Source organism: Eschrichtius robustus, chromosome 11 (assembly GCF_028021215.1).
Source record: "Eschrichtius robustus isolate mEscRob2 chromosome 11, mEscRob2.pri, whole genome shotgun sequence".
Taxonomy (NCBI): Eukaryota; Metazoa; Chordata; class Mammalia; order Artiodactyla; family Eschrichtiidae; genus Eschrichtius; species Eschrichtius robustus.
The window spans coordinates 80,139,204-80,211,292 of record NC_090834.1 but is presented as its reverse complement, the minus strand read 5'-3'; the positions used below and the strand labels follow the sequence as shown (position 1 = coordinate 80,211,292).

The 72,089-nt window shown below is 35.1% G+C and overlaps 1 protein-coding gene across 1 annotated transcript; it reads right to left on the bottom strand.

The window, feature by feature from the left end:
* Positions 1-32,029: 32,029 nt before the first annotated feature.
* LOC137772238 (zinc finger protein 343-like) lies at positions 32,030-67,985 on the bottom strand. The gene is given in 6 exon segments (XM_068556107.1): positions 32,030-32,948; positions 32,951-34,292; positions 58,777-58,904; positions 67,288-67,403; positions 67,545-67,762; positions 67,866-67,985. Coding segments are annotated over 6 exon segments (2,232 nt in total). The 3' UTR covers positions 32,030-32,640.
* Positions 67,986-72,089: the final 4,104 nt, after the last annotated feature.

Below are 72,089 nucleotides of genomic sequence, written 5' to 3'. Positions count from 1 at the left end.
ATCTTCTCTCTTCACCTGTCCCCTCATTTTCAGTCTGTGTGTGTCCCTAGGTCTGACGTGGGTCTCTTGTAGACAGCATATATATGGGTCTTGTTTTTGTATCCATTCAGCCAGCGTATGTCTTTTGGCTGGAGCAGTTAATCCATTTACATTTAAGGTAATTATCGATATGTATGTTCTTATTACATTTTCTTAATTGTTTTGGGTTTGTTTTTGTAGGTCTTTTCCTTCTCTTGTGTTTCCTGCCTAGAGAATTTCCTTTAGCATTTGTTGTAAAGCTGGTTTGGTGGTGCTGAATTCTCTTAGCTGTTGCTTGTCTGTAAAGGTTTTAATTTCTCTGTCAAATCTGAATGAGATCCTTGCTGGGTAGAGTAATCTTGGTTGTAGATATTTCCCTTTCATCACTTTAAATATGTCATGCCACACCCTTCTGGCTTGCAGAGTTTCTACTGAAAGATCAGCTGTTACCCTTATGGGGATTCCCTTGAATGTTATTTGTTGCTTTTCCCTTGCTGCTTTTAATATTATTTTTCTATTTAATTTTTGATAGTTTGATTAATAGGTGTCCTGGCGTGTTTCTCCTTGGATTTATCCTGTATGGGACTCTCTCCCCTTCCTGGACTTGACTATTTCCTTTCCCATATTAGGGAAGTTTTCAACTATAATGTCTTCAAATATTTTCTCAGTCCCTTTCTTTTTCTCTTCTTCTACTGGGACCCCTATAATTCGAATGTTGGTGCGTTTAATGTTGTCCCAGAGGTCTCTGAGACTGTCCTCAGTTCTTTTATTCTTTTTTCTTTATTCTGCTCTGCAGTAGTTATTTCCACTATTCTATCTTCCTGGTCAATTATCCATTCTTCTGCCTTAGTTAGTCTGCTCTTGATTCCTTCTAGAGAGTTTTTAATTTCATTTATTGTGTTGTTCATCATAGTTTGTTTGCTCTTTAGTTCTTCTAGGTCCCTGTTAAACGCTTCTTGTACTTTCTCCATTCTATTTCCAAGATTTGGGATCATCTTTACTCTCATTACTCTGAACTCTTTTTCAGGTAGAGTGCCTATTTCCTCTTCATTTCTTTGGTCTGGTGGGTTTTTACCTTGCTCCTTCTTCTGCTGCATATTTCTCTGTCTTCCCACTTTGCTTAACTTACTGTGTTTGGGGTCTCCTTTTCACAGGCTGCAGGTTCTTAGTTCCCGTCATTTTTGGTGTCTGCCCCCAGTGGCTAAGGTTGGTTTAGTGGCTTGTGTAGGCTTCCTCGTGGAGGGGACTGGTGCCAATGTTCTGGTGGGTGGCACTGGATCTTGTATTTCTGGTGGGCAGGGCCATGTCTGGTGGTGTGTCTTGGGGTGCTTGTGAACTTAGTATGACTTTAGGCAGCCTCTCTGCTAATGGGTGAGGTTGTGTTCCTGTCTTGCTAGTTGTTTGGCATAGGACGTCCAGCACTGGAGCTTGCTGACCATTAGGTGGAGCTGGGTCTTGGCGTTGAGATGGAGATCTCTGGGAGAGCTCTCACCAATTGATATTATGTGGGGCTGGGAGGTCTCTGGTGGTCCAATGTCCTGAATTCAGCTATTCCACCTCAGAGGCTCAGGCCTGACACCAGGCCAAAGCACCAAGGTCCTGTCAGCCACACGGCTCAGAAGAAAAGGGAGAAAATAAATAAATAAATAAATAATAATAATAAAATAAATTTTTAAAAATTATTAAAATAAAAAAAAATAATAAAAGAAGAGAGCACCCAAACCAATAAACAAATCCACCAATGATAACAAGTGCTAAGAACTAAACTAAGATAAACATAAAAATCAGAAACAAATCAGTCGCAGACAGCAAACCCCAAGTCTACATTTGCTCCCAAAGTCCACCGCCTCAATTTTGGGACGATTCACTGTCTATTCAAGTATTCCACAGATGCAGGGTACGTCAAGTTGATTGTGGGGATTTAATCTGCTGCTCCTTAGGCTGCATGGAGGAATTTCCCTTTCTCTTCTTTGTTTGCATAGCTTCTGTGGTTCAGCTTTGGTTTTGGCCCCGCCTCTGTGTGTAGGTCGCTCTCAGGCATCTGTTCCCTGCCCAGACAGGAGGGGGTTAAAACAGCAGCTGATTAGGGTTCTCTTGCTCAGTCAGGCCAGGGAGAGGGTGGGATATGGTATTCCTAACTGGAATGCAGGGCGAGCCTGCAGCAGCAGTGGCCACCGTGATGTTGCAACAGGCTGGGGCGTGCCGTGTGTTCTCCTGGGGAAGTTGTCCCTGGATCACAGGATCCTGGCAGTGGCGGGCTGCACAGGCTCCCAGGAGGGGAGGTGTGGATAGAGACCTGTGCTTGCACACAGGACTCTTGGTGACAGCAGCTGCATTAGCATTTCATGCCTGTCTCTGGGGAGCTGATAGCTGCAGCTCATGCCCATCTCTGGACTTCACTTAGGCAGTGCTCTGCCTTCTGTGGGCACATGGGGAAGGAATCCCCTCTCCTTGTGCACCCTAAAACAATGGTCTCTTGCCTCTTCGGCAGGTCCAGACTTTTTCCAGGACTCCGTCCTGGCTAGCTGTGGTGCAGTAGCCCCCTCAAGCTGTCAAGGAAGTCATAATCTTATAAGCAAAAAATGTTAAGGACTCTACAAGAATATGAATATGTGAGTTTAGTGCAGCATAAGAGATCAATATATAAAAATCATTACGTTGTTATGTAACTAGAATAATGCATTCTGAAAATGAAATTAAGAAGACAATTGGATTTGAAATAGCATCAAAACTAACAGAATGCTCAAGAATAAATTTAGCAAATAAAGTGCAAGATTAGTACATGAAAAATTATAAAACATTGCTGAGAGAAATTAAACAAGATCTAACTAAACAGAGATACATCATGTTCATGGATTGTTAAGACTCATTGATAGGGATTTTTGCAATTTGATGTATAAACTCAATGCAATCCCTATGAAAATCCCAAAAGGCTACTTTGTACAAACTGACAAGTTGATCTTAAAATTAGCATATTATCACAGAAAGGGGTATCAGTCACACCGGGGGGACATTTGGCAATGTCTGCAGGCATTTTGGTGTTCATGACTAGGTAGAGGCCAGGAATGAACCTAAGCATCCTATAATGTATAGGGTCACCTTCCATAAGAAAGCATTGGTCCCCAAATGCAAATAATGCTGAGTTTGAGAAACCCTGATTTAATAGCAGCAAAAAAATAGATTAATACCCACATTCCTTAAATCGGGGTATACTGTCCCACCAAAGCCAAAAGATCTAGTAATAGAGAAGAAAAAGAGCCTTTTCACCCTTGGAGAGTACCTAATGGATACTGCCAGCTCTGACTACATACAATCCCTCTCTTGCATATTTACATGTCTTAAAATTTTTCTTTTTTTCATGGACACTTTCTTCCAATATTCAATTAACTCATCATGGTCACATCTTGCCAGCATGATAGCCATTTGCTTTTGCTAATAATCTGTCCTAAGGCATTAAATATAATTTTACAAAATCATATTCTCAGATAACAAAATTTCACATATTTCTTATATTTTGAAGGATTCGTCTGTAGCTTCTGTATACTAAAATTTTATATTAGGAACATTTCTAAATGGTTGACTTACTTTAGTATTATTATCTATACAGTGGTGGTTTATCATATTTCTCCCTTTATGTTTATTAGGCAACACAAATACCCCAAAGTCTCTAATAGTTACTTAATTCAAATCTTTGAATTTCTGTGCTTCTGTGCTTCTCAGAGACCAGATTGCTTTGGGAAATTTTAGCGTCAGCATGTAATAGTAAAATTGATCAACTGCATCTCAATTAAAAAGTACAAATTTGATTTTCTTGTAAAAAGCGATTATTTGTCTCTGAGGTAAAATAAAACTCATATTTAATTGATGTAGTTTGTACAATGTGTTATTTTACTATTCACATTTAGAAAATATTGTATCTTAAGTTTGGATATTGCAATTCTGACAACTCCAACTTCTGGGCTCATACCACCAAGCAATTCTCCAACACCAGCTGGATGTCTTACAATTCAACTCAGTTCTGACACTGTCTACCTGGAGATAGCCTCAGTTCTCAAAGGTTTAGGGCTCAGTCCCACAAGACTGCCTCCCACCCTCACTTCTGATGCCAATTACATGTCCAGGTGGTCACCTGTGCTTCTGAACTACCAGTTTTAGATTGGAGGTTCCAACAACCCTCTCTCTGGGTTTGATTAATTTGCTAAAGCGGCTCCAGAACTCAGGAAACCAATTTACTTACTATATAACCAATTTATTACCAACGACGTAATTCAGGAACAGCCAAATGGAAGCAATAGATGCATTGGGCAAAGTATGTGGGAAGGAGCACAGAGCATCCATCTTCTCTCTGGCCGCACTAGTCTTCCTGCATCTCCATGTATTCACCAACCCAGGAGCTCTCTGAACCTTCTCCTTTTGGATTTTTCTGGAGGCTTCATTACATAGACATGATTGATTATATCACTGGCCATTGTCATTGTTGATCTAGTCAACCTCCAGCCTCTCTCCCATCCTTGGAGGTTGGAGTGGGTCTGAAAGTTCCAACTCTGTAATCACTTGGTTGGTTGGTTTCCTTGGCAACTAGCTCCCATTCTTAAGTGCTTCCAAACGTCACCTCAGTCACCTCGTTAACATAAACTCAGGTGTGGTTCAAAGGTGTTTGTTATGAATATCAAGAAGCCTTTATCACTTTTATCACTTAGGAAATTCCAAGGGTTTTAGGAGCTCTATGCCAGGAACAGGGATAAAGAACAGGCATGTATTTCTTATTATAAACCACAGCATTATATATATGAAAAATTCTTGCCTTAGCCGACCAATTAATGTTAAGGTCTGTAGCAAAATTTCATTTAGCACATTAAATAATATGTTAAGGACTTCCTATGGTCTTTTGCACATGCCAACTTGGATTTTAAATCAAGCTTTGAATTTGTGAGCCATAACAAATTGAAATACATACTCAATATCATAACTTTCAGTTCATTTAAACATTTAGTTTCATTTAGTTCAAACCTAATTAAAATCCGTCTTCTCTCCATCTCTATCATGTTATTACCTTGCCATCATTATTATATTAACAGTAGAGTTTTTTCACAGTAGTCTTTTCTTTACAAATAATTGAGTAAAATGCAGCAGGTTAGATATTATGAAACTGGCTGTGCCATTTACAAAACCTGTGAGATTCATTGATTGCTGCTCTCCTGCATCATTCTATAGCTGGCTAAAACTTACCTTCATTGATGAAAGTCTAGCAGGAGGCATGGCAATAGAAGGTATTGATGAAATGTCTACAGGGAGAAAATGCAATTGTGATTACTGTGAAATTCCACCTGGGAATCTGTTTTAAGCTTCACAGTTGAGAGGTAATTTCATTTGTTTTCTCCTGCTTATAAACCAGTGTTTTAAACCATAGGTAATTGCCACAGGATGCTGCAATGACAGTTTCCAAGTTGCTTTCCACAGATATGATTGGAGCAATATAGACTCTTTCCAGCTACTCCTTATTTTAACTGAAACTCACCTTTCTCCAGGACCATATCTTTCTATCTTTTCCCAGTAAAGGATAATAATAGAAATAGCTGCCATTTGTTGAGGGATTACCAGTGTCCAGTCCTCTGCTCAGCATTTCATAGAATTGCCTTTTTTAGCAGAACCATAATCTCCTAATTTTGATATTATTACCCCAATTTTATAGAACCTGATATTCAGAAGACTTTAATAAGTTGTTTGATGTTAGATACATAGTGTGTAGGAGCATTTGAGCTGTAATACTTGCTCTTAACTGCTAATTTTTCCTCTCCCTACATAACATAACCCCATTAAGTGGAGGAAACATCAGTATTCCCCAGGCCATTATTACCACTTCCTATTCACTATACCTCCACCCTCATGTGTAAAAATGATTTTTTGAATGGCATGTCATCCTGCTATGTTTCTGTATATCATTATTTTATCAATATCATCCACAAATCTCCTGGTTTATTTCACTATCTGTACTGAGCCTTTGTCCCTGGACTTGGATGATTTCAATATTCATGTTGACCATCTACTTTATTTCTTAATACTAACGTCTCTTAATCACTTCTCCAATGCCCTGCACATCCACTCTTGCAAACTATACCCTGGGATGTGCCTAAATGTGGCCATTAACCCAAAATGCTTGACATAGGAAATATTACACTCCAACATTGTACTCAAAACACAACCAATTGTTCATCTTTATTACTTTTACTACTTTTTTTCTTTACTTCTTTATTATCTTTCATGTCTCGACTTCTTTATTTTTATCTCAGTCTATTAAATCTGTTATTTTTTCAACCATTATCTCAATATAGCAAAATGATAGCATCAAAAATAAATAATGCCATGTATTATTTTTTAACAACTATGTGCTAGGCACTTTATATGTTATCACAACTGTGGATTATAGAGGTACAGCAAAGCACCCAAATTCAAACAGGACATAAATTATATAATTAGAATAGAAAAACATGTCCACTTGTGTGATTCCAAAGTCATGTTCCTTTCACTACACCATACGGCCACAATAACAAAGATACAGTCCTTTAATTATCTGTCACCTTTTTGATCATATTTATTCTCACCTATCTTGCAGAGTTCAACCTCTGAATCATTATTTACTCCAATGAAAATTGGTTCTAGGCGGGAGAGAGAATAGCAAATAATTAGATATTATAATGGTTTTTCACCCTTCAAAAGGTATAATGTACATACAGAGTATATAATAATATTTAAATTTTATCAGGAGGGCAAGTAAAAAAAAAATGTAAAAAAGGCTACTTAGAGGGAAAAGAGAGGAGGAAAAAAACACTGCCATCAGGTCATGTTTTCAAACTATAGCTATGTATCCAATATTGTGCTTGATCTCTCTGTATTATTCGAGTCAACTCTGTTCTCATTTATTTAAACACTCCAAAGTTTATTATTCCTTCGATTCTTATATTTATCAGCAAACAAGTAGATATAAGAACACACACATGGATGCACATACATATCAAATGATCTTGTATCCTTCCTCATGGAGAAATTTGAAGTTTCAGGTGAGAGATTTCTCAATAGTCTGCCCCTCCTTACTTGTCAGCCTCTTATATGAACCTATACTCATGCTCACAGTATTCTTCCTTTCTCAGTAGAAAATGTATCTCTCTTCATTTGTATTCTGAAATGACACCTCAGTATCTTGCACCATCAAACTATTTCTCTATTAATTATATCTTCTTTTTTCTTTCCAGTATCCACTGATTCATTGCACATGCTATGTACGCTTTGCCTGCAAGAAACAGAAAACACAACTATCAGTGACCTAAACAAATAGAGGTTTTTTTTACATAACAGAAATTCTGGAAGTAAGCAGTTGCTGTCATTGGTTTAGTAGCTTAGCAATGTCAAAGGCTGTAGCTCCTTAATTGTTTTGGCCTTTGCCTCCTGGTGTAGATGCTGCAGCTTCACGAACCACATCATTTTAGAAGCCTCCTACAGACTTCTACTTTGGTCATACTGGCTAAAATGTATTGGCCTGATCTGGTTCATGTGGCCACTCATGCTGCTTTAGAGGCCGGAAGGGTGAATATCTAGTTTTTCAGGCCTCAGAGTAGGGGCAGAAAGAAAAAAGAAAGTTGAGAAAGAATATAGAGTTAGCTAACCTATAGTATCTAACGTAGCATTTCTATTTACTCTTGTGTCTTCTGTTTCAAAAAAGAAGGGTTATGCAAAAGAGGACCGTGCCAGATACAAAACTGTGATTTTCCCTGTGTGTTCAACCTCACATTTTTCTCTCCCTTGCATGATATTCAGTCTCTAAGTCTTATCCTCTGCAGAGTTTGCCTGAACAACCCACTTTTCTATTTTCTGGATCCCTCTGTATGAGCATTTCTAGGTCTCTCTCTAAAAGCATTCTGAATATTCCAGAGAGGAATACTTTCTAGATACCTCTGCCCTGATATAGGAATAATTATTTTCCTTCCTATCTTAACAACATCAACAAAAAGAAATGCCTTTAGTGCTAAGTAATCTTTCCTTGTTTTCTTTTCAGTTATGAGCATTTGTATATCTTTATCCCTTTAATAATACTTAAATTTATTGTGATAGAGAAGAAATAAAAGTATGTTCAATATGCTATCCTTAACTAGATGTTTTATTAACATACATTGTTATTATTATTTCATTTATCTGTATCAATCAGAAGATGATGAGTCCTTGAAGGCAGAGACCCTCAATTAATGTTTTTCTTAAGTCTTTAGAAACAAACATGGTAATTAAATAGCACTAACTCAGTTATTGCAAAATGTGAAAGAAAGAAAGAGAATGAGAAAAGAGGGGAGGAAAGAAGGAAGAAAGAAGGGGAAGAAGGAAAAAAGGAATGCTTACAGTTTGTAATACAAAGGCTTTACTTGGACTTCATAATTGGTATCTTTCAACCTTTGTGAATCATTAAAACATATTTCATCTCTGGCCATTAATTTCCTTCTTGACTAAATTTGAAATGATACTCTCTGTTTACTGTATTGCAAATGGTACCTCTAAGATGAGATAAGAAAATGAATATGAGCATGTTTATGAATTGTAAACAGTTACAAAATATTAGGAATTGTTACTTGACAAATTTTGTCCTTTGACAATTACTATATTGTGGCATTGATATACTGATGAATAAAACCACATTCAATTTCAGTACACTAGGAATAGAGGGGAATGCCTTTAACTTGATAAAGAACATCAAAAAATCCTACAGTTAACCTTATATTTAATAGTGAGAAACTAAAGGCTTTCTTGCTAAGATCAGGAACAAGACAAGGATGGCCCCTCTCACCACTCCTTTTAAACATCATATTGAAAGTCCTAGCTAATAAGACAAGAAGAGGAAATTAAAGGTATGCTGACTGAGAAGAAGGAAATAAAATTGCTTTTCTTTGCAGATGACATGATTGTCTGTGTAAAAATCTGAAGCAGTCAACAAAAAATCCTGGAACTAATAAGCAATTATAGCAAGGTTGCAGTATATAAGGTTAGTATATAAAATCAAATCCCTTTCCTAAATACCAGCAATGAACATTTGGAAACTGAAATTAAAAACACAAGACCATTTCCCTTAATGACTCCCAAAATAGAATGCTTAGGTGTAAATCTAACAAAATATGTGTAAGATCCATATGAAGAAAACTACAAAACTTTGATGAACAAAATCAAAGATGACTAAATAAATGGAGAGCTATTTCATGCTCACATATAGGAAGACTCCATATTGTCTGTATGTCAGTTCTTCCCAACTTGATATATAGATTCAAGACAATACCAATCAAAATCCAAGGAGTTATTTTGTGGATATTGGCAAATGGATTCTAAAATATATATGCAGAGGCAAAATACCAAGAATAGCCAACACAATATTGAAGAAGAGCAAAGTTGGAGGGACTAACACTACTGGACCTCAAGACTTACTGTAAAGCTACAGTAATTAAAACAGTGGAGTATTAGGAGAAAGAATAGACAAATAGATTAATGGAACAGAATAGAGAGCTCAGAAATAGACCCACATAAACATAGTCAACTGTTCTCTGACAAAGGAGCAAAGATAATACAATGGAACAGAGATAGTCTTTTCAACAAACAGTGCTAGAACAACTGAGCGTCCACATGCACAAAGGAAAAAAAAGAAGATAGACACAGACCATACACATTTTACAAAATTAACTCAAAATGAGTCAGAGACCTAAATGGAAACTCTTAGAATATCACATAGACAAAACCTAGATGACCTTGTGTTTGGTGATGGATTTTTAGATTTGACACCAAAAACATTATTCATGAAAAAAAGAATTGATAAGCTGAACTTATTAAAATTAAAAATTTCTGCTTCATAAAAGGCACTGTCAAGTGAATGAAAAGACAAGCCACAGATAAGGAGAAAATATTTGCAAAAGACACATGAGATCAAGAACTATCATCTAAAATATACAAAGAACTCTTACAACTCAATAATAAGAAAATGAACAACCAGATTAAAAGATGGACCCAAAACTTTAATAGCCATCATACCAAAAAAGGTACATAGATGGCAAATAAACATATGGAAATATGCTCCACATCATGTGTCAATAGAAAATGAAAATTAAAACATAAAGGTACCACCAAACACTTAATAGAATGGCCAAAACCCAGAACACTGACAACACCAAAGATGTCAAATATGTGGAGAAACAGGAATTTCATTCATTGCTGGTGGGGATGCAAAATTCTACGGCCACTTTCAAAGACAGTGTGATAGTTTCTTACAAAATGAAATGTACTCTTATCATATGATCCTGATTGTGCTCCAGAGTATATATGCAAATGAACTGAAAATGTATATCCACAAAATACATGAACATGGATTTTATAGCAGTGTTATTTCTAATTCCAAAACTTGGAAGTAATCAAGATGCCCTTCAGTAAGTAAATGGATAAATACACTGTGATACATCCAGAAACTGGAATAGTATTCAGCACTGAAGAGATATGAGTTATTAGGCTATGAAGAGACATGGAGGAAATTAAATGCATAGCACTAAGTGAAAGAAGCCAATCTGAATAGGCACATGCTGTATGATTCAAACTATTTGGCTTTCTGGTAAAGACAAAACTACAGAGAGAGTAAACAGATCAGTGATTTCCAGGGCATAGGGGAAAGGGAAGGTCAAAAAGACCTAGAGTCTGTCCTACAGAGTGAAGTAAGTCAGAAAGAGAAAAACAAATACTGTATGCTAACACATATATATGGAATCTAAAAAAAAAAAAAGGTTCTGATGAACCTAGGGGCAGGACAGGAATAAAGACACAGATGTAGAGAATGGACTTGAGGACATGGGGAGGGGGAAGGGTAAGCTGGGACAAAGTGAGAGAGTGGCATGGACATATATACACTACAAATGTGAAATAGATAGCTGGTGGAAAGGAGCCACATAGCACAGGGAGATCAGCTTGGTGCTTTGTGACCACCTAGAGGGGTGGGATAGGGAGGGTGGGAGGGAGAAGCCAGAGGGAGGAGATATGGGGATATATGTATATGTATAGCTGATTCACTGTTATAAAGCAGAAACGAACACACACACACAAAAAAAAGACCCCTAAAAAAAAAAAAAAAAAGACATAGTACAGAGGAGTTTTAAGGCAGTGAAACTATTCTGTACAATAATATAATGTTATATGCAATACATTATACATATTTCCAAACTCATAGAATGTACAACACCAAGAGTTAACTCTAATATATGAACTACAGACTTTGAGCGATTATGATGTGTCAATGTCCGTTTATCAATGTAACAAAGGTCCCACTCTGGTGGGGGATGTTTTTAGTGGAAGGGCTACTACACGCATGTTGGGGGTGGGAGTATATGGGAAATCTCTATACCGTTCATTTAAGTTTGCTGTGAAACTAAAACTTCTCTAAAAAATAGTTTATTTGAAAGTGATAACAGAAAACAGCATTCAGCAAATACTTAGCTCTTACCTGCCATGTCCCTGTTTGTGGTGCTGAAGACATAACAGCGATCACACGAACCCATCCTGGACCAAATGACACTGAGCTTATGTTATATTCTACTGGAGAGACAGTGATTTCTTAACTCATTGTGATACTTTTTACTAAAGACTAACACCTTATATACTGTGTTTTATATGATTCTGTTACATACAAAACTGGATGGGGAAAAAAAAAAGAGAGCAAAAATCGAACATTTTTAATGCTTGTTAGCATTAGAGTGGCAAAACCTTAGTCCCCAAACCCTGGCTTTATTAAGTTTAAGTTTGATTAATCTTTTTAACCTTTATGAGTTTTATAAATATTTTCCTTCCTGAGTTTTATATTTAAATTTTAATTATTTTATATTTTATATAAAATCTTATGTATTTTAAATTTTATATTTATATGTTGATTATTCCAATATTTCTTAACATGAGGAAAATAAAGTCTCAGCAAGATTAATAACTTGCCCAAATTCAACATGCAACTGTATAGATCTTGGAATGAACACACTGTCTCCCAATCTGCATGCCTACCTGCTTAATGTGTATGAGGCTTTCTTTACTGTTTTCACAACGTGCTCTTCCTTTATAAAAAGTAGGAGAAACCACGACATAATCAGTGAGATCACAAGCCACCCTATGCTATTAATTTAATATTTTTTCCCACAGAATTCAGGTTGATAAAGACAAGATAGGGAGACAAATTATGAAGACAGTTTTCTATTAAAGTGCAGAGACTGTAACTCTTCTGTGTGAGCATGAAAATTGTAAACTGTTTTTAAAAAGCTACACCGTTAAAGAAGATTACTGCATAGATGGAGTAAAGAAAAAAAAATAAGTGAATATAGAAACACAAAGCTTTCAAGAGTAAGAGTCTCAGAATTTTAACTATTGACAAAGAGAATTTTAACCTTTAAGCCAATTTTGATTTTGATTGCTGAATCCAGTATGCCATTTGTGTTCCAAGAATTCAATATAGGATAAACTACTTTACAAATGGTTAGACGGTTTTTTTCAGATTTCAATGGAGAAAAGCAAATTGGATATTGAGACATACACAAACGCTCAGTGCCTTTAGAAGCTAAATCGAAAAGGATGTATTTGCAAGTCACTAGAAAGGTAGTGTGATATTGCTGAAAGAATAATGATATTGGAGTCAGAGAGACTCCAGTTCAAGTCTAGGGATTATGCACTCAAGAAAATTAGTTCATCTCTCTGAATTTTTATTTTTTCTTCAAAAGAATGATTTCAAAAGGTAAAATTTATAAAGAAGCTATCAGAGGGCCTGATATATACTTTGCCTCCATGTATTAACTATATTTATTCTTTTCTTTGTGACACCATATGCTAAGCACTGGACAACAAACTCCTGCCTAAGAAACATGAATCTAGAAGGAAAGATACACACAAAATTAGGCAATTTCAGTGTAGGGTGACAGTGATATAGATGGAAAAAATACATGGTGTTAGGAGAATACACAGGAGTATCTTCCAGGTATGCCAGAGTGTCAGTAAAAACTTCCAGTAGGAGGCATGTCTACGCTGGATGAGGATGAAAAGAGTTATTCAGATAAAGACAAAAAAGCATTCTAAAACTAGAGGAACTGCGAGTAGCCCAGCGTCAAGACATATTGCAGTAGCCCACTACTAGCCTCTAAGAGTAGATCCTGATGGATAAGAGATACAGAAGCTGGAGAGGAGAGTAGAGATCAAATTATCAAGATTAGAACCAACCCAAGTCTGATTCATCCATCATCTTTTACCTCAAAAAGAGTTAGGAAAAGGTGGAAATTATATCAGTCAATGAGAACAATAGCTGCTTTAGCACTGGAAGGGGGCCAGGAAGACCCTGCTGGTCCTGGGTCTAACCCTTAGAAGCTGGGTCCTTGGATATTCTAGGAAGGTAGAATCAGGCTATTGTGGTGGGGCTCTTGAGGACTCAGCATCGTAGCTTTATGATGAAAAAATTTCAACATTTAGAAAACCATCATAATCATTCTTTTGTGTACCCGCTAAATATCAGTTCTAGATTTAGGTTTAAAGACTGGTAAATTAAATCACAGCTTAAATTTATTTTTGCTCTGAAGTCATGTTAATGTGGCCTAATATTCTGCTCCTGTTCTGTGTGTGTGTGTGTGTGTGTGTGTGTGTGTGGTGTGTGTGTGTGATTGTTCCACAGGATATACACTCCAGCTATCAATAAATAGATCAGGTTTTATTTAAAAATTACTTGTTTATTTGAATTAAACTGTAAATGAAATTTACAATTCCTAATTAAATTTATGATATTTAATTGGTGATTCTGGTACCATACGGACTGTGTCATCCAGCTAAATTGACCTACAGATCACAGACAATCACATTTGTATAGAACCTTGCCATTTTTAAAAACACTTTCACACTATCAAATGTAATCCTCACAATATGGGGAAGAAAATGGATCAGGTTTTCAATAATTTACAAACACTCTTCAAGTTAACGTTCATTGCTGCAATCTTTTCAGGAGCAAAAATGGGCAGGTATTATCAGTATCTCTACTTTGTAAATGAGGAACTTGAAACCTGTCAGATAAAATCTATCTTGACAGCTAAAATGAGCTTGGTATCTCTGGACTGAAATATATGAAGAAATATATACAGGAATAAAAATTTTAAATTAAAGAATTTTCACAAATGTTCTCATTTCAGTCTTTATAAGTAAGTAAAAACCTAGAAATTACTTTCTTCCATGGTCTCTAAAGCATACAAATTTTGGAACCAGATTCTATCTCAAAAGTGGCTTTTCAATACACCATTTTTACAAGGAGTTGAAGAAATTAGAATTTGGTTTTGGACTCAGTAACTAAAATACGTCTATTTAGTGAAAACTTGAAACTAGAATTCACAAAAATACTTTTGATATGATAGGAGGCAACAGCAAGGTTGCAAATGAGAACAATATAAGAATACAAGTAAAATAATGACCACTTTTAGTAAAACTTTCAAAACATTCTTTCAGTGAAAGTTACTACTAACATTAATTGCACTAAATAATTATTGGCCTGAGGATACAGAAGATACCCTTGTACATACAGAACTATGTTTGGTATGGCACATACATATACAGGAGTATTATGGAAAATATTGTATTTCAGGTTAGAGAGAACACCTTTAAAAGTAAAAAAATAAGAAGATTCACTAAATATGCCTTCTAGTTGAGTACGTTTGGCCAGTTTCTTTGGAGGAATTGGTGCCTACAATACATTATATGTAAAAAAAATATAATGTGTTGTAAAAAAGTAGAAATAACACAAGTGAAAAATAGAAGAAAAGGGAGAGAAAAAGAGGAAAGCAGAAAAAACTCATTGATTAGTCAGTAAGTAGAAGTTAAATGATTACATTGAAACTGACAAAGCAGTTAGTACATTAAATAAGATAGCAGACAACCAAGGAAATTTTTTTTTAATGGTACAAATACAAAAAGTAGGACTAGAACAAAAATTCCCTGAGTATCCCCCCAAAATGTTTGTAAATTAAATAGCAATGAATACACATTTTCTAGAGAAACATAGCAAATGTAACACAATGCACAAAATTACAAAATATTATGACTGAACTGAGATGAAACATATAAGTTACACAAATAAATAGTGTAATATACCCATTGAAAGACATATTTTTCCATTGGACTTACAAAGCAAGGTCCAACTATGCTCTGTACACAAGAGATACATCTAAAACAAAATGATTTAGAAAGTCTAATACTAAAGCTATAGACAAGGTGAGTGGAAAAAATGAGAAAGCATTGGTAATGATCTTGATATCAGATACAGTAGAAAGTAGCCTAAATAATATAAGTGTGGTAGCTCTTATAGATAAGTCAAACTTTATGCCCAAGTAAGAGAGATATAGCCTCTTCTTGGGTCCTCATGCAACAGTCACAGAAAATGATCATATAATTGGCCACAAAGGAAATGTTGATTAGTTCCATGAAGTAGATGAATTACAGATAAAACCCAAATGTGAAAAACTTGAAAGTGCTCCTGAAATAACCAAAAGTTGACTTTAACAAATAGTAAAACATCCCTTCCTCTTAGAATGACTCATATTAAGAAGATATCACTTCTCCCTATGCTGACTTATAAATTTAATACAACTTTAAAATAAAATAAAGATGTTATGTGCAATAAGATGGCTCAAAAGTTCATGTAGATAAACAAACAGTCAAGAATAGCCAGTAAAACACTGAAAAAAGAAAATCTAAAAATAAGGATATTAAAGCAGACAAACCAGATATTAAGACATATTACAGAGACTCTGTGATTAAACAGTGTAGTACTGGTCCATGAATAGAAAAATATACTAATTTCAATTGTATTAGTATAGATCTAATTTTATCTCTTTAAAAAAGGATACCCAGTTGTCTGGGCATCACTTATTTAAAATTCCATCTTTGTTCCTGTGATCTGAAATGCCACCTTTAGTATAACATACACAAGAATAAATTCAAAATGTGTCAGAGATTTAAATGTTAGAAACTGAAGTCATAAAAGCCCTAGGGGGAAAATATAAGTAAAGAAAGTCTTTCTAAACTTGATTTAATATTCAGAGGCAATACAATTTTGATAAATATGAATATATAATTTGTTTAATTATATGTCCAGAAGAAGCACTATAAACTACGTCAAAAGACAATTGACAAAGGGAGAAAATCTTTGCAAAATATTTCAAAAAAATTGAGAAATAATGGACAGAAACATGGAAAAATAGAAAAATTCATGAATAGATAATTCACAAAAAAAGGAAATAAAATGGTCCTGACTCACATGAAAAGACATTCAAATTCAGTTAAAGAAATTCAAATCAGAAAATTATTGATACACCATTTCTCACATATCAGATTGGCAAAAAATTTTAAAGTGGCTACATATTCTATTGGAAACCAGTGAGCAAAGGAGCATTCTTATGCATTGCTGTTGGGAATAAAACCTGTTAACAACACTTTCTCATGGGAAATTTAGAAGCTACATATGCACTTGCCACTTGATCCAGCAATCCACTTCTGGGAATGTATCCTGAAGATTCAACAATACAAACATATATATGTACTATCATTTATTATACAATTGTTTGTGATTGCAAAACTTTGCAAACAGCTAAATATCCTACATAAGAGAGTGGTTGAGTAAACTATAATACATTTACACAATGGAGTATTATGCAGCTATATAAAAATGAAGGAGGAAGATCTCTACAAACTTATGTGAGTGAACTTTAGCATATATTGTTAAATAAAAAAAATCAAAGTGCAAAATAGTATCTTTAATGTTTCCTTTCATGTAAGGAAGTGCATGTATATGATATGACATCATATATATAACATATATGTGTGCAAAAAATTAAATAAATACAAGTAGGAAAACCCAGAAACTAAAAAAATATATTACCTACAAGGCATAGGTTGGAATGGGGTGAAAAAAATGGGGGAATGGAAACAGGGTACACGATATGGGAGAAGTAATGCTTCCCTGATCATACATTTTTATATATGTTTACTTTTCAAACCATGATATAATTTGACATACTACCAAAATAAAGTACTTAAAACCAACCAGGAAGGAATTGGAAGATAAAATGAAATACAAGTGGCAACAAATAACACTAAATATATTACATACTTATAACTCACTAGGGGACGTGGAACAAATGAAGTTAATTTTAGAAACAGGATTTTGACAGAAATTCAAAATAACTGTACACGAATACTGTGCTCTAGTTGATAAATTTGTTTTTACAGGAATATAGGTTAACAATTCTGAAACTGTGTATTCTAGGTTTGAAAAAAATAAATACATTGTATAGAACTTGCTATTCAGGAAAGAATTTACAAATAAAGAAAAAGGAAGACTTGAATGAACCTTTCAGTGTTGGATTAGAGTCAGAAATATGAGAATGTCATCGATATAGATACAGATATAGAAATAGTAAAAATATGTGTATGAGTAGTATAAATGTGTGCATTTCCGTGTTGATGGTATATACATTTCCCAGCTGTGTTGCTTGAAAGGGTCTAAAAGTAATGACATTCCAGTAGCAATGAACACACAGAGTTTTGATTTCTAAATATCACTGTTATATAAGAGAGAACTCCTTGGGAAAATAGACAGATTGCAGGGTTGGGGCAAGGCAAGTACAACATAAGTCTAAGTATTAATATTTTTGTGGCACAAGAAAGTGCTTAAAAAAATGTTCAGGCCATTTGAAATTACACAGAAGCCAGTGGTTGGATCTGGGACAATTTGAGCAAAATTATAAAGTAGAGTAATGGATTAAAACCCATTGAATAAAATAAATATTAGTGAGTCTATACTGGTAATTGAATTAATAAATGAGATAAAGGGACAGCCTTATTTAGAACTCAAACTAATAATTGCAGAACTCAAACTCAAACTAATTAGAACTCAAACTAATAAATGCAGAAGGACTAAAGGAAATTATCATTCGGCAAACGCCAGAGTAATATTTATTGTAGAAAATGTTCCTGAATGAATGCCAAAATTAGAGAGCAAACATGATGAGAAAAAGTGTATACTCAGAGTTTTAAAGTATCTACTCCAACATATTTGTTCACTACGAAGGGAAAAATTGCAACCTTACAAGGGAGAAACCTGATTTACACCACCTCTCTTAAATAAGGGATCAAAATTAGCATCAATAAATAAGAAATTTAAATATCATGAATCCTCTGATATTATGCGCTAAGAAGGATTTAGCATCACTCCCATGGCAATCTAGCCCAAAACATATTATCTGAATTTGAACATGAGAAAACATCAGACAAACCCAGATAGGTAGACATTGTACAAAGTAACTAGTCAGTACTCTTCAAAGATGTCAAGGTTATCAATGCAAACAAAGTCTGAGGACTGTCCCAGACTGAAAAAGACCAGAAAGACATGACAAACTAAATATTATCTGAGATCTTAAATTAGATCCTATATCAGAAAAAAAGGCATTAATGGGACCACTCCTAAATTTGAGTAGGTCTGTAGATTACTTAATGTTAATATTACTTAATATTAGATTACTTAATAGAATTGTATCAAGGTAAGTTTCCTGATTTTGATATTTGTACTCTGGTTGTGTAAGTTATAACATTTGGAGAATCTGGGTGAAGTATCTAAGGTACTTTACTGTATTTGCAACTTTTTTCTAAGTCCAAAATTATTTTTTATATAATAAGTAATAACCAGAAACTAAACAAAAACTTGGAAGAGGACTTACAGATTCACCCATACTTCATTTTTTATTCATTCAATGAAGAATTATTAAGGCTTATTATATGCTAGGAATTGTTCTCTGCTCTGCAAGTAGAGACATATGTACAATAAATAAAACAACTGCTTTCTTGGAGCTTCTGTACCATTTGAAGGGAGAAATTGTAAAGAAGGAAAATACAAAATACTTTATATGGTAAGTGAAAGTCCCTTTTAGATTTACAAAGATAAAGAAAATAAAATAGACTGCTGGTGTGATTGCTATTAACACAACAGAGACAAGGAAAAGAGACACCTTTATAGCCAATCATTTGGTATGGCACTTCTGCAAATTAAACCAAACCAGACCACAAGAGGATCTGACAGGAAAGGAAAAATCTACCTCAATGAAGAAAATTAAAGCAACAGAACCTACAGGATGGATTTTTCATCTTAAAAGAATGTTTAAGCTATATTATTACCTTTAAATTAAAAAATGACTTTGCTCTAAGAGCCATAAGATGTCTGTGATAAACTGTTTATATACAGGAAACTCAACATTGCAACATGCTTTTGAAGAAAAATTGGATTAGTTGATGAGGGAAATGCTTATCTCATTTACATGTTTATTTCCAACACAAAATATGTAAGACCCATACTCACCTGGCTGCACATGTTTTACAAACCATTGATTCCCTTTAAAGGAAAATAAAACTGTTTCGTTCACAAGAAAATAACGTTTCCAAGCCAACTTGAGGACTGCATACTAAATTATTTTTCGGAATGGGAAGACTAGTACCAATAGAGTTACTTCAAAGTTAAGTCATATTTAATAGAAAAAAATAGCATAACAAAATGATTTCACAGTGACAGCAAGGGTGGATTTGAAGTCAGAAATTTGAAGTCATTTTCCAAAAAAATGAAGCTCAGGAAATGTAATTTTGCTAATGTTCCAAAGTTGCAATTATTATCCTCCATTAAAACCTGTTTCTTCCCTTGCATTCCCTGTGTTTACTGATGGCCCCTCCCGCCGCAATTTTTCCAAGTCAGAAACTTTCTCCTTTTCCTTTTAGCTACTCGTTGACAGAAAATTGATTATCACATCTGGTCTACTATATTTTTAGTTTACTAAGTCTTAAATTTCTTCTTTTTTCTATTCCCGTAACTGTTCTCCTTGGTTCAAACTCTCATCCTTCTTGTCTTAGACTATTCTTTTCTCCAAGTATATTTCTTTTCCTCAAATATCTTCACTACCTGAATCAATTCTCCATGGAGTGATCTTTTGAAAACAAATGTCGTTTCATGGATTCATCAAAGACTCAATATTTCCACAAGTCTAAATATAATGGCATCACAAAGACTGTACACTCTAAGATTTTTATATTCTTCGTCTACTATGATTATCTTAACATTACAACCATAGTTATTTGCCATTTCCCAAATATGTTATGTCCCTCATGAGAGTCAGTATATTTAATGGTTAAGAGTGTGGCCTCTCTAGGGAGAGACATCCTTGTTTAAGTTCTGCTTTGCCACTTATTAGCTGTGTAACTTAGGGTCCTCTTTGTGTGTCTTTATTCCTTTACCTGTAAAATATTGATAAATATGGTATTGACATCTTCAGCTATTGTAAAGAATAAAAGGGTTCATCCTCCTTAAATATTTAATGACTAACATGAAATACAGTGATCTCTCAATAAATATTAGCTATGATAATGATAATGATGATGGTACTGAGGCTGATGCAGAAGCAAATCTCAATATTTTTATAACTGTTTGTTTTCTTTTCCAGAAACATAATCTTCACTCTAGTTCTCTGCTTGGCAAACTCTGAGTCATATTTCATGGCATAGACATTTCACATAAATAAAACAAGTATTGCCTGAGCTTACAAATATCTACTACAGAGCATATCCTATTATATTGTGCATATTTACTTGCCTTTTTATGCATATGATATTTATATAGTATCAATCCATGTATCTGTAAAATGAACATAATATTTTCTACATCATAGGATTTTATGAACACTTAATGAGATATCTACGTAAATTTCTTCCAAAAGTGCCTGGTACATTACGAGCAACATTCAAGTGTTATTTGTTATTGATGTTGTTTTATTATTTTCTAAATTTTGAGTTCCTTGGTGTGGAGGCTGTGCCTTATTTATTATCACATCTCCACTTCCCAGAACACAAATGGCACTTAATAAGCACGATCTTACTAATATGCGGAACCTTAAAAAGTCAAACTCATAGAAATAGAGAATAGAATGTAGTTAACAGGGACGGGGGTTGTGGGGTTGGGAGGATGTTGGTTAAAGGGTACAAAATTTCAGTTATAAGGTGAACAAATTTTCAAGACCTAATGTGTATGATAGTTAACTATAGTTAATAATAATGTATTTTATATGTGAAATTTGCTAAGAGAGTAGATGTTAAGTGTTCTTAACCATACACGTACACCCACACCCACACACAAGGCAGCTATGTGAGGGGATGGTTATGTTAATTAACTTGATTGTGGTAACCATTTTACAACATACGAATATCAAAACATTATGTTGGACACCTTAATCATATACTATTTTACTTCTCAGTCATATCCTAATGAAGCTAGGAAAAAAGAGTTAAATAACTTATAAATGAATGTTCCAATTGAGCAAGATTTAGAAAATTAAAACAAATTAAGGTTTTTTATTACATATATAGCCCCCCAAAATCAAGATTTATAGACATTGGGGAACTTGTAGGTCAAATAAGGAATATTATTACAAACCATGAAATGTAACAAAATATTATAAAAAAGTATTCATTAGTCCAAGTCCCAATGCCACTATCAGAAGTAAGTCTTCTGGTGTACCTCTTCAAAATACTCTAAAATTCTGAACACCTGAAAGGTCTGAATACAAGAAGACTGGTCCAGCCCGGAAGTAATAGTAACCAACTCAATAATCATAAGAAGAATCATTGAATTCTGTGACCTTTGAATAATCTTTATTGGCTACACTAAACAAATGTCTCCATCCAAGACAGGATGCCTAGCAACATTCTTTCATTAAACAAATGTCTATTGTGTGCCCACTCTGTGCCAAGCATTGTGCTAGGTGTTGGGACAGTGGCTAACAAAATGAACATACTTGTTTTACAAGGAGATCTGAGTCTATAGGGAAGATAGGCCTTAAATAAGAATAGCTCTTACATCTAAAGTCTTTCTCAAGGAAAGGCACTAAATATCAAGATATTTGTAGGAAGTATATGTTGTTATCTGCCATTTATTACCTTTTAGTTGCTTCCCCATTTTATATTTTATTTCAATTCCATTTAGTCAGGTTTAGAGTCTTCAACAGAAAGCCATGACGACAGCCTTTTAAGATGTCCTGTAGTTCCTGGAAATGGACTGTTAGGTGCCTTAGTGATGCTGTTGGTATACCAAATTCTTAATGACCTCTTACTGAACTTAGAGCAACAGGACAGATTTTACAGTGGAGTTCAAGCTCTCCAAACACTAAGGGCTAATCAATGGTCCTTTAGTAGCTGGTCACAGTGTCAAGACATGGCACACGATAAACTCACTCTCTGTAGTTATACAATGGCTCAGGCTGAATTTCCCAGGTGTCTGTTTGGAGGTCCGTCATTTGGCTCTGGGAAACCAAATGGCAGCTGGAGAAAAGAGAATCAGTGAGGCTGAGTGAACAGGAGCATTTCATAAACGAAAGGTGAGATAAAGCATTTACATCCTGCCTCCATATTTTTATCAATTTCAACTTTAGAGCATGGGGAGAATTTAAGGGCTGTGGCTAATTTTCCTCCTCAAACTTTAACCACAAAATAATAAAGTTCATTTAAAAAATATAATCACCACAATCCTGGAATATTTAAACAAATAAAGCCCCACAGTGTCTAAATCTTTTTTTCTGCTGGGGTAGAGACACATGTTTATGTGGGTTTGTTTGTATGTAACTGTATCTCACACCCCAGAATTACTCTTATGATCAAGGACTCACAGATCTGGCTAAGACACAGGGAAACTGTTTAAAACCTTTCAGGTGCTGTCTCTACCTCTGGGATTTTCTAGAAATAAACACAGTTCAAGTTTAGTGTTGTGCCCACATTAATATTTAAAATACTATTTGCATTTTTAAGATAGTAGTACCTTAGATTTTTATTGCACAGAGGTATTTTGAAATGAATCCAACAGAATATTTGTTATGATATATACTTGTTCCTCAATTCAATACCCACTTTCCTTGATTTGTATTTATTTATATCAGCAGAAACAAGGGTATAATCTGTAATAGTGACTGGTGTCATTTATTTTTAGTTTTTATTCTTTGGGCATATAGATGGTTGTAACTTTATTTATTTATTTAATTTTTATTTTATATTGGACTATAGTTGATTTACAATGTTGTGTTAGTTTCAGGTGTAGAGCAAAGTGATTCTGTTATAGCTATACATGGATCTGTATCATTTAAAGAAAGCAAGATGCGATACAGGGAATTAGGGTTGTCATTTTATTCTTATTTTAGGTAGCTGAATAAATTTGGGCAAGACATTTCAGTTTTGACGTTCTTATTGCTAGCACTTACTGTCTAGGAAAGAAGCCATTATTTTTAAAGTAGATGTGAATTAGATGTCCTCCCTGCAGCATTGTAACATTCATAGAGCATTTCCTATGAACAAGGCACTACCTATTCTTCATATTTTCCAAACACCCTTTCATTTAATATTAACACAATTTTTTGAAAGTGGTCTTCATTTAGTAGATATAAACATTGAGAATCAGGGAAGTTAATAGTTAGTTGAAGGTCACAGAGCTGTGATGTGATAGAACAGGATTTATACATGGATCTCTCTGCCGACTGAGTTTTCTGGTATCTTATGCCAATACTCAAACATCAGGGAAACATTTCATGACATGTGAACCCTAAAAATCTCAAGAAAAGAAAGTCAAGTGCATTAACATTTGAATCTCCTCTCCCACATCTACAAGCAGAAACCTATACCTGAGTATGCAAGTGATTGGGAAAAGATCTGGGTTATTGGCGATGACAATTGCATGAAGACAATACAAGTAAAAGAAACATTTGTATCTTTATTACTTCCCAAATTTAATACGGTCTCTAAAATACTAAGGGACATTGACACATATTTCAGACTAGGGGAAGTCTCATAAGATCTTGCATTTTAAGAAAAATATAGAGGAAATGTAGCATATTCTAAATGAGGCGGGTGAAGAGAACACATATGATGTCACATGCAGAACATTTGAAGGGACTGGGAGTTGTTTAGCCTAGGTAGGAAAAAATTATGAACTATGTTTGCCATATATGGGCATTGGAAGGGTAAGCAATCAGAAAAACAATTAAGCAATATCTTAAGCAATTAAAATATTAAATGGTAGGTTCAACAGATAATTGCAAGCAAAACATGGAAGGATTTCCTAGTGATTAAAGTGGCCTAAAGATGAAATGTGCTATCATCTAAGAGGGAAATAACCAATCACAGAGGTCAGCTGACCATCTGGCACTGAAGGTCTGGCATGGATTCACTGATAAATTCAGGTCTGGGGTGATAATATTGACATCAGATGTTAATTATAACCTTGGTATTTCTTCCTGGTTCAACTGTAGCACAGGCCTTTAGTGACTCTGTGTGCCTTTCTTTCCACTTGACTGCCTCGAAGACAAAGGAGTGACTGTCTCACCATCCTCATTTCTTTGTTGATGGTTGAAAAACATTTCTGTCTTAAATGAGGCTGATAAACCTTAGTTGAGAACCCAAACAGTATAAAAACAAAGAAACTTTGGCTATAAGCTATCTATGTAGATAAACTATTAAAATTTTTTCAAAGACAACAATCTAGCTTGGATGAATAAAAAACAATCATTTGGCCATTTGTGCAGACTCAAAGTTTTTGTTATCATTTCTATGCCAACTTCTTATTTGTTCCTGACTTTTTTGTATTGGCAACAAGTCTATCTTTGTTATTGTTTCTTTAGAGGCAGAAATATTCCACTGTGCTGTCAACAGCGGCAGCCTTCCCATATCCCATCAAGTTTCATTTTAGATGGACACAGACCAGATTGCTTCCTTACTGTGGCAAATCTCTTTTTCTGAAGATAGCATAGTAACCCCCCAACCCCTACCCGGTGAGTTACTTTTAAAAAGACAACCTTGACTCTTAACTCATTTAGCTCATTTTCAGGGACAAAGTGGCAGAATTTATTTTCCCTTCCATCAACGAAGGAGAGACGTGTACTTCAACGTCTAGTGTCTATCTGTCCTCACTTCCTCCCAACCCTGCCCACATACATGCATACCTTCATCTGAAATATCCCAAAACGTACTTAAATAAGTTACTCAAGCATCATCTTCTCTAGAAGTTATTGATGCCACACTCTGCTTCTCCTTTACTTCTTGGGAGCCCTCTTCCAGGTTCTCATAAATCACTGGAAATAACGGGTCTTATTATAATCACTGAAATCATCAATTTACTTGTTTCTTACAAACACTACCGCTGGGAGGCAGCAACTCTGGTTTTGCTCATTTTATTCTCAGAATCTGGCCAGATACTCCTGTTCCTACAAAACAAGGAGTAGGTACTTGGTGAAAGTTTTTTAGCCAGGCAACAAATGTGTTAATACTGTTTCTTACAGTCTGAACTGTTTTCTGGAGTAAAGGTGGTAGGGAGTCCTAACCAAGTGTATATTGCAAGAAAAATATGTTATTTTGCTTCATGCAACATAGGATTCCTTGTCATGAAGCCCAGCCAGTCCTAGAATTCACGTAGTCTGCTGCTTTGACTAGATATGTGCTTTTTGTCAGAAAAAATCACTCCTTTTAGAGGCACATCATATCTCATCCTCTTTTTGAGTCAGTTACTATTTACATCCTTAAATATGCCTGTATTTAAAGATCTTCAAAGCCAAACCATCCAGCATATTATACATAGAGTCAGAAAGCTTGATACCTCTGAATATATGCTGACCCACAATCTGATTATAGAAAAAGTAAATGATGTTATATCATACCTGGGGGTATTTTGTGGCAATCATGTGGAAAATTATGCAAGATATTCCCTTTGTGCAGTAAACACAGTCTTAGTCTAATACATCACAATGAAGTATAATAAAACACTTCAAGAACGCCTTCATTAATTACAGATTATAAAAAATAACGACAATCATCTCCCACACTTCACCTAATGTCTCCACGTAATGAATCTTCAGTAATGGATGTGTGCCTGTCTTTGACAGCCTCTATTTTTCCTTCCTAATAGCCCTCTCATTTATTTTACTGCAACTATGTCTTCACTACTGGAAGTGTTTCAGACACACACTGTAAATAGTAGTTACATCTTCCCCAAGACAAGCCTAGCAAACCAGTTAGACCAATTAGATGCCCCTTTCTCAGAACTGGGCAATTCAGTAGAAAACTGTTTGGTTTCCATTTCTTCTGAGCAGCAGTATATTAACTGGGTTGTTCCTGCTATGAAATTGCCTTTTTGGTCCTAATCACCTGATACCTGGATCCTGATGACTCTGAAGCCTACTTTTCTAGCCTCCTGTACTTTCTTTTATCTCCTCTTTCTGGGCTGTAAAGCAAGTTTGTCGTTTTCAACAAAACTAAGAGAAGAAAAATGCAAACAAAATAAAATATAAAATTGTACCAAATGAAAGAAGAATTGATGAAATTAGGATTAAAATATTCCCCTTTGTATTTATTCAATGAGTTATACAGCTTTCATTAAATGTAATGTGCTCTCGGAGGTAGATGTACCTGAGCTGGCATAACCACAAATTGATTTCTGACCTCAGGAAGTTTTTATAACATATGGAACAAAATATCAGGCCTAGTGGAGAATAGGAAGCATCTACACAGATGGTGTAATGCATAGTAGAGGATATAATGTAACATTGTATGAAAGATCAGACACATTGCTATGAGAGTTCCGAAGAGAGAAAAATTAACTGTGGCTTATGGGGCAGAAGTAGTCAGAATAATAATTAAAGAAAAAATAACACACATTAAACTTGGAAACAGAAAAAATCAAAACTTTGTCGTTGTCATGGGAAATGTGAGAAAAAGGATGTAAGTCAGGAAGCTGAAGATGATTCAATTAGTAGGTCATTTAGACTGGAAAGTCAACTAAGTACAGTGGAACAGCAGAAAAATCATAAGAGCAACTGCAGTTGAGATCATGGAAGGCTTTGAATGCATTTATTTGTAAAACAGCTGGGAGTCAACATGCTTTAGAATTAGTAGCCTAACAGTTCTGTGGAGGATGGATAGGAGGCATGACAGAAGGGGAGGGTTCTACTGGGAGACCACCTCCACTGCACCTCTGAGATTTACTGAGTGTGAGCTTGCCTTTAACATTCTGAGCATGCTCAGTCCTATAAGTAAGGATCCCTTTTATTCTCTTATCCTCTTAATTTGTTTTCTTATGTAAGAAAAACAGAGTCTTTGGTAAATCATTCTATTTTAAAGTAACATTCAAATCTTACAGAGAAAATGTTAAAAGTCCATTTGAGTCTGCAGAAAACTGAAGAACAGGCATTGTTTGAATTTTACGCATCATTGATACGTATCTTCAATAGACTCTGTTCTTAAAAGCACAAAGAATTCTACTGAAACACTGTTTTTTTTTCCTCTCTCTAATTTTCTATCTCTTTTCCTACTCCTATTATTATTTGGCCCTGACTTTTAATAGAAATAATAGTTTTCCTCTTTACACACTAGGTAATAACTTGACCACCAACAAACACACTTAGAGGGTTATTTATATTACACTTTCTCTTTCAATCCAGAGAATGACATTCAGATAAAGATTTTCTTCCAGCTTTCTACCCCTGAATATAGAGACTGTGCTTTAAATGAGTTTCACTGAGTCATTCAGCATTCAGTAGAACATGTTCACATATCAAGTTTGACTAGGAGAAATGCTTCCAGTTATCATTTAAAAAGTCATATGTAGAAAGCCATACCTAGAAAATGATAGCTGAGGCATTTTTAAAACTGAAGACATATTATAAAACCTGCTGGCTTCCTTATTAAGCACATATCATGCACTTGGACACAATGTTTTGCTCATCTCTTAAATAAGTAATTTCATTAAAAAACATTCTAATGTTGACAGTACTTTTCCTAGAGGTATGGTAATAAATCAGAACCTCAAATTCAATGTAAAAAGGTCCCCTAGATATTAGTAGGAGACAAGACAATGATAGATCTGTTTAAATGTAACACTAAGAGATTCATGACACCAGGTATATTTGGCACATACTGCTATCAGACAGAGTGTAATCAGAAATTCCTGCAAAATCTCCCATTTAAAATGCTTAGCCTTTGCTAAGTGCAAGGTTTATCAAATCGCAGTGAGAAGTGCCGCTGGCTGAATGGTAACTGTGCACAGAGTTGCCCTGGTGGGGTTTTCCATTTCCTGCCGGCATGGTACAGTGCTTTTTCCCATCGGCTTTTTGTTAACCTACAAGGACTCAACAGGTATATTACAAAACAGTAACAATTTGCTAAAATGGACTTAAATGAAAACTGGCAGGTTATTTGTTTTTAATTAAAGGCCATTGTGTCCTGGGCAACAGATGCCCAAATCTCTTTAGAGAGTACCTGGGAAATAAATATTTTTGAATGTTGTACTTGTTATTCTTATTGCAAGTGGCACTTGGCTTCTCCCAGAGTGCAGCCTGCTTTGTGGATGTTACCACATTCATCTTCACAGCATGGTGAGCAGGTGTCAGCTATGATTATCTTGGTTTTGCAGGTAGCAAGACAGAAACTCTGAGAAGTTACATGACTTGATCAAGGTCATAAAAGGACCTGAAGCTGCAGCTGCCCTGGACCAATTAAGTTTCTTGTTTATTTAAACGAGGGGGACCTATCAATAGGAGACAGCAAAGGGAAAAGAGTATTCTTTAAACGACTGCTTACCATAATTCTAGTTTATATAGTATCATTTAATCTTAATAACACTGAAGATAAGGAAATTAAACTTTTAGAGATAGCCAATGAAGTCCAACCTCGTGGAGCAAATTAAAAAACAGCCAAAATTTGAACCAAGATGATTCCTATGAATCTTCCCACTGTATTTTTTTATTTTTTTTTAATTTTTGGCTGTGTTGGGTCTTTTTTTTTTTTTTTCCTTTGGCTGTTCCCACTGTATTTTGAAGATTGTTTTTACTACTATGGCAGTTTATTTGTCTTTGTTTGCCAAGGTACTGCATAGAAACAGCAATTATGATTAAGTTATCTGGGTTTAAGAAGGTGAGAGAAGTAGGAGGTAACTGAATCCATCAATATCCAAATCTATCAATTTATACTCCCCCATCCCAGAAAGGCAGCTTGCCTTAATTATTCTAAATATTTTCCTATGGCCTCCCTACCATTGTATATCATAGCTGGCATCTTGAAGTTGACAGAGGATCTTGTCCCTTAAACTAGATTTTACAGATGAGGAATCCATTGAAACGTTTATCTGGGGGCCAAATGTCTAGAAAGAAATTCCTCTATCCAGATTCTTTCTGCTCTTGCTGGAGGAGACTCCAGAGAGAAAAGTTTGACAAGCAGATATTGTGAACAAACTTACTACCCACTTCTCACATACACAACTCCAGATTAGCACCACCTATGGCTCACTCCTCTCACATTTTGATTTTAATTCCAAATGTTAGACTCCTAAGGCAGTGTGTGTTTGAACTTGAGCAGAGATCGTAGAATGACCCAAGATTGCACGTGTTGAATTACTACATAAAGCTTATAAGTTCTTAAGTATTTGCTGCTCATTTAGTGCCAAACTTTTCCAAGGAAAGTATTCTTAACAGGAATCTTATATGAAATTGTAGATTTTGTGGGGTGTGTGTGTGTGTGTGAAATCACAAGTAAAATCCTTTGCCTAAAAAGTTTTATTTGAGATATACAAAAAATAAAGTCATATAGTAAAGTCAAATAAGCTCACACTGCCAAAAGGGGAAACATAAATTTTAATAACCCCGAACCAATAAATGTTATTTGTTTTACACTAACACAGTAAACTGAGACTGATTCAGATCATTCTCTGATGTCAAAGAAAGCTAGAAAAGGAACATAAATCATAGTTGCCCAAAACATCTTGATCATATTATATCTATTGCAGGGTCAATTTCTATAATAAATGCTAATAATTCCCTAGAAATTTCACTCATTTTAATCCCAATAATAAGTGGATCACATCTAGCCAGTTTAATGTTTTCATAATTAATTTAATATGGGAATACTGATTAATGAGAATGGGTCAACCATGAAAATTTATAGTGGTTTATTGCTTATTTGAAATTGAAGTTGCAAGAACTAAGATGTTATATTTACTAAATTAGGAGAGAGGGTTGGTCTAAATACATTAGAGAGAGAGAAAGAGACAGACAGATACAGAGAAAAGAGAGACAGTAAAAGAGAGACAGAAAAAGAGAGGCAGAAGATTCTTGCCCAAGCTAGAAGATGATGTAAGTTTAAAAGAAAAATTATTTATGAAAAAGAAAACTACTTAGGCAAGTGCCTTAAGACAAAGCAAATATCCTGTTTAAAATTTGGAACTAAAAACATTTCTAAATAAGAATCACAGAAGCACATCTGCTTTGGAAGCAAGTGGCAGAGTTCAGTAGTGTCATTTTTATTTAGAGTCCAAAATATGAGAAAAAATTTTAAATTTAGTGCCTCTTCATAATATTGTTGACTAGATCAGGGTTTAGTGACTGGTTTTCCCAGTTCTAAAGAATGAGGTGATGAGTAACTTTCAAAGCAACAACTCCCTTCTAATGTTATTTCTGGGCTCATTTAAATCACTCATTTGAATCTCCATGAAAGTTATTTCAGAAAGAAATGGAAGAAAAATGACAGTTAATTTTACTGCATTCGCAAATTTGGAGAAAAAAATTCAGATGTTGCATATTTTAATATTAGTATTCATGTTTGGTTCTTTTCTTGGAGTTCTGATTTTCCTTTTGAAATATCCTTCCCCCCTTCAAATTCTTTAAATTAGTTATAATAATTGATTTAAAGCCCTTGCTGCCATTTCCAATAACTGGGTGATCTTTTGGTCTACTTCTATTATTTTCTTTTGAATAAGGTTACATTTTCCTACTTTATTCTATATCTGTTAATTTTTAATTATATTCAGAACACTGTATTTTAAAAGAACAGTTAGAGACTATTGTATGGATATTTCAAGAGAGTGCAAGCCCTTTCTTTTATCTGACAGTCAGGATATGAGCTAATCTTTCTAATTTCTGCAGGAGTTGAGTTATTCTGGGCTGTGTTGCGAGTCCAATTTTAACTGTGATTAGTACTCCAACTACCAACCAACCTAACAACACAAGAGCTTCCTTCCTTTCTTTCTTTCGTCCTTACTCTTCCTTCCTTCTTTCCTTCCTCCCTTCCTTTTTATTTTGTGCTAATATTTTTATTTTGGTATAATAAAACACGTAGAGGAAAATTGTAAGAAAAGTAGAAGGCATTATTGTATACCTTTTAATTGGACTTAACCAATGGTTTATATTTGTTCCATTTGTTCTCTCTCTCTCTCTGATCGCTCGCTCTCTCTCCTCCCTTCCTCCTGGAAAATGTATTTATATTTTATATACATTTTGTTTTCTATGAACACTTTGAGACCATTTTTTTCTGAGCAATTTGTGAATATGCTGGAGTCACTGGGCCCCTTTACCTCTAAAAACTCACCTGTGCACTTCCAGACTGAGGGCATGACTTCCATGACCACCCTACACTGCATTTATCACTGACCCAATATTGATTAAACACTATTCTCTAATCCATAGTCTTTTGTAACTACATGTTTTTCTGTCCACGATCCAATCATATACCAAGCATTGTGTTAAGTGTTCATGTGTCTGTAGTTGCCTAAAGTATAAAGCAGTTTATCAACCTTTCTTTGTCTTTCCTGGCCTTGATATTTTTGCAGGGCAGTAGTTTCATAGAATATTTTTAAATTTCTGTTTGTCTATTTCATTTTTGTGTGGAAATTTTTTAAAAACAAATGTCTTTTTATTGAAGTATAGTTGATTTACAGTGTTGTGTTGTTTGTCTAATTCTTATGGCAATATTTAGGTTACACCTTCTTTGGCAGGAATATTAAAAAAAAAAAAAATGACATGGTGTCCTTTCCAGTGAATCCTAGTAGGAGGACTGTGGCTAACTTTGTTAAGGTGATACAGGCCAAGTTGCTTCACTATAAAATTACCATTTTTTCTTTGTAATTGTTTCAGTTGGAGTTTTCTGAGAAAGCAGATAGGATCAGATGTTCAAGAGACTTTTGGGAAAATCATATTTGAGGGAAAAAAATGGAAAGGGAGACAGAGAGGGCAAGGAGAGGCCTCAGATCTAGATATGGGGGAGAAGGGGAAGGAAGGAGGCTGGGGAGGAAGGCTGTCAGCTGAAGCACAGTCTAAGAAACCTTCCGCCAAGCCAGTGGGTGGCCCTGGAGCCAGAGCTAGCCTTAGAGGGGCCAAGTGTTTTAGGGTCGGATAGTTCTTTGTTGTGGGGAGCCATCCTCTGAAGTGTAAAATGCTTAGCAGCAGCCTCGGCCTCTACCCACTAGATGCCAGTAGCAGTCTCCCAGTTGTGATTACCTAAAAGTATCTTTAAACATCACCAATGTTACCTAAGGGATAAAGTTGCTTCTAGCCGAGAACCACTGCTTTATACATGTAGGTCTTCTCCTATCTTCTGGTGAAAGTTCGTATCTCTGAAGACCACTCATTGTCCACATAAGATTTCCCCTGAAGTTGTCCTTTCTTGCTTGATGGGGTGTGATTTATTGCTAAAGCCTCGTCTACATTCCCTGGGCATGAAACTTTTCTACAACGAGTGAGTCCTCCTGTGTCTAATGAGGAGTGATTTCAGCCGAAAGCCTTCCCCACACTTACTGCAAATGTAAGCCTTCTCCCCCGAGTGTGTCCTCTGATGAGTGCTGAGGGTCGCCTCATCAGTGAAGCGCCGCTCACACTCCCTGCATACATAGGGCTTCTCCCGTGAGTGTGCCCTCTGATGTCTTAGGAGGGCTGCCTTCTGGCCAAAGCCTCGCCCACACTCAATGCACTCAAAGGAATTCTCCCTGGAGTGGGTCAGCTTGTGTCTGACTAGACTTGCTTTCTGGCTAAAACCTGTCCACACTCAGTGCAAACATAAGCCTTCTTCCCAGAGTGTGTCCTCTGATGACTGATGAGTTGTGACTTCTGTCGAAAGCCTTGCCCTCATTCCCCACACACAAAAGGCTTCTCTCCTGAGTGTGTCCTCTGGTGTGCAATGAGAGTAGGCTTAGGCCTAAATTCTCACCCACGTTCCTAGCACACGTAACGCTTCTCTCCTGAGTGTGTCCTCTGGTGTGTGGTAAGGTTTGACTTATCACTGAAGCCTCGCCCACAGTCCTGACACACAAAAGGCTTCTCTCCTGAGTGTGTCCTCTTGTGTTTAACGAGATATGACTTCTGACTAAAGCTCCAGCCACATTCATTGCACAAATGAGGATTCTCCCCTGAATGAATCCTCTGGTGTTTGCTGAGAGTGGATTTATCTCGAAAAAGCCTCCCACAGTCCCTGCAGACATAAGGCTTCTCCCATGAGTGGGTGCTCTGGTGTGTGATAAGGTTTGACTTATTCCTGAAGCCTCGCCCACACTCCTGGCACACAAAGGGCTTCTCCCCTGAGTGTGTTCGAAGGTGTCTGATAAGGATTGATTTCTGGCTAAAGCTTCGCCCACAAGCCTCACATGCAAAGGGCTTTTCCCCAGAGTGTGCCATCTTGTGTGTGACTAGGTTTGACTTCTGGCTGAAGGTTTGCCCACACTCTCTGCAGAGGTAAGGCTTCTCCCCCGTGTGTGATCTCTTGTGTGTGATGAGAGTTGATTTATAGCTAAAGCTTCGGCCACACTCACTGCAGAAACAAGGCTTTCCTCCTAAGAGAGTCCTCTGACGACTAAAGAGAGTCGATTTCTGGTTAAAGCCGAGCCCACAATTTCCACAAATGACTGCCTCAAATCCTGAGATTTCTACCCACTTTAATGCTTTGTCTGTTTCTAAAGGTTTTGGCTTCCCAGATGAGCTGAACCTTATTTCCATCACTGTCTTGCTTTCCCTTGAGCTTAATAGCTGTTCTTCAGATGGGTTGGAGAAAGTTCTTGAAGTAACTCTCTCCCTTGTCCTCCCAAACAAAGATTTGGAGCCACCTTCTCTGTCTTCACCTTCCACTCTGTCGCCCCAGAAGCTTTCGTAAGAGAATAGCTGCAGCTGCTGCTTCTGACCTGCTGGGCAGAGATCTGCTCTTTTGGGGGGTTCCTGCAAACAAGCCTGGACAGATTGGAAGGTGATGGTCATGCAGCACATGTTGATGTAATTGCTGACCACAGAAGACCAGAACGGAGGAGGAATAGGGTGGAATTTCTGGCTTTGGATCTGCCGAACAGGGGCTGGGCTGCTGTCCTCTCTCCTCTTTCCAGGGCTCTTCTCTGTACTCTAGCAGAATGACAAATGTTGGTTTGGAAAATGAAATTCCCAAGGAGACTAGGTTGCTGTAGTTTTGCAGCATCTCTTCCCTGTACAGGGTCCTCTGAGCATGACTTAACAGCTGCCACTCTTCCTGGGTGAAGTCCACAGCCACCTCATGGAATGACACGAATGTCTCTTCTCTCCTGGCTTTCAAGAGCCCCAAGGCCATTATTCTGGTCCTCTGAATGTTCTCCTTGGAGAAAGGTGAGGCTAAAGTTTTGGGGACACGCTTGCAAAGTCTATCCCACGGCAAGTGTGACAATGGTAAGGGATGACGAGTTAGAAGCAGCCTGCTATATCACCTATCTTTCTTTTAGAAGTTATATAATTTTAACTTTTCCATTAAGGGTATGATCTGTCTCAACTTCATTTTTTGTGTTTGGTGTATGATAGAGGTCAGTTCATTTTTCTTCCATATAGATGTCAAGTTGTTCCAACATTTCTTCAAGAAGATTTTCCTTCCCTTTTGAATCGCATTGGCACTTTTGTTGAAACCAATGGGTTATACAAATATGAATCGATTTCTTGACTCTATTCTGATCTCTGCTCTGTTCTGCTAGCTTTATATGATTGTCTGCATTTGAGCTGGAAGACTTGGCTGAAGTTTCAGATAGGTTTGCTTCATTACTGCTTTTGATCTCACAAAGTCCTTGAATCCAGTCATTTGGAGAATGCCCAAGACTAGGTGACTTCTCTTTACGTAGCAGGCTTTTTTACCAGGTTTCTTAGTTAAACACGAGAGTGGGGTGGGTGGAGAGGTATAATTGCTTAGCTGAGTTGGAGTTCTTCCAACCTATAGTCCATTCCACTGGCCTGCCCTGTCCTCAGTCCTGGCATCGGGGTCTGAAGCCAAACTTAGCAATGACCCCCAGATGGAGATGGCAGCTGCCCTCCTCCTCTCTGAAGGGTTTGTTTCTCTATGGAATTCAGTTTATTTTGCTTCTTAAATCCACCACTCTGCTGTACCTTCGTAGAAAAGTATGATTTTTATTTTCGTTTGTCTGTTTTACTTGTTACCATTGGAACAAAGCTTTTTTTCTGTTCTTTTATAGTCTAACTGGCAGCAGAAGTATTCCTGGTGGAAAAAAAATAAAGGGAAAGTTTAGAATTGTTCATAAATAAAAGAACTTGCATTTTGAATCTTTTGTGCTACCAATTCTTTTTTCTTCTCTTTACCATGACTATCACAAATGGCTAGTTTTTGTCTTCAGCCATTAAAATGTATTCTTAAGTCTTTAGCACCATCTAATATTTAACTAGCAATACTATTTTAGAATACAATGTCAAAGTTTTACCTTCCTTTTGTGAGCAGGAGAAAAACGGGCTGAGATAGGTCCATGTGACAATCAAAAGAACAGGAGTCACCGTAGCAACTTTTCCTCCTCATATTTTTATTTGATCATTGACTATGTTATCCAAAAAGGCTTTCTCAATGACCCTTGAGAAAGTCCTTTCCAGCAGAGACTAAGAACACAGAAGGCTAGAAGTTTGTTTGTTGTTTCTCAATTTGAAAGGAACAGGATATTTACCATTTGAATAGAAAAGAGGGTGATGAATACAACATATTATGAATTGTAGAAATAAGATAAATTTTTAAAGTAAGTTAGAGAAGTTGTCTCTGTTGGTTTAAATGATGCAGTGAGACTTAAAATGATGACTCAAGAAGCTCACAACAATAAAAATTAATCTGGACCTGACACTGGCTATTGACTCACAAGTAAGCCTCAGTCTTGGATCCTAGCTGATAGCATTTGGACAGACCCGGTCAAAGACAGTTTCACTGGATGTACAGATTGTTTGAAACAGTTTTTGTTTTTTCAAAGATAGTATTCACTGTGGTGCTCCTACTGTCTTTCAAGGTATGAAAGTCAAGTGAATCGATGATCTGAAGAAAAAAAAGTCTTTTTATGTTCTTTTCCTGTTTTTCACTTCTTTACTCATGGTTACACCCCCCTTGTGATGTTTTAGCATTCAGACTACACAGTGACAACACTCTTCACACAGAGGGGCATAATTAAATATTGAAAATAATTTTAAAAATCTTCTTTATATTTTATGTAGGAGCCAAGCCAGTAAGCATTCCTAGTACTAAATACTAGAGATCATTTTAGAATCTAAACGTTCACCCTAGAATCCTCTATGGGTATTATGAAAAAGTAAAATGTATCTTCTCAGCATTTGAGTTTCATAGAATTAATATAAGTTCAGCAAGATGATTCTCAAAATATCAGTGGTACTCAAGCTACAAACAAGCGGAAAGGAATAAAGGGAGTTCTGTGCTCTGGTAAGCTTGAGAATCATTTGGCTAATTCATCTTATGCACGTTTCTTTATTAAAACTCTTCTCAGATGTTTTATGTCTAAGTTCACTCTCAAGCTCCAAGGTAGGGGCATGGCATGTAGTGTTTCTGAAATTATTTGATTCAGAAATGCTTTTTCCAGGAATATCTTCAATTGCCTTGAAAACATGCGTCAGAAGAATCTGGTCTAATTTCAATAAACCTTATGATTTTTTCAAAGCCCTGCAAGATCTGGAATTCCTTTTATCCAAAAATAAAATAATTTGTCCAAAAGGAAATGCTTTATTGCATTCATAGCTCCTTGAAGATTTTGATGATAATTGAAGCATTTATTTGATAAGAAGTAATCGGAGGAACTCAGGATTTATGGAGAAAAGTGTATAGTAGAGCATTCATAAAAGACTGATCTTTGACCTTGGTTGGTATCATGGGAGGGGAGGTGAATAATGAAATAGTGACATTTTCTTCCCATGTTCACAAAGTGCAACAAGCTTCATACCCTTGTCAGGATGTTTTGTGATAGTGCTGTGTTTCTGTGTTGTGAGTGACTTTTAGAAACTTTAATGAATCTAAGCAGTGAATTCCACAAAGGAAAAGACCAGCTATTATAACTTTTGTTTTCCACACCTATAAAACAAAGAGGAGCGTCAGAATAAACAGTATTTGAACCACTTCATCCAGCTCCCTTTCAAATCAGTGTGTTTTGTATTCTACAGTTCTGGTACTTAAATATTTATTAAGTACAAAATATGGTCTATCAATAGGCTAAGTGCTAATAAGGACTCTTCTATTACCACTGTCCATTTATCAAGGAGCTCAAAATATTGGAGCACAATTTATTTCCTAATATGGAGGTAGTTTGAGTTTAGTAACTTCAATTATGAGACCTAAACAACTGTGGAAAAGCTGCTGCTGCAACAGCTCTTAGGTTACTGAGGACTCTCTGCTTGATCAAGAGAAATTAAGATATTTATTCACCTTTAACCACCTAGAGAGCAACATATCAGATGTATCATTACAGAATGGGTAGAGACTAGTGGTTTTCTTTGCAGGTGAACAATAATAAATGAATGTCAATTTTGGCACAAGACTTGAGGATTAAATATAAAGAGCAGCTTACATATATTTCAGGTACTGGAGGACATATGGATGTTGCACCAGGATTTCAGCTAGGGGACCAGAGTGATCACTGGTGGGGCTGGTGAGAGATGAGGGTATGGGAAGAGGTGGAAGCTAGGTCAAATTGAAATGAATGAAAATGAAAGAAAGTACAAATACAGAATGAAACTAGTGTTCACGTTCTCATAACAATATCTGCAAAGGAATAAAGTTTATTAATCTTTAAGAATGAATCATAGGGATCCTGGACAAAGATCCTTGCAACACTAACACACAGTACCTTCCATGTGAAATCTGCTATCCTAAATTTTCTATAAAAATATACATATATTATATATATACACATATATACATAGAGTAAATACTATTATTTTCTCCATCTGAGGGATGAGGAACTGAAACATGACGAGGTTAAGTTACTTTCCAGTCTTAGAGTAAAAGACAGGGCTAAAGATTCAAACAAAGCAATCTGGTTCCAGTGTCTGGACCTTCATCAAATGATGTACTATCTCTCTCAACATAAACCCTCTAATACGGGTCCAAACCACTATATAAGAAGAAACTGAGCCCATGCAGAGCAGAGAATAAGCGGACAGAGTAAACCATTTCTTAACAGCTAAGAAATTTCAGCTTGTTTGATTGGTTATGTGTTTGCTTTAATTTTGAATTGACATAGTAATATCTTGTATCTGTAGGAACATATAATCTAGATACAGTGAGTATCTTTTAAGGAGGTTTGCTTACATGTTATTCTGCCAATTGTAGAATAAGGCCAGTAACCAAGGATCGAAGATGGCCTAGAGCTGGCCACAGAGGATTCTATGAAAGCACACTCAGTGCTTTTCATGCCATTATTGTCCTAGGCCCCCTTGATCAAATCAGAGAAATGGTCGTATGTGGTCAGCCTTCTCAACTGCTCTCACATCCTCACTACCTGTCAACCATAAATCTTTGGGAAGAATTTGGGCTAGCTTCAAATATTCCTTTTCCACTTCCTCATGATTAAAGAAATAGATGGTCTTTATATTTCCATCTTGTAAATTTACTGATAAATAATAGATAATGACATTTAAGAAAATTTATACTGTATACCTTACTATAATAGTAGAGTCAGAACCAAAACACTGAACCCATAGATTATCAATCTGTTACCTGCTACCTCATAACTTCATAACATTGCTTCATATAGCCCTTATGCAATAAATTCTTTCATTATACAAAGTGAGTTAGTGTTCCTAACAGGGACCTTAAACTACTGCAAGAAACTGAATTCCAAAATTAAAATAAAATAAATTGGAGTATTACAGCATTGGGCTAGTGTTAAGTACACTGGATTGACTTTCCTTGAAACTCTTTTGAATTCAGCCAAACTAAGTGGACAAAGTTTGTCATTTGCTTATTTCCCATCTTAAACCATCTTCACCCTCCCAGATGTATCTTCTTTCTTGAAGATGTCTCTGAATTCCTGCTCCTAGTTTTTAGTACTGATTCCCCACAGGTCCATGTTCTACACCAGGATAGACTATGACATTAACTGGTTCCAGTAGACCTTTTCAATTTTTTTATTTTTTTAACATCTTTATTGGAGTATAATCACTTTACAATGTTGTGTTAGTTTCTGCTGTATAACAAAGTGAATCAGCTATATGTATATATGTATCTCTATATCCCCTCCCTCTTATGTCTCCCTCCCACTCTCCCTAGCCCACCCCTCTAGGTGGTCACAAAGCACCGAGCTGATCTCCCTGTGCTATGCAGCTGCTTCCCACTAGCTATCTATTTTACATTTGGTAGAATATGGGCTAACACATATATATGGAATGTAAAAAAAAAAAAAAAAAAAAAATGGTTCTGATGAACCTAGGGGCAGGACAGGACTAAAGACGCAGACATAGAGAATGGACTTGAGGACACAGGGAGGGGGAAGGGTAAGCTGGGACGAAGTGAGAGAGTAGCATTGACATATATACACTACCAGTTGACCTTTTAATAGTCGACTTAGAAATGGCAACCAACACAGAGATATATTCACCAAGGAGGACTTGAGGGTAAAATATACTGAGATCTTGTGCTCTGAAATAGTACCTCTTAGACACTCACTTATTCTTCCTCAACCCTTTGGCTCTAGAATTCTCTGATTATGCCTTTTTGAAAACCTATATTATTCCAAAAGACAAAACATGTATATTGCAGAAAATGTAGATACACAAAAAGAAAAAGCAAGGAGACACCCCAAATTCTTCCTACCTGGAGACATCCATTGCAAACCCCTTGGTGCATTGCTTTCCAGATCCTTTGATGTGAGAGTACATCTCTATCCTCTGAGATGTGACAGCTCTTTACATACTTAAACAGTTATTTTGAGGTTGTCCTTCTTTAATTTTTTTCAAGCAAAATTAAAAACAAAAGCAGAACAAAAACCTTTCTTCCTGGCATTGAATGGCTAGAACCATCCAAATACATCCCAATATCACTTTGCCAGTATAAAGAATAAGAGATGCTTTCTGTCATTCTGAAAAAAAATTTGATAAAGTGAAGTTTTGTACACCCAGCATTCTTTCTTACTGAGCTTTGTCTAAGCCAGGAGCTCAAAAGTGAGGCATACTAAAATAGCTTAGAGTGTTGACACATATTTGAAATTGGGCTCTATGTAATTGTTTGACAAGTAGCTTCTGGATAAAAGCACAACCAAAATGAGGAGATTTCCACTTATGTTTTGTTTACCTTATATAGGGCAGTAAAATGAATTAGTTTAAAAAATCTTTATCAATAGAAGGACTTCTAGAACAAAAACTACACTAAGAATTCCTGACAAATAAATATTGTAAGTTTCTTCATTTGCAAAATATGGTAAACTGATGAATACTTCTTTCTAATGAACACTATTCAATAAAAACAACTTGGGATAAAATCATGTAAGATGGTATGAAAGTCAAATTTGAGAGGCTTATTCAAATCTGTATATCTTCCAAGAATGTACAGTGTTGAATAATTCATTAACTGTTTAACACATTTACACACTCTTAAAAACCATGCAAACTGTATTACTGGACTTTTTTTCATTTTGCAAGTGGATTATATATATTTTTCATCTGTGAGACTCCAATGTTTAAATGCAAATTAATTAACATTGAGCTCTTGCTAATTAAATCAGCAGAGGGGATTTTGCTGACACTATGCTAGGTGCTCAAATTAAGAGACTGTCTCATTGCATTAAACAGAGTACATTTATCATGGATAAGCTCTCAGCCTATTTATCTGATATGACAGTTAATGGGTAAGGAAAATAAATCTTCCCAATATTGTAGGCAACAGACGCACAGCTGTCTTACTTCTGTCTTATTGAGAAGTTTTGAAGCAAAGAGAGAAGATATAAAGACTGTTGTCCTTAAACTGAACAAGAATATAATAAAACCTAAAGTTAGTTTCATTTCAATAAGTTGACTAGTTTTATTGAACTAAATAAAAAGAAGAAAAAATTTCAAGATATGTGCATATGTAACTTGTACTCAAACATGATTAAACGTTAGGTGATATATGGCAGCTGAAATCATAAAACAGACATAAAATGGAAACAACTAGGCTATCCTGTGCTTCTTTTAAATATCATTTAATATGTCCATTCACACATCCTGTCACCAATTTCTTTTAATATTTTTATTTATTAATTTATTCATATTTATTGAATTTCTATTTTACGCCAGCCACTATGCTAAGTGCTACGAACATAACTATGAGGAACAGTATATGTGTCTTGCCTCAAACCTTTCCTTGTAATGTATTTTATAGAAAATTTCTGAGAATTTAGTAGATGAGTAGAGTAGATATGAACTTATAACTTAGAATCTGTCTCTGTTAGGATATGTCTATTGCCTGACAGAAAAATGGTGCTTAAACAATATCAGTGGCTCGGGCTTCCCTGGTGGCACAGTGGTTAAGAATCTGCCTGCCAGTGCAGGAGACACGGGTTTGATCCCTGGTCCCACATGCCGCGGAGCAACTAAGCCTGTGCGCCACAACTACTGAGCCTGTGCTCTAGGCCCCATGAGCCACAACTGCTGAAGCCCCCACGCTTAGAGCCCATGCTCCGCAACAAGAGAAGCTACCTCAATTAGAAGCCCATGCACCGCAATGAAGAGTAGCCTCCGCTCGCCGCAACTAGAGAAAGCCTGCCCGAAGCAACGAAGACCCAACGCAGCCAAAAATAAAAATAAATAAAATAAATATATTAAAAAAAAAACCAATATCAGTGGCTTAAATGAATACCACTAATAGCTTTCTAATTTTTTAACATGTGCTTGAGAGATTTATCAGGTTTTTTTCTTTTTTTTAGAATAAAATAAATTAGTTTTGGAATTGACCACATTCATTATTGACCACATTCTTCATATTTTTTAAAGTAAACATTCGAAGTTGATTTTCTAAACTGCCATATTCCTAACATACAACTGATTTTCTTAAAAAAATAAATTATTTTCTTTTAAATGTATTTATCTGCAGTTAGGATACATTTAGCTAACTTAATTCCACATGACTTTTTTGCTACTTAGTGTACTTTTCCAATACATCATGTAAGTGGCTTGATTTACAAGCAAGGGCCGAGAAAAAACAAATAGCCCTAATGATCCTGTAATGATTTCAGTACCACCATGATTTAGGGTTTGATCAAGGTCAGGAATATGGATTTGTAGGGCAAAGGAATCAAAAGCTAAAACCAGAGCAATTTGAGCATTTATAGTAAGCTTGCTCCTATAGTTTTGCAGAAATATGCTTCTATGCCTGATAAAAATTGGGAATGGAAATATTAATCAATTAACATTGCTATAGTTGCCTTGGACTTCATGCAAGGACCTAAAATAAAGTGTATCTTTCACATACAAGAGAATATTTCTCTCATTCTTGACATGTCTTCTTCGACAGTAAAGCTAGTTCAGTCAACTAAGGTCAGTCTGGCAAAGAGAAAATATTTTATAAGACTTCTAGGAGAATAAAATGGAAAAGAAAGTTCTTCATATGTCCATTATGATCCACTATATTTATGCAGCTTTCCCCAATTGTTCCACTCCCTACTTATAGATATACGGATATTTGTGACAGTTATTAGGTTCACAAAATAGTGAATTCTATTCCATTCCATTCCATTTCATTCCAGTTTTATCATGTGTCTGAGACCAGAGCAGCTAAGGGAAGTTCTGTAACATGGTGATTATCTGCCTTGAGTTTGATATTAGAAAACCTGGCTTCGAATCCTAGTTCTACTCTTTTACAAATATAGATTCCTGGTTGCTACAAAATATATCGTTTCCCTTTATTTTTAAAAATTTTTTTCTAGAATCCTGATTTTTTTCTGTAGTAGCAAAATGCTCAGATAAAAAGTTGTATTTCCCAGCCTTCTTCGCAATTACATCTATGTGATACATTTCTGGCTGCTGATATTTAAGTAGAAGTTTTTAGAAAAAGTTGGAGAAAGGATCTTAAAATGGGGGCATGGACTCAGTTGGCAAGAAACTCGGCCAAATTCTGCCCTTTCCTTTTTCTGTCTGAAAGGAAGACTAAATTCTAGAATTTAAGCAATACTTTTTTGACCATGAAACAATGGGCACAGTAGTCATGGATGGGTTTATAGAAAAATCAAAGCCCCGAGTCCTGATTTCAGCAGTGAGCCACGGTACTAGTCCCAAAATCCCTACTTCCAGACTTCTTTTTCTATGATAACAAATGAAATCCTTATTTTAAGCTACTTCATTTATTCCTTTTAGCTGAATGCAGTGGTGAATTAATACATTAGCTTGATATTAAATCCAATCTGAATTTCAGTTTAAAATTAGAAAAGTTTCATTCATGAAATGAGTAAACCAATAATTATTTTAATAAGTGAGAGAATCAAGTAAGAACAGAGATGTAGAGGGCTTATCACAATGCTTGTCACAGAATTTGCAGTCTGTGAATCACAATAATTATTGTTATGTGCTATTTGAAAGGCAGTGATTTTGTTTCTTTTTTTTTTTTTGTAATTTTTCCACTTGATATGTCACACCTGAGAAACAAATCAGGCAACTAAATATTTAATGACTTGATTTTAAGATAAGTATAATTACGTGTCTTCACATGTCTTTTTATTCTTAAATCTAACAATACAAATAACCATGAATATATAAGAATTATAAAGTTATTTTGCTGGATGCATTGGCAGGCATATATGATGCATTGCTTTTAAAGTTTGTTTTTCCAAAACTTGCTCTGTAATTTGCCCTTTGAGAAATCTCTAGTGAGCCTTCCTGTTTATCTCAAAATAATGAAAAAAAAAGTTTATTAAAACTGGATAAGTTGAAGGTATCATGAAAGTGAAGAAAGAAAAAGAAAGAAAGAAAGAAAGAGAAAGAAAGAAAGAAAGAAAGAAAGAAAGAAAGAAAGAAAGAAAGAAAGAAAGAAAGAAAGAAAGAAAGAAAGAAAGAGAAAGAAAGGAAGGAAGGAAGGAAGGAAGGAAGGAAGGAAGGAAGGAAGGAAGAAAGAGAATGGACGGTATGGAGGGAGGGAGGAAGGAGGGAAGGAAAAAGATTATGAGTTTACCATGACTTTTAAATGAATATTTGGCTTCTTACAAGGCTCTAGAAAGGCACAAGTGGTGTCCATTAAGATAAACAAAGCATTAAAAAGAATTCCTGTAGTAAATGTATTAATGATTTGAAGAGACTCCTCAGAAAACAAATCAAACTGAAAAAAAAATGAGTCTGAAGTATGACTCTCACATGCTCTGTGAAGAGCTTCATCCTTGTACTTTCAGTGGTCTTTTCTCAACTTGAATCATTATTTTCTAGTGAGCTATTATATAATTAGTTTATGTTTAAACAGCTATATTTTTCACTTACATTTCAAAGAAACCGCGGAAGTTCAAAATAGAATGTTTATTACAATTCTTGTATTTAACATTTCAAACCAAACCATACCTCTGTGCAAATAACTAATCAACTACTTAATTAACTGCATTTGCCACCATTTTTTCTCCCTTTTCAGCTATGCCAGTTCTTTCTCTAGATTTCACCCAAAAAGTTCATTCTCTGTTATCCACCAGAAAAACAAAAGTATTTTCCTGGTTTATTTGGTTGAGCTGTTGTCATGTTTGATTTTTGCACTTTTAATTTTCACATTGTCAGTCACTTCCAAACAGCAGTTGGTGACATTGATTAGACACAGACTTATTCAAATGTGAATTCTCCCCACCAAATTCTCAAATTTTCCCAATTTGATACTTATTCTTATCTAGACACCCAGTGCACAAAATCTAAAATGTGTCACCATAATCTTTATAATGTAAAATAAAGGTATTGGTTTACAGAAAAAAAGAAAGCTAGTGCTGAGTCGAATGTGAGTTGATACATTTGTAAAATATGGAAAAATTATCAAAAGATATTAAGATAACTGTAGTATCTGCTTACCTAAAAATAGTGATGTGGGAACTGAACCTTTCTTCAACTATCTTGAAGGCATGAACTGTGCCTCATTCCTTCAGTATCCCCAGCACCTACATGGTGACTCACAGTCAGTGGAAGCTTGACTTTAACTCCATCCCTTAGTTTGAAGGCATCCGTTTCTCACACTGAACATCAACCCCTCTCTACCAGATTTTTCTTTGTTCTGCTTGAAGGAGAAATTTTGAACTTTCCTCATGTATTTTTCAGGAGGAGAAAAGCCCACTGATATCAGGATTTCATCTTTAGAATCTCAGAGCTGCTTGAAACCAAGAGGCTTTAATCACTTGCTCGTAACTCGGCATGAAAAGAATGCTCATTCACTTTAGACCTTCCTTACACCTATGGTGTCTGTCCTGAAACGTGTTCTCTTTCCTAAGCAGACAAAGAAAAAGACAAAGATTATGGTCAAGTTTAGTGCCTTCAAATCCCCTGTTAGTATATAAAAATGTTATGCTAGTTTCTTATTCACTTGTAGAGAGAGAGTTCCTATCTGACATCTAGTTTTACATGGACCATTCCATCTTTCCATTGTGACAATCAATTCTTACCCTATTTTCTCTAGTTATAGCAGTCTTTCAGAATTTTATACTTTAGCACTAACAGCTTATAAATACAGCTAGAGCAAATAATTTTTCTGCTTCTTATCCAGAAATGGTTTTCTCACAGAGATTATGATCATTGTGAAATGTCATAAAGCTTTACAATTTTATATATTTTGGTTTAAATTGTGGTCAACTATACCTTCAGACTTTTTGTGTGTTTATGTGTTTGTTTTTCTACTGTTTTTATTCCTAGACAGTTATTGCAAATACACACACACACACACACACACACACACACACACACTTTTGCCTGTAAGCGTAATATCATGACTATGTTCCCACCAAAATTCATTCTCCATATATGGGACTACTTTTCTCATGTTTCAATCCTGTCTTGACTTTTTTCCCTACCTTTCAGAAAAATACTAACTGTGTCCAATTTAGTATTATCATAAACTGATTGTCATACTTTCAAAATCTTGTTGAAGTCTTTGAAATGAAGCCTGGCTTCTTCATAGATATACCAACTCAGGGCATTCTTGTATAAAATTTTTAAAGGCAAGTAATACAGTGCAGCAAGAGAAATAGAGTGCAGGTTTTTTTCTATCTGAAGGCCAAGAGATATCTCAGGTGCAAGCTCCCCAAGAGCCCCTGTGTCTTTGCCTTGTACCACCGAGATCTATGCAAGGAATCTTAGTTTTGGGAGACGCTCAAGCCAAGTGTTTTGAACTTACGAGATCAGTTGCAAACGCTAACCCTAACCCTAACCTCTTTATTTGCACATTTTTAGTCCATTTCTTTATAGGACTCCTTTTCTTTCTATGTTAGGACATGAGTCAAAAGATGAAGCAGACAGGAACCCTGCACTCAGGCAATTTATAGGCTCATTCTTTATTTAATCACATTCCATATATGTACTTTTATTTGGCACAAAATATGGAAGAAATATTTTTTCTTTCATTATATTGCTATTAATCTTTTTTCTCACATTTTAGACTCACCACTTGCTTCCATTTGAGTGAATTCCAAAGAGATGTTGTCTCACTGACTAGTCACCAGTGTGTAATCAAGACAGCATTTCAGCAGCCCCAGGAACTCTAGCCATGCTATCCGTATGCCACGGGCTTGGATAGTCCATATTATATGCTAATAACTCTCAATACACTAAGATGCTAATTACTCTAGTACTCATTTAGTCACCCATTCACTGAACTAAGAAAAACTGCTCTGCACATACACACTCCTTGGCAACTACAGTGCTAGGTAATATAGAAACAAGAGCGAAATAGGGTTCCTGCTCTCATGCATTTATAGGCTGATAGAGAATACAGACAGGAAAGAAGGAAATCAGAAAAGAGTGTGATAAATGCTATCATGGAATTCCTGATAGACTGAAGTACACAGGAGGTATCTAAGATGGGGTGTCAGGCAAACGGGAGCTACAACATACAACATAGAGAATAAAAAGCAATTAACTGGGAAAGATAGGCTGGTGGGATAGATAGGGATATAAAGCATTGCAGGCAGAAGGATCAGAAAGAAAGTGAAATTAATAGTATATGTCCTGAGAGAGAGATTGAGAAAATGAGAGCATAAATAAGACAGAGAGAGAGGGAGAGAAGGAGAGAGGGAGGAGTGGTTATGTTTGTGTAGAGTAAGCACAGGAGGGATGCTGTAAGAGAAGAGGGTGGGTAGTGAGCTAAAATAAAACCTCAACGGGCCTGGGAAACAAGGTTAATGAGAGAGATGAACGTTACTTAAATCAGGAGAGGGGTTTGGTATGGGCTGCTAATTTTCCAGGCTTCCCAAAGTCTTTCTAGCCACAGGAGAATGGTTGATGTAACCTAAACACAGTTCTCCATTAAAGCCTTTTTTCAGACTCAACTCTTCCTAGAGTGCATTCCTTCATCTCTCTCTAAATTTCACACTCTCTTTCATGTGTCCATCCTCTGCTGCTTCCCTCGTGAAGTCTTCCATTAAATTAACTGAGTAAATGCATTGCCTCCTTTCTCTGAATCTGTATAACTTTGCTTAGTTTTTTCCCCTTCTGATATAATATCTTGAACTGTATATATTTGTAAATTATCTTCCCCTCTCTCTAGACTAGCTTCTTGAGGGCAGGTCTTAGCCATTTTAGAATCCCCTGTAATATGGTCATTCATAATTTATTAAATTAAACAACACTGCTTAATTAGGTACAGGGGAAAATATTTTTTAAAAAGACAGATGTTATGGTTTTTCGTTAGGACTTACATATAACAGAACATTATTTCATCAAACTTTTAACCCTTTTTGGGGGGAGGTTGGAAATTTATATAAGATTTTTTTTTACAATCATCTGATTCGTATTGTTAGTTTTGCTGATGCTGCTGAAACTGTAATTTAGAATGTATTTTGTCAGTTGAAAGAGCACCATTCACCACTGAGTAAACGACTGATACAGGAGCTTGTAGATGGATTGAATGGAAGAACAAACTCAAAGAAAAGTAATCATATCTACTTTTAAACAGCATTTCTTTCTCAGGAAGATGAGGTTAGCCATATATACGAATGCATTTCTTTAATCTGAACACTTTGCCTCAAAATAATTGAAAATAAGCATTCAGCATATTTTGGGAACATGAAAAATATCGTTTTATTTTCTACTTACATAGGATAATTCTTTTAGATAATGATTATTCCTTGCTGATTAGCAGAGGTTCAAGTTCCCTTACCAACAGCAAAAAAAAAAAAAAAAAATGTATATTTCCACTCTCTACATACACTAAAATTCATAATTATTGATCTGGTCTACACACACACACACACACACACACACACACACACACACACACTCCCCAATGTAAATACTGTCTTTGTATCATCAAAGTTGAGAATTTATTGGTATAAAGGCAAGTATAGTTCATGTGTAAGAGTACTATAGCAATAATAATTGAGGACTAAAAGTGCCAAGCCCTTTATAAGTTATATCTCATTTTTTTAAAATAACAATACAGAAGTACATTTTCTTCTTCAGTTTTGCAGACGAATAAAATCTGAGGCTAAGACTGCTATGACAAATTGCTTAAGGACACACGGTGAGAAACAGGCAAAGCTAGAATGTGAATTCATATCATTATGGCTTCAGAATCTAAGTTCTTTACCAATATCTGCCGCAACCTTAGGCTCAACAGCATCATGGGGTGAATAGAGGTGCTGCTCTATCCAAGCCTGTATTCTCCTTTAAAGCCTCCAGCTCCCCTGCCTGTATTCTCCTTTAAAGCCTCCAGCTCCCCTTCAGTTTTCCTTTTCACCCTTTACTGTATCACAAAAACAGAGTTTTTTGAAAAGTCAAGAAATTACATTTTTAAAAATCAAGATCCAATCAGATTGACATTCATTCTGTGATTATGTCCTTATTTAGTGCCTTTCTACTACTGAAGGTGGAATAAGCATAAAACCTGAAGAATCAGGGCCTGTGACTTTATGCAGAAATAAATTAAGTTTTTGCTCTTTTTTGATGAACAAATTTCAAGATTACATATTCCATGAGTTTGAAAGGATCTCAAAGAATCTAAAGTAGCTGACAATCTCTCAGTTCTTCTGAACATATATCCCTGACAAGAGATGATTTAATAGAGATGGGGAACTTACTACTTATCAAAGCCTACCGTTTTTGCCCCTGGCTAGCAGAGGAATTCTAACGCTTATTGAGTACAATTCATTTACCTAAACTTCTGCCATATGATCTTGATTATACCATCTTGAAGCCAGAAAGAACAGTTTTCAACTTTATGCTACATGTAATCCTTCAAATATTTGAGACTAAGGCAACAACTTATTCCTCCTGTCATTTAATCTTTTTCAGGGTAGACATGCCTAGTTCCCACATTTATTTTTCAAAATGATACTTTCAAAATGCCCTCACTGTCCTGAATGGGTTCAGCTTTGGTTTTATTCTTAAAACTCATCAGCCAGAGCTGAATGGGATACTAAAGACGGACCTTTGGCGGCCAAGTGAGTCCCAATTTCTTTTCTGAGACACTGTTTTATCTATTAATTCCCAGTTGGATTATATTCGTTTTTTGTTTGTTTTTTTTTTGCAACTAAATTGCATTGAAGTGTAACTAAATCCACAGTTAAGGTGCCTAAGATGTTTTCAGTATATGCTACATGCAAAGCCACATCTTCTACCTTGGCTATTATTGCTGATTTTCTGACAAGACGCAAGACAAGGGAATTACTAGTCTATTAACATCCCTTTGGGTTCTGAATCTAATAATCCCTGATTGAAAGCAACGAACAGCCATGGCTGAGGCTTATGGGTTTTGGTACGCAACCCCAGATATCCTCCCAGACATTCATTAAATCAATAATAGGTGAGCAGTTAATTGGTAAAATATTTTAAAGAGACAAAGTCAAGATTTTTTTTTTGTCTTTTATTGAAAAAAAATAGGTATCAAATTTTACTTTCCAAGGATTTACGAACAGGCTGAATTGAAACTGAGGAGAAAACTTTAAAAAGAAAACTTTAAAAATAAATCCTATTAATAAAAATTAAATTGGTATTTTAAAGTTATATGCACAATATAGAGTACAATGTTTGTTTAGAAAACAATTTCACATTTTATCATTTCATCTTAAAAGTACACTTTGTAAAATATTTTTTTTAAATTATGAAACATAGTAAGGCATTTCAAAATAAGAAAAAAAAAAGTCGCCATCCCATGGCTAAACAAATCAACCTATTCATTCTCTTGTTTTCTCTTAGTCTGGATCCAAATACGTGAGCAATATAAATGTATATTTTAAAATATTGTCTTTATTTCTACAAATATATTTTGCAGAGTATGCCTGACATCATGTCATGCACACAGTTTTAGAACACTGGAAAGTAAAGCAGCATAGGAGAAAATAAAGCTTTCCCCACCAAATGATTTCAGTTTTCTGAAGTTACAATTCTCAGTTTAGCTTTTCATGGTCTCCCTGTTGGCACTTTAGACCTGGATACAGAAGCTAAAAGCTCGGCCATAAGCACCTGAGCATCACGTTTACAAAGAAAAGGAAACATCAAACTTCCAGTCTTCTGTGCACTACAGAACAAATGTGCCAGGAGGAAAAACAGTTGCCTGTGTGGCCTGCCCCAAACCTTTCTTCTTCAGAACTGTAGAGAGAAATACTTTCAAAGTCTTTGAGTCCCAAGGGAGCTAGAGGATACTCATGACTAGGGCAGTTTTACCCATCTTTTCTCACACAGAGAGAAGGTGCCATTAAGGGAAATGTCCTGCTTAAATAACTCAAACGTGAAAATGGATTTTTAGCACTTAAAAGGTGAAGGTGGGTGATGGTACAGAAAATGGTGTGGGCATGGATATGCTATAGCTCAGCTCACAACTGACATTTTCACTTGTTATGTCTCTGGGTATCTAACACAATGTACACTGAATGATAAATAAACCTCAAAAAAAGAGGGAGAAAGACGACTACATTTAAACAAAGGATTTTTGAAAAATGATTCCTGCTATAAATCATATCTGGACTTAATAGGGAGACTCTTCATAATACCCCACAGCTATAAGTGATCTAATTTGCCCAAAAGTCTCAATCTAAACATTAGGTCCATATTTAATATTTTCTATGAGAAACTTGCTCCTTACAAGAATTTAAGAATTCAGAGGTTAACATCATACACTTAGACATAAAGGAAAGAAGACAAACTTCCAATCTTCTAAGGATGATGAAACGTATATATTTTCTGTTTTGTTTTTCATGAGGTTCGTTCTAGTAATGGAGGTAATAAGAGTCTTTATTGAATGTGTACTATGAATGAAGCACATTCTACACATTTTATCATTTATTCTTAATTATAAGTATTAAAGGTATAAATATTCCCATTTTGAATTTAGGTTGTTTGAAACAGGTAAAATAATTTGGCCAAAATCAAATAGCTGATAAGCTTTAGAGCTGAAATTTGGATTCAGATACATTGATACTAACTCTCAAAACCATTTTGGCTCTGATATGTGAAAAATAAATACAAACGTGTGCGCACACACACACACACACACAACTTACATATTCAAACAGGGTTGGCAAACATTTTCTATAAAGTGAAAATTTCTCTGTCATAGCAACTCAGTGTTCCCACTGAAATGTGAAAGCAGCCATGAACAATATGTAAACATAAGAATATGGCTGCGTTCCAATAATACTTTATTTACAAAAAAGTTTGAAGGCCAGATTTGGCCTCTGAGTGGTAGTTTGCCTACCCTTGGCTTAAAATATCATAAAAAAGTAATTAAAATGTTAACATAATGTAACAAGGAATGACTGTGTGATAGAGAAGCAAGAGAAAAGCAGTAGTTTAGAAGGACAGAATAACAAACTACGAAAACTCTTTGTGATATTTTACCTATGGATTATGCAGGTTTCAAGAGAGTGGCTGTAGTGCATTGAATTAAAAAGTAACAGGAACCCAACAGAGACAATATCCGTAATGAACTAAAATTAGAAGATGTCAGGGACATGTAACCAACATGAAGAAAAGAAATTTTAAAAGTTCTTATGGTAAAAATAATTATTTAGAATCTAAAGAACCACATAATTTTCAACAAATGACGGCTTCATATTATGGCGGGATCATAGGAGATATTGTCAAGTTGCTATTAATATCTTTCTCTCCAGACCAAGGTGAAGTAAAAGGGACTTTATTTGTACTCTAACCTGAAGCAATTGAAAACCAAAATATGAAACAATGGTTTTTCAGACATTGAAAATCATGTAGTGCAGAGAATAATCCCTGAGAGAGCAGAAACTAATGAAATAAGTCATGCTGTCCCATTTTATCGCCTGGAGCAAGTTTCAGGCTGCAACAGAGGTAGAGGAAACCTAGGTAGATCCTAGTGGTCTTGCTTAGTTGAGAAAGTCAGAACTGGGTGTCAAGGTCACTAGAGTTTGCTTTGCAGAATACCATAGAAGAGAAGGCTATACAGAGAGAGCTCCAGAGATCTGCAAAAAGGTCACCTTAGAGCCCTTAGCTGAGAAATGATCAGCAGGTAATGGTGAGGAAATCATCCCAGGCCAGTGAAACAACCGGTAAGAATTGTACAGTTGACTCTTGAACAACACAGGTTTGAATTGCATGGGTCCACTTGTATCAGACTTTTTTCAATAAATACGTGCTATAGTACCATAGGATCTACAGTTGATTGGATCCACAGAACCATGGATGGATATGAAGGGCTGACTGTAAAGTTATACACAGAGTTTTGACTTTACAGAAAGTTGGCCCCCTCAGCCCCAAGGTTGTTCAAGGATCAACTGCATTGCCACTTAATCTGAAACAAAACCAGAATAATAAATTACTATTTTTGCTACAAGCCAAAATGTAAAAAAACAAAAAACCAAAAAAAACCACCAGAACACCTCATGATTCACAAGGTATTAAGCACAGTACTCAAAAGGGTTTTGACTCAGTAGTTGGGCAAAATTAGTCCTAAACTCATGGCTGCTCTGGTCTCATGTAACAGATTTTAAAAACAAACCTCCAAAGGCTCAACGTTTTTCAAAATAATTTAACTGTGACTCAGAACAAGATTGAGGATGTTTATAGGGTTATGAAAATACCCAACACCAAGAAAACAAAATTCACAGCAGCTGTATGTAATGATCTGTATGTAAAGAAGCAGGCAGTCCATAAGGAGGTGAAAATTTAATCAATGGAAACGGACCCAGAAATGACACAGATGATAGAACTAGTAAACAGAAAGATGAAAGCAATTATTATAACAATACAACTATAACCTGAACTACATATAGTTCAAGAAGTTAGAGGAAAGATTGAACATGTTGAACAAAGAATATAAAAATATAAAAAATGATCTAAATCAAACTTCTAGAGATGGAAAAAATACTGTCTGAAATAGCAAATACAATAGATGATATTAAAAGCAGATCAGCCACTGTAGAAGAAAATATTAGTGAACTTGAATATATAGCAATAGAAACTATTTAGAATGAAATACAGAGCAAAATAAGACTAGGAAAAAAACCATAAACACAGCATCAATACGCCATGGGACAATTTCAAACAGCATAATGCACATACACGTAATTGGAGTTCCCAAGCAAAGGGGATCAGGAAAAATATTTAAAGAAATAACACAAAAAATACTCTGACTTGATAAAAACTATAAACCCACAGATCTATGAAACTCAATGAATCTTAAGCACATGACATATTTTGGAATTTTTCCTTTGCATAGTTTCTCAAAAACATAAAAAAATTTTTAAATTATTACTTAAAAATTTTCCATCATTATAGAAGCTTTTATTCATTGTTTAGTTTATTAATATTTTATTACTATCCAAATGATTTTTTCCAAAGATATACACACCGATATGAGTTTCAAGGTATTATATATATATATATTATTCCGTTAATCACACATGAAAGAGAATTTGGCTGAACATAAAGCAGTAGGGATAACTAATTTTTTCACCCAGTTATGTCAGCCTTTACTCACATCTTTTTGCATTTAGTGTATCCATAAGTAAAATTTCATTAAATTCAGGAATCCTGTATATGGAGGTAATGTCCATCCCCTAAAGAATAGACCACTGTTTCCTTCTATGAAGACCTGACTGATAAAAGAAACATTTTCTCATCTCTGCCAATATAATACTTACCTTTGTGAGAAATCAAACATTCTGCAACCTTGATTATTCCTCCTCAATCTGAAACATTAAAAAATACACACAATAGCATATTTGAATCCAACAAGAAATATTTTTACCCTATGATTCATCTTATAGGAAAGCAACTAGCATGCCATTCAAGTTGAGATAAGATGTCAACATTTTTACTTTATCATTATCAACAGTTCTATTTTTTTTTCCTTTGTAAGGCTTTAAAAAACGAAAAGAATACTTTAGCATGAACCTTCCTTAAAATAATTCTCTATATTTACAATACAATAAACATAGATGCAATCTACCCTTTTCAAAAGTTTCCTGTTGCTTTGGGTCAAAAAAATCTTAATTTACCTTCTGGTATTGCAATTGCCATAGTCACTCATGTCCAAACTATCTTTCTTTGACTTAAAGTGGAGAGAGAGCCAAAATCAGCCAGTCTCAGCTGTATGACAACAGGTGTCAAATGACTCACTCTTAGAATACAACTGCGGAAAATTTTTGAATTTTCCTTAGTGTTTATATCTGTAGAAGCAATAGAGGCACAACCACATACTGATAATCTTTCTCATAGCTTTTAAAATTGATCTAAATATGATTCTTTGGCATCAATTCAAGTACCAAGTCACAATAAAAGTAATCTTACAATTCTGGAGGGAGACTTTCCATGGACAATTGTATTCAAAAGCTCACGGGGAAATGAAGTGATAAGAAATTTTAAATTATTCTTCATTTTTCTCACTGGGTGAGGAAAAAAAAGATCTTTGAGTTTTAAGTATTAATGGACCCTGAGATTTATTTTGGGATATCTATAAAGAAAAATCAATGTACCAGTTAAGAACATATACTGAAAAAGTCACGTAAGGAGTAAAGTAGTATTTGTCCTGCTTCAGATGAAAAATTAGAACAAATTGGTAGCCAATTAAAAACTCAACTTACTTTAAAATTCTCCAAGAGTTTCAGATAGAGGCTTCGTGGATCTTTGGCTTCCATAGAGGGGACTCCATAATGGGTAGGAAGTTGGGGAACAATGAATTCAAACACTGTTTGAGTCTAAATACTTTGCTGTAATAGAGTAGTTTTCACTGCTTAATTTTGTCTATTTAGTAAAATTAAGTATCTGATAATTCTATTAATTTAATTCTAAAAAATAATATGAATCATGAACTTTTTATCTCAATATTGGTAAATGTTTTAAAATTTGTAATATAAAATACAACCCAAAAAGCATTCTTCAATGAGACATCTTAAGAATAGTTTCGATTTATATTTTTAAATCAGAAATGTATGCAGCTTCTTTTTGAAAACATTTCCTCCACAGTGACTTTTATAGGAATTATTAACAGCAGATATACCACATATGAGTCAGTGTAATGAGATTGATATATTGCACGTCAAAGCAATTGATTCACAGGTATCCATAAACCCTAAATCATTGAAAATATTTCATATAATATTTTGAATGTTAAAAAAATCATTCAGACACAATTTTAGAAGTTCAATTATTGAATAGTATTCATAGGATTTTCTAAACCAGTGCTTGGATTTCTTCTCATCCTCCCTCTTCTGAGCAGAAACAATTTTGTTTCTTTTATTATTCTGAATTTTCCAACTGATACACATAAAACTGCCATTAACAGCAATGTAAACAGTTACTTTAGCCAAAAGTTTTAAAGTCCTATAACTGCTCTCATTCACAGACATCTACTTTAATATAAGATGGAAAGGCTTACAGAATTATTGCTATTTCTGTTGTGTCTATGCCTATGTCTGTTTTCCAAATGAAATGGTAAGCCAGCTCTGTACGCTTCCAACTAGATTTAGGGTGGTCCTCGAGGGCTGGGACACCTGTTACCAGAAGACATGGTCAATTGGACACAGTTACTCCAATTTGAAAATAAAATAGATGTATGTTTAGTATTTAGCAAATATTTCATAGCCTGGAGTGGTTTCTAGCAGGTTTTCAAAGCAGAGTAATCCAAGACCAGCTTTTCAGAACTGTGTTACTTAAAAATAAAACAAGCCACATCAGGTTTTTTGTTCATATTAGATTAATCAATTTTCTTAGACAACTATTCTACATCCATCTAGTATGTCAACTCTCTTATAAATGAAGATATGTAGGAAAAATTTTAAAAACAAGTCATTCTGGCAGGTTTGTGTGACAATTAAAGTAAAATTACTACATTGACCAAGATTTTTCCCAGAGATACCTGTCTTGGTTTAGTGTGTCCTATTTTTCTACTTTTAAACTCTGGAAAAAATTGAAAAACTAGAACTCAATTTTAGATGCGAGTCAAAAGGTCTTATACTATTAGATACTAGGTTAATTTTAATTTCATTGTTTGAATTTTTCTGTATAATCCAAGCTTTCCAGAATGAAAGAAAATTATTTTTTTTTTATCTTTACTATTTATATTATGCAGAAATACAAGTTTAATACTGAAAATTGAAATATACAGGAATATAAACACAATTTTGAAATTTTTTTCTAATTATGAACATATGTTATACATTTTTGTAACATACTTTTTTAATGCTCAATAAAATATGTAAAATGCATGTTTGTATATACTTTTATTTAGCTTTTCACACTGTGGAATCTCTTTTCAGTACCTATCATCATTTTTAATACTGCCAAATATTCCATTTTACTTAAATTATTCCTGTTTTTGTTTGATTTTTTTCCAAGTTGGTGCAAGTTTTTTTATTTGCCTCTTTAAATACATTTCTAGTAGTCTGAAATCCAGATTGAAGGTTCATATTTTACTTTACTGATTAGTAGAAGAAATTCTCCTATATTTGAAAAAAATACATATATGAGGAAAAAATTATGGAACAAGAACAGATAATACTCTGAATATTATCAGTTATCTGTGACAGTATTCTAAAGGGGAAACGGGATCTGGGTAAGACTTAATGAAACTGAAATCTATTAAGCTAATAAAGGTTTTGAGGGGAATCCAATTTAAGGCAATACTGAAGTCGCCACTTCTTAACACAGTCCAAATATAAAAGACTCAAAGAAAGAAAAGGACCTAATATATAGGAGAACTTTCAGGTGTGAAAATGGCTCAGTTCAGTCAAACACAATTTTGAAAGCATTTTACTTAAGCTGAATGAGTTCTGAAATATAAGTAATATAATTCTTTGTATAATGATAGGGTAGCAGCAATTATTATGCATCAACTTGGAATCAGACATCACTAGAACTGAATCCTTTTACTCAGTGTGATTAACAAAATGTAGACTAAATAAAGCTAAAATAATAAAATAAAGCTAAAAGATAAAAAAATGTTCAGTGTTTCAACCTATGTATTCTTGAAAATAGGAAAATGCTATTTGTACTAATAAATTACGCTCATGTGGAAAAACAAACTCTGAATAAATAAATCTAATTTCATACATTAATTTAAAAACTTTAAGAATTGTAATTATTATAAATAAGTGTTCTAAATGTTAAATCTTTGAAATATTAATAAAAACCTGAGTAATTATAAAGAAAAATACAAGCCAAAAATCATAATGGTGAATACATGGGAAGCAATAGTGCAAAAGACAGTGTGTGTGTGTGTGTGTGTGTGTGTGTGTATGTAATTTCAAATGCTTGCAAATCAAAAAAGGAAAAACCAAATAAATTGTGAGATACCATTGTAATATTTGAACTTTCTACATTAAAATAACTCTAGATTTCACATTTGAAAGCTCAGATTATATAGCACTACATTTTAAGGAAAGTGATTCTAAATTTTATCAATAAGTTAGTAGGAATTTTAGTTGTTTGAGAGCTGGAATTATACAATTTAAAATGTTTCTGTCTTTTTAGGGCCTTCATAATTTTTAGAGACATATTTATGGACTACATCTAGCAAACTTTACCTACCTATCTATATATCTATCCATCTATGCCTTTGTTCATCTACTACATAAGTATATTATAAAATACATAACTATAGGGACAAGATGAAATGCAAAGAAAAGAATCACTTATATGTGGAACCTAAAAAAAAGGGTACAAATGAACTTATTTACAAAACAGAAGTAGAGTCACGGATGTAGAAAACAAACTTATGGTTACCAGGGGACAAGGTGGGGAGGGATAAATTGGGAGATTGGGACTGACATATATACACTACTATATATAAAATAGATAAATAATAAGAACCTGCTATATAGCACAGGGAACTCTACTCAATACTCTGTAATGGCCTATATGGGAAAAGAATCTAATAAAAAAAAAAGAGAGTGGATATATGTATATGTGTAACTGATTCACTTTGCTGTACACCTGAAACTAACACAACATTGTAAATCAACTATACTCCAATAAAAATTTAAAAAATAATTACTTGTCGAATTGCTCTGCGGACAATGAGCATTGCTTGGGCAGTGAAGAATGGGAGAGGATGTCCCTGCTGGTAGCTGCAGCTGTCCTTAATTTCTATGAGCTCACTAACCTTTATAGTTCCTTCAGAATCTACATTTGTTTAAGATAATTCAGAAAATGGCATCATAATAATTGCTTCTTTTAAATCAGAGGTGAATTTGATTTATCAATTGTTTTGGACACATTCCCTGAAGCAGAGATTATTATTCATTGGTGGCTTCATATAATAATCTTGAAAGTTAAGATGTGGATTCTTGCAGTTTAGCAAAGACAAGAAGATTCTGTACTCTTTTTCAAGGTCACCTTAATTGTTCCAGCTCCATGACTTATAACTTATTCCATAAGCCTTGTAAACTGCATTTATTTAGGTTCAAATGCCTAAAATTCAATGATCTTTGAGATCATAACGCTGGAACAATGTAAAAGGATGAAATTCTTCATTTTTGGTCCAGCAAATTAACAAAGAATACATTTAGATTGCATGATATTTGAGACCAGGACTTTCATATTCTTTTCACAATGCTAACTTCTTGCTGCCTATCATTTTAATCTCAAAAATGATAATAACAATTAAGATGGTAGATAAATTTGAATAACTTAAATAAATAAGATGGTAGATAAATTTAATTTTGGAACTGTGATGTCAGTTGAAAGCTTGCTTCCTCCCTGACTGCTAAACCAATGAATATGAAGCAGTTAATGAACTAAAGTAAAAACTATGCTATTTTCTGCTCAACAAAAGTGTCATTACCCTACCATTGTGTACAGTGGTTCTGAGGAAAAGGATTGATTATCATTTCATCTTTAGTTACTTAGAGTCTATATAAAAGATTCAACTTCTCAGTTGGGACAAAAATATAGAACACGTGAACTTTAAACTAGATGTCACAATAGTTGACAGGGTAGAATCTTTCTGTAAAGGAGGTCTCGTCTGTATAGGAAAGCTCTGCTGAAAGTCTATTTCAACAAAGCTTGAATTTTCAACAGAACAAACATCATCCTTCAAGCTGGGCTATACCCGGTTAATTCAGGCTCATTCCATTATGTTGTGTGGTCAGTGTCATAGGTCAGTAGTAGAGACTTGAATTACAAAGTGCAGCCTGTACAAACCGCATTTTATTTTGAAATATTCTTTATTGCATTCTTTTTCCTAATGAAATGTAGCAATTAAAATTTCTATCACTTGGCAGAAAATGATGTAACTGGCTAGCTAAACTCCTGAATCACTTTTTAGGAACCAAGATAATTAATTTGAGACCCAGACTCTTTTCCTGTGTCAGCCTCTGTCCAACATCTTTGTTGGTCCTAAGTATTAGTCTGAGTGTGAGTGTGGATGAGAGTGCCTGTGTGTGTGTGTGACTGACACGAAAAAGATAGATATAGAGAGGTAGAATATGGTGGAAATAAACGAGGTGATTCTTAGTTGCAGTAATTATGAGTAGGCAGAGGACAGTTTTTAAAAGGTGTTTTAAGCTAAGAAGAAGGGGATGGGGTTCTGGGGCTTCAAAGGGGAAGAAGACAATGCACTGGAAAATGAGAAGGGCAAATGTTTGGTAAACAAATATTTACCTGCCATGCAGATAAGTCTTTCTGGTAAAGAAAGTTATCTCCAGTAATAGCTCTCTTCCTTGTTCAGGCACCCTAACTAAATTCCTTTAGGCAGTTAAGGAAGAGGTAAAAAGCTTTCCTGAGTCTACTGGGTCTTAATTGCCTTCAGCTCAAAACAATCCACATGCCAAAGTGGTACATTTTGGGGAGGCATATTCTGCTTCTTCTCAGGTATATGGATTAGGAAAGGATTAAGTACTGGTAAATTCTCATTTCTTAAAAGATGACAATTTTCTCATTATCTTCAAATTTTATATTTATATCTGTCCTTATTTTTTTCCTTCTTCCTCGCTCCAGTGCACAAGTAGATAATGTTTCTATTCATGCAAGTTCTATGGTCTAAGATTATTTTGTTTCAAATTAGCACCACACAAAAAAGAGATTTCTGTTGATAACAAGGTATACAGAAACAAAAAGACTCAGCCCTGGGAAATAAAATAGGTCAAATTCCTGTGCCTTCATTTGAATAAGAAAACAAACTTCTCACAAATTTTGGTCCTTAATCAAAAGTGAAGAAACACAAAGCTCTTCAGTCATAGAATTTAAAATTTTCAATAAACATAGCTCATTTGCATTCAGAATTTAAATAATTTCAAAGCACACTCAGCTTCCATTCTTTGTAGAATAACTTACATAGGACTAAGCTTTCTGATTATAGCAATTATAAAATCTGGACCAAATACTTAAAAGAAAATACCAGTAAATAACAAAAATCACCCTCCACCCAGTGCACAGCAGACAAACTCACAAAGAAAAGTCTCATTGGATTGATAAGGGAGAGGATGGAGTTTGGGGTCTCCAAAGCTGCTGAAAATTGAAGTGGAGTGGAGACTGCATCCTGGATTGGAAACAACCACAGAGAGGGGAAGCCCTTAGACTTATGGAACCTTCCCTCAAATCTGTGTCTGAGGTTCTTATACTTCCACCTAAATGGATTAATAAACACTGGATTTATCCTAGCATATTGAAACAGCTGAATAACCAGACTTAATGTAAAGAACAATGACTCTTAAGACAGTGAATATTAGGCAACAAAATCTAATGATCCCTGAGAGAAGGGGAAAACACAAGATGAGTCTTATGATTGCCCCATAGAAGAAAGCTTCTACCCCATGGAGTAAGGACAGAAAACCAAGGCAGAGCCCAGCAGGCTGTCTAAATCAAATAGTTCAGCTTGGGAATTTAGGGAAGCTGAGACTACTAGAGTTCCAGGGCAGAATACAGAGAGGAGAGAGCTGCACACACAGAGAACACTGGAAATCTACAGTATGTTGAGGAAAGAATCAACTAAATGGATTACAGGGGACAGTCTCCAGCACACACACAGGACCATGAACAACACCAGTTCCCGTAAGCCAGAGCGGAAAACCTCATAATTCACGTGGTAGTATCCTACGAAAGAACTTGCCTTGGCAATGCAGAAAATTAAGCCTAGACTGAACACTCTTCTGGTCCAACCTAATAAAACCTAAAAGCAGGACTTGGAAGGGTCAATCTGTTTCCAAGTAACTTAACAGCTTTCTAGAACAAGACTCAAGGACAATTTTAGAAATCTAAGAATCTGTTACCCAACAACACAAACTTCACAATGCATGCCATCCAATAAAAAATTATCAGGCATTCAAAGAGGCAGGAAAGCACAACCCATAATGAGAAGAAATTCAGTCAATCCAAACTGAGCCAGAAATGTCACAGGTGATTGAATTAATAGATAAGGATATTAAATTAGTTATTACAGTTGTACTTCATATCTTTAAGAATATAGAGGAATAATTGACCTTACTAATCAGAGATATAGGATATATAAAAAAGGCACAAATCAAACTGCTAGAGATGATTTTTTTTCTCAACTTCCATTTTCATAGAATTAGAGCAGTGATTTTATACAAGCCTATAATGTCCAATCCAGTAGCCACTAGTCATTTGTGGAAATTAAGCCCTTCAAATGTGGCTAGTCCAAATTGTGATATGCTGCACAAAGTACACAATAGGTTTTGAAGACTTAGTTTTAAAAAATATTATGAAATTTTATATTAGTATTTTATATTGATTGTATATTGAAATGATATTGTTGATATTGGGTTAAATAAAATATAGTGTTAACATTAATTTCACTGGTACTTTTTTACTATTTTTAATGGCTACTATAAAATTTTAAATTACTTATGTGCTTGCATGTGTGGCTCACACTATATTTCCAGTGGACAGCATTGGTCCCAGAGATGTGGAAACTGGGAGGTAATATGACCTGTCCACAGTCACCAGGGAAGATGGTGCAAAGGCTGATATCAAATTCTAGTCGCCTGACTCCACATCCACACCAGGGGTCCTCTTGACACTGTCCTTCAGGGAGGATTTCCAATTCAGTGTGCACACACACTGTAACATACAGTTACAAAGGGCATGAAATAAGAGGGCCCGGGTGCTCTTTGTTTGGTAGAAACTGCTCCCTATGTGACGATTATTGTATTTTTCTAATTTATTTTATTTTTAATGTGTATCTGTTAGCATGAGACAGTTATGGCCTTATTAAAAATTTCTTTTGCTGAAATGCATTTTAAAATTTTCATAACAGAGAAAAAGGCTAATTGAGGCTGTAAAAACTGTGGCATAAACCATAGCAACAAAAATTTTGATGATAAAGCACAGTTACGGGATTAGTGCAAATTAGTTTTTAGTGAATAACACTAGGTGCAAAGTAGCTAGAGTTACATGTTCTGATTGGAAGAAATAGTCCACAGCAGTCATATTTGCAGATTTAAGAATGTTCTTCAAGTATGTCCTTTTCTTAGCTAGGAATGTCAGAAGTCGTCTGGAGAAAGATAATATCTCCTACCTAGAAAAAGGTACACATACAAAATCTTTGAAATTGCAAACAATTTCAAAGGGCTCATTCCAGCCCCTCTCTTCTGACTTTTAGATTCCTGAGGTGCAGGTTAAGAACCTCTTCATCCTACCCTAGTGCCCCTACTCACCAACTCTAAGCAATAAGTGTCCAGTTAAAGGTGCATTATGTGACTTTTTTTCTGTTTGATGCCTAGAGATGATTGAAATAAATACATGTGGAAAGTACTGCAGAAGATAAAGAATAGTCTCTGTCCTACCATTATTGGTAAGAGAAACTGAAAATACAGTTTTACCAGTTTGAAAAGAAAAGCAGCAAGCTGGAAAGGCTATATTAATGTCATACAAAGTAGACTTCAAAAGAAGGAATATTATCAGCCATATGAGGGAAGTTTCATAGTGATAAAGTGCTCAATTCATCAAGAAGACAAACCTAAGAATGCCCCTCAAAAAGTTGCTTCAAAAAACATGAAGAAAAAAATTGACAGTACTAAGCCTTCAATCCATAGTTGGATATTTTTATAATAATATAAAAACTTTGATTTATACTATCACAGAAATTGACCTAATTTACTTAACATATTTATGGAATACTTAACAAATTTATGGAATACTTAAATGCAAAACACACGCATACACACACACACACACCCTTTTTTTTCAAGAATATACATCAAGATAGATCACATGCTGAGGAATAAAATATGTCTCAATATATTTTACATAATTAAAATTATAGAGAATATATTCTGTAGAAAAAAATGAATTAAACTAGAAAATCAATAACAAAAAGATATAAGAATTCCCAAATGATTGGAAATTAAATTGAACACTTCTAAATAACCATGGGTCAAAGGAGAAAGCACACAAAAACATAGACAATATTTCAACCTGAATTAAAACAAACAGGAATATCAAAATTTATGGGGAAAAGTTAAAGCAATGTTTAGAAGGGAATTTATACTTTGATTTACTGCTTAGAAAGTAAAACAATATGAAAGCAGTTTAAAAGCTTCTACCTTAAGAAGCTAGGAAATGAAGAGCAAAATAAAGTAGAAGAAGAAAGCAAAAGAGTTGGAGTAAATAAGCTATAAACCACAAACAAGAAGGAAAATGAACATTGCCAATAGTAGAAAAAAAAAACAGGTTGAAAAATCAACAATAAGACTGATGAGGAAAACAAAATTACTCAAAATATAAATGAGAGGATATGGCTATTGTACATAAAAATATTACAATTTTAAAAAGAAATATTAAGAACAATTATATGCTAAAAAATCCAACAACTAGGATGTAATGGATACTCTTGTTTGATGAACATAACATATTAAAATGAATACAGCAAAAAATAGAACATCTATATCTAAGTCTATTAAAAAATTGAATTGTTGTCAAAGTCATCTTTCAAAGCAAACACTATACGCCAATTGGTTCACTGCTATATTCTGTCAAGCATTAATAGAGAAATAATACTGATCTTACAAAAATTCTTTCAGAAAACTGAAAAGAATACATCACTTTCCAAATTATTTTCTGAGACCACTATAACACTGACACCAAAATATGAAAGGATATTAAAACAAAATAAAACTACAAACCAATACCGCTAATTAACATAACACAAAATTTATCAACAGGGCACCAGAAATAAAATCTAGCAATATATAAAAATGACAAGATATTATGACCAAATTGAGTTCATCCCAGGAATGCTAAGTTGTTTCAACACTCAAATATGAATCTGTGTAAGTCACAATAATAACGCTATAAATGAGAAATATATATGATTATCATAATAGATGCAATAAATGATAAAATTTAACACCCATTCATAAAAACTCAGCAAAAATAGGAAAGAAAGAAACTTAGTTTGGTAAGGGGTATTTACAGCTAACAACATACTTAATAGTGATGTGTTCAATTATTTTCCCCTGAGATTAAGAAAAAGGCAAGGGCATTCATATTCCTCACTTCTATTCAGCATTGTACTAGTGAACCTGGACAGTGAAATATGCCAAAAAAACCCACAAAACATAATAATAATTGAAAGGAAAACACATAACTATATTTATTACCAGATAGAATGATTGTGTATATCGACATTTTTAAGGATTCAACAACAAAATATGTTGAAATAATATGCAAATGTAGCAAGGTTGAAGGATATAAAATAAATATTCAAAATTTTATCGTATTTCTAAAAATTGGCAACAAACAATTGGAAAATAAAATTTTAAACATGCCATATGCAATAGCACCAAAACACATAAAATGCATTGGATTAAATTTAATCATGAATCTGTGCAAGTCTGATTCACTAAAATTTATAAAATATTGCAGAGAGAAACTAAAGGTAATCTCTGTAAATGGGAAGCTGAATCAGGCTCATCGCTTGGAGGATTTATAATTGTTAAGGTGTCAGTTCTTCTCAAACTTTCCCTGTGGCTATCTGAATTAATTTCCAATAGACTAATATATATGTAGATATACAAATAAGTTAGAAAAATTGAAATATTTTCAGAGAGAACAAATTTTAGACCTTACACCACCTGATTTCCAGCATTTCTGTAAAGCTATATTAAAAATATAATCTGAAAAATTATCATAAGCGTAAACAAATAATAGGTCAATGAAACAAAATCATAATTCTAGATATAGACCTCACAATTATGGGCAAGTGTTTTTCAAAAAGGTCCCATTTTAGTGCAATGGAAAAAGAATAGTTTTTTAGAAAATCATGTTGAAATTACTTACTGGATATCCAAATAAAAAGCAAAACAAATAATCCAAAAACCTGATCCCTATTTCATATCAAACACAATAAAACTAATTTGAGTTGAATCATAGACCTAAATATAAATGCTAAAACAGTGATGTTTCTAGAAGTGAACATACAAAATAGTTTTATGACCTTATGATATGCAAAAATTTGTTAAATAAAGAAGAAAAAAGCACTAGTTAAAGATGATACATTAGACTTCATCAAAATGGAAAAAAAATCTGCTTCGCAAAGGGCACAATAGATAAAATGAAAAGGCAAGCTACAGGCTAGAGTTGCTAAAATTAAAAAGATTGAAATACTAAGTGTTGTCAAGGATGTGGAACAGCTAGATCATTCATACCTTCCTAAACAGAGTCAAAAATGGTGCAACCACTTTAAAAAACAGGTTTCATAATGTTAAACTATACCTATTATATATATATAAAATAAAAATATATAAAAATATAAATATACATATATTTTTTTACCCCAAATATCCAAAAAAAGATTTACAAGAATGTTCTTAGCAACTTTATAAAAGGCAAAGGCTGAAAACATTTCAAATGCCCATGAACAACTAAAAGGATAAAACAAATTGTGGTTTATTCATGCGATGTAATATCACTCAGCACTAAAAAGGAGCAAACGTGGATAAAGCTGAGACTTTTTACTAAGTGAAAGAAGCTGGACACAAAGCAAATATACTGTATGAGTCCATTTATAAAAATTTAAAGTACAGACTAAATTGATCTATGGTAATAGAAATGAGAAAAGTGTTTACTTTTGAGGGGTGTTGCCTGAAAAGGGGCACTCAGGGAATTTCTGGAGTGACGTGAATATTCCGTATCTAAATTAACATATATTTGCCCAAAGTAATTGAGCTTGTAACTTAAAATCTGTGTATTTTTTTTAGTTGTAAATAATACCTCTAAAATGTCCCATGTGGGGTCAGTGAGGGAGCATCTGAGTGTGTTTCTAAACATAAGTGGTCTTGTTTGCTATTTGTTTAGTTCACCACTTAGCAGAAGTTAAAACAGGTCATTTCAGGGATCCAGGGTTGTTTTTTGTTTTTCCTTTGGTACAAGGTTTCAGGTATCCCAGAACCTATGTATCTGCTTTCTCTGGCTCCCTACACCGTAAGATTAGACACCTGTGTTGGGAGGCCGTTGTAGGGGCATTCCCTGGGAATAATTTCCTCCTTGCACCTTGATTCCATTCCGCTTCTTTGGTCTCTCTGTTACCCAGAGACCACGTGCTCACCACTATTAGGGCAGCAGAGAAACATGTCTTTGGTAAGGAAAATTCTTTTTCCCTGCACAGGAAGCAGTCCTGAGACTTCCTCCAAAAGGCCTTTGCCGCTGATGTAGATCAGATTCCTAGTCACAGAAAACCCCTAACGGAGGAAGAAGATACATAATGCCGAACTGTGTGTTTTTGGTCCCCACAAGTGACCTGCGGTGGGATCAGCCTCGCACTGACCGCCCCTGGGCTCAGGTCACGCACTGTCCTGGACTCACCTGGTGCTGAGGACCAGCGCCGGCAGGAGAAGCAGCAGGTAGTGCGCTGGGTTGAGCTGTACGCTGCCGCCTGCCGGGGTCCTGCTTGCCTCGCTGTCTTCTCTCTCCCTCCTCCTCCTCCAACTAGGGTCGGGTCGCTCCTCGGTGTCCGGCCCTATGCCTGGCAGCGATGCGCCCTTCCCAGTGGAGGGCACAGACGGACTAAGCGACCAACGTCTCTGGAAACCAGGAGCTGAGAGCTGGGAATCCGCTGCGGGAGTGATGTCACCGTAGCCCTAGGAGAGCCTTGCCCTGGATTGTTCGGCGCCGCTTCTCCTAAACCCGGAGGGCGCGTGTCTCTCGCGCTGGAGATGGAACGGGTCCCCAGCGAAAGCCCCTCGCGCCCGGGTCACAGGGCTGCGCTCTGGTCACGCGGTTGCACACCCGCCCGAGGCTGATCATTTATTCCCGCTGGTAGGGAGGAACGAAGGGCGGGAGTGAGGGGAAGGGATGGGGGGGGGCCAGGAGAGATCTAATCTGCCAGTAGTTGAAGCCAAGTACTCCGCAGGACGTGAGACTGAATTCACTGGGAGACCATCAGGCGCTCAGAGTTGCAGGCAGTTATCTCTCATCTGATTACACAGTGTTTGGAAGAACAGTGTTCTAGAGAGAGCATTTAAAGTACTGTTTTGATCAAGGCACTAAAGAGTGAGGGAATTGGGGAGCAGTAGCGAATAGCATCCAGAAATATAAACTGAGGCAAAATGACATTTGCCAACTCCATAACTGGGGGTCCTTTCCTCAGGTGAGAGGCGTGACATAGCAATAACTGAACAAAAATACATCAGCAATTAACTCAGAGAGGTGGAATTGCAGGACTGGGGTTATTATGTTTTGTGTCTTGTTTTATCTGTTCCAAACTTCCTATAAAAATGCAGCAGTCAATGACCTTTATTTTGAATGAATGAATGAATAAATAAATTTGAAAAAATAAATCTTATCTCTTTTTTCAAGTTGTTATTTGTTAGAGCAAATATACATCCTCTCCTTTTCAAAGCTTTATTTTGAAGGGGAGCAGTTTTGTTAACCATCGTTTTCTATCTTTTAATGAGATTTCAATTTAAAACATAAATACAGAGCAGACATATGCATTTAATAACCTAGACCATTAAAAGTATGTGAGTCGTTTTGCAAGCTGGATACCTGCTTTTGGGTAACATATAGCTAGGCATATACAAATGAAATCACATGTGAATTACATGTTATTTGGGAGGAAAAATGGCAGCACACTTTGTTAAAAACAGACTCTGGAGACTTCTGCTTCCAGAAGATGGAGACTTTCATCTTCATTTATGTTTACATTTAAAATTACACTTAGATGTAATTTTCTCTATTCTTCTCACTAAATACAAATACAAATCCTGTACTTTATACATAAGAGCTACATAAGGCTTTTTAAAGGCAGAGACTACAAAAGAATTATCATGAGGGAGATCTTTGCTGTGATGAGATAGTTCTGTATCTTGATTGCAGTTGTAGTTACATCAATCTCTCCATGTGATTAAAACGAGATGGAACGTGTATTAGTTTCCTGTGGCTGCAGAAACAAATTATCACAAACTGGGAGGCTTAACACAACATAAATCTATTCTCTCCCAGTTCTGGAGGACAGAAGTCCAAATTCAGTGTCGCTGAGCTGAAATGAAGGTGTTGGTAAGGCTGCACTCTCTCCAGAAGTTCAAGGGGAGAATTCATTACTTGTCTATTCCAGTTTCTGACGGCTATCAGCATTCGCTGGCTTGTGATCACATTTCTTTTGCTTCGTTTTCACCACTGCTTTCTCCTCTCTGTAGATAATCACCCTCGGCCTCTCTTTTACCGTGATGGCATTAAGGGCCCACCAGGTAATCCAGGCTAAACTCCTTCCTTCAAGATCCTTAACTTAATCACACTGTTTGCAGAAGTTAATATTCAACTCTTGCTACATAGTAATATTTTCAGATTATGGGGATTAGGGGTTAAATATATCTTTGGGTGGTAATTTTTAAAAACCTACCACAAAACCACACACACACCTTATACCAATGTCAAATTCCTGGTCTTGATATTATAGGACAGTTATTTTAGATGAAGCCATTAAGGAAAATTGGGTGATGCATACACAGGACCTCTTTGTAATATCTTTCGAGTTGATGTAAAAATATCATTATTTCAAAATAAAAAGGTAAAAACAAGGCAAAGCATAAAATAGAACTTTGTCTCTAAGGTTAAAAAAATGCATTTTTTTTAATGATAGCTTTTTCAAATGATAGTTTAGAAGGTAATCATTTGATATGCATTCTCTATAAAGATATACGACTAGTATTTAAGATGAAAATGCATATAACATTAAATAACACCAAAAGTATACATTTTTGTTTGCATAACAAGTTTATGTTGTTATTCTATGTGCTCAGCCCAGTCCTATTTTTTTCTACATATCACTCTTCTTCTAGATAACTGACTCTTTCTATGTATACTACTCACTATACATAGATGCATATATATGTACACATGCATGTGCGTATATACAAAAATATGTATGCAAAAACATATATGTACACATTGATATATGTTTATATTAATATAAACCAAAATAAATAGTTAGCGAGCTAAACTTATTTCATTAAACCTCTTAGTTATACTAATCTTCAACAAATATTATAAGTGGCTAGCATTAGAACTATAATACTTGCTACTAACAATAAAGCTACACAATCAAGACCTTATCTAAGCTTATCTTAAGCTCTTCTGCTTTAACATTTTTGCAATGAAATATGGCATTTCGCCACTTTCCTCATCTTTAAAACTGCCTATTTCCAGGTTTTACTGAAGATACTATCTGTGTTTTGTTTTTATTTTATTTTGTTTTAATTAAATTTACTCAGAAAAACCTACAGTGACAATGGCATTAAAAAAGGCATTAATACTTACTATATCAATTTTCCATTGGTACACTGAGTCATACAATTGCTTCAGCATCTCTTTTTACACATTCACATAACCTAGAAATACAATAATGTGTGCTATGGACCTTTGTGGTCTTTACTCCACAGGTCCATACTAAGATATGCAAGGGGTTTGAGTCACACTGTGAGAGTCATATGACTCATGAAATCAGATCATCCAAATATGCCTCTACACATACTATTAAAGTGAAAGCTGAAGTCTCAAGCAAAGTCCAACCCAAAGGTGCCTTCACAAAAACATCATTGTCACCAAATGCCTGATCCCCAAATAGTCTTAGCTGAGAAAGAAGTGAGCTAGTGTACTGTGTGTGTGTGTGTATACGTACATACATACATATATGTGTATATTCACATATTTACATTATAACATATATATTTATATGTTTTTATATATGCATAATATATAAATATATACACTATATATGTAAATATAAATATAAATTATATATGTAATGGTCACTTAAAATAAATTTTTTTTTTCTTTTGCCTGTCCAGTGTCCATTATCTTACTTCTAAAATAAACATTGATTTTCCTTTGAGGAAAAATAATCCTCATCTTTCCTAGTCCTTGTGTTTTTTTACTTTTTGTTTGTTTGTTTTGTTTTGTTTTTGTTAGTTGTTCTTGTGGCTTTAATTGAGGTATGATTGACAAATAAAAATTGTATAATTTAGGTGGTAAAATGCGATTTTTTTAAAGGTATATGATGTGACGATTTAATATACAGACACATTGTGAAAGGATTACCACAATCAAGTTAATTAACATATCCGTTACCTTATATAGTTACCATTTTTTTTTGTATGTGTGGTGAGAATACTCAAGATCTACTTTCTTAGCAAATTTCAAATATGTAGTACCGTATTAACTATAAACACCATACTGTACATTAGATCCTCTTGTGTTTTAAATTGGGTTAAAATCACTGCCAATTTTTAGAGGTACATGTGTGTCTCAAGCCTGGCCAGTTGGCAGATGTTCTCTCAAACAACAAAGATAGGGTCAGGCACAGACTTTTATGAGGATCCGAAGAGATATAATATATGCAGATTTATAATACAAAGGCCCATGTAAAATATCCTATCAGCCTTTGAAGATTTTCCAGACCACATTGAAAATTCCATTTTACTCTATTCTTTCGGGCTTCTGTGAAATTTGCAAGTAACGTCTAATTCATTTCACTTTTTCTCCACTCTTTATAACTTGTGATTTCACTGCCGTGGCAAACCTTGTGTTCATTCAATTAGAGTCCTCAAAGTTCAATTACGATACTAAGTCTTATCTAGCAGTTGAGTTTTTGTTTTTATGATCTTAGTTTGAGACTATAAGCAGTGGGGTTTCTTATGTTTCCATGCATTGCCTCATTGGATTATCAAAGGCACATTTCCCTTTATTGTATTTTAGCCTATCAAGTGGTTGTAAAGTCCATGTAACGTTTAAGTCCGTGTCTTCAGGTCTTTATTTTTTATTTGATTATAAGTCTTACATTTACATCCACTGTACTTCATTTCCATGCTGTCTAAGGAAATCAGGCTGACCATAAATAGCTGGCTGGGATTA